The 72,089-nt window shown below is 40.2% G+C and overlaps 1 protein-coding gene across 3 annotated transcripts; it reads right to left on the bottom strand.

The window, feature by feature from the left end:
* Window positions 1-29,756: 29,756 nt before the first annotated feature.
* Window positions 29,757-44,256, bottom strand: LOC138595714 (polypyrimidine tract-binding protein 2-like). 3 transcript variants are annotated; one of them, XM_069667082.1, is made up of 14 exons: window positions 44,182-44,256; window positions 42,530-42,557; window positions 40,471-40,531; window positions 38,508-38,680; window positions 37,756-37,896; window positions 37,269-37,424; window positions 37,064-37,174; window positions 36,709-36,919; window positions 36,240-36,355; window positions 34,202-34,235; window positions 33,494-33,586; window positions 32,397-32,613; window positions 31,303-31,380; window positions 29,757-31,131 (listed from the first exon to the last, which is right to left on the bottom strand). In XM_069667082.1, exons 1-14 carry the CDS (start codon window positions 44,187-44,189, stop codon window positions 31,002-31,004), a joined length of 1,557 nt encoding a protein of 518 aa, XP_069523183.1. In that variant the 5' UTR covers window positions 44,190-44,256; the 3' UTR covers window positions 29,757-31,001. The 3 variants fall into 3 exon arrangements, with proteins under 3 accessions (XP_069523183.1, XP_069523184.1, XP_069523186.1); XM_069667083.1 differs by having other exon boundaries at window positions 36,721-36,919; XM_069667085.1 differs by having other exon boundaries at window positions 40,513-40,531.
* Between the last annotated feature and the right edge of the window lie 27,833 nt (window positions 44,257-72,089).

Here is a 72,089-nt window from a genome sequence, read left to right as displayed (position 1 = left end):
CTAGTATCCCTCTTTTTCTACTAACAGTATTTGTACTGAATCTGGCCTGTTGAGGTTTTATTTTACAGAAGTCTATTTTACCTCGAGACTTGATGCCTCCAACAGACTACACCAATGCTTTATACTTTAAGATGGTCAATACAACACACTAGGGGGCCTATCATACACCCAGAGCAAAGCACCAAAGCATGCAGTGCAAGTGTCATCGCTATTTTCCACCAGTCATTATCGCCCAGCGCCCACATTGAGTAACTAGCAAGTAACCTTGTGCTACTGTTAGCACCCATGGACGTGTTGGTGTGTGAGTGTGGTCAGGCAAATGGGTGGCGCGTTGCTATCTTGAGGACGCAGAAAGCGACTGCGCCTCAGACCAACAAAAACCTGGTCTATTTGAAGGGCGCATAATGGGCATACATCAGAGAGTTCACAACATGAGTCTGTGCTTGTTACACACACAGGGACGCAAAGCAGCACTTTGACTCATAAGGAAAAAGCAGTGTTTTCGCAGATACAGTGAAATAACGTTGTTTATGGGACCGACGGTGAGCTTTCGTTTCCCTCGTCTCCTTAAATCATGATACTGCTTTCGGTTTGTTACCGATCTGGTGATGCCGGAAGACGTGGACAAGCTCACCGCAGCTTCACTCCGCTACTTCACCTCAGGGAGATTCCTGCTTGAGCCATGCACAGGCTGAAATGCCACACCAAGCTCTCATCTCCCGCTCTCATTCTGATGCGTTCGCTCTCTAATATACGCAGAAACAGACGTACACTCACAGACACGGAACTGAGAGCTAAATGAATTTTAACCCTCAGACATAACTCCCTGTAGCCCTGACCATCACCCAATGCCAATTACACACGCATGGAGAATACGTCTGTGTGATCCGGCAGCAACAATACGTAAATAAACATTTACAACTTACCTTTCTTTGATGGTCAGCACACAGAACTTTAATAAACAGAAGATCCTGTCCATCTGGAGATTTAAATAATTTATGCTGTGCCTCATGAGTCGTGCATAAATGTATAAACATAAAACATATTTTGCCACTTTCATGTGATTGGAGAACAAGTCCTTGAAGATGGCATCATTTGTAGTGCTAAATAAAAGAGTAATTTTATATTCTCACTTTACATGTATGGTACCTTCCTACATTTCCCAGAATGCCCTTTACCACGAGTTTCTTTAGTTGTAGTCTTAGTATTTTAATTAAATAAGTCAATTTTAGTCAACATGAACAAACAGTTAAGTTCATTTATAATCTAGACTATAGGGATGTTAGTTGTGATACATTTTTTTGCACACAAACAAACAGACATAATGTCTCTCTGCTCTTCAGATATACAACAGACAAATCCAATTATTATAAACTCTGTCTGTTTAAACAGGGCTGCTTTCTGTCACTTCATTTCCTGTGTATGAACGCATAAGAAGTTGCACAGAAAACAGCGTAAGGCTGTTGTTCCAGAATCCAACTCATATGGCTTCTAGTTCACACAGTGAAACACAACACATTTGGCATTATATGATTTAGAAAACAACACAATTTTTTACATTATGTGAACTACCGTCCGCTTTGTCTATTACCGATGTGATAGATGTGTATAATGTGATTCAGAAGGTTCCACATCAGCAGCAGCCATATTGGTTATTGATGAAAATGCCTCAAAGATAAGTGGTTGTAAATGGCCTGACCTAAATCAGGGTGGATGTAAATCTATCTGAAAAGGAGGGGGCTGACATACCTTTCAGAACTTTTGAAATATGAGCCGTATCCCAATCTAGGGGCTGCAGCCTTTGAAGGAGGCGGTCTATGGAGGAGGTGCCATTCATAGCATCATAGAGTACATCGTTAAAAGCGAACTGAAACGATCTGGGTCTGTTCTACGCAGGATTTCCTGTTTGTGTCACCAGCTGTTCCCACCATTACCCTTGCGTCACCAAATGCCGCTCCTGTCGCCTAGCAACAGGTAGCGAGCGGGCTAACTAGCTAGCATAACTAACGTCAGAGTCTGCTATGCTTTCACATTTGTCTACTTTTCATCTAGTTTTGGTCCATGAAACTAATTGTGCAGTTGACAGCTCACAGAGAAATTCTTCGACTGAAGAACACATCTAAATATTTTTACACTATAGCCAGCTAGCCGAGTATTTACTGAAAACTGGAGAGGGTCGACAATTGGTCTTGATCTGTGTTGGCTATTGAAGCTGATTTTCAAAGTGTAGTTCATCCCTGAGGGTGTGTATAAATGTCCTCTAACGAGTTTTGTTGCTCTGTGGTATGTTAATTTCCCTTTTTTTAAACTAGAATTCTGTGAATTTTAGTGTCCAATCATCTTAATGCTGTTTCAAAGGCAGGCAGGCAAAGAATCAAATCCTTGGGGAACACCCGGATTCTTTGTTATTTCTCTTCTAATTCCCCAACACAGATATGATTGATTCAATTATGCAGTACATCATATCAACATAAACTGCCGGCTATCTTTGAACCTCATTTATTAGAAGACGAGCTTTTAAACGTAAATCATGTCATATTCTGATGGGAATATAGCAGGATGAAAGAACATGTAAGAGTTGTGCGCTCATCTCAAGCAACACTTCCATAACCCTGTGATGGCCACATGTTATTTTTAGAGCTCTGACGGATGATAATGAGCATGTAAATGTTTGGTTTCCTTCCAGTGCAGCACAGAGAGTGAGCCAGACTCTTTCCCCCATACAGATTTCTCCGGTTAAATCATCCCAATTAGCCAACAAACCCAGACGGTGTCTCTTGGGAACATGCTCCCAGCAGGAGGGCCAGATTAAATGAATCAGACTGTGCAGCAACGCTTGTGTTCCTTAAAAAAAACAACACTTTTCTTCTTTCAAAGTCTTTGATTCCAGACTGAATGGATTTCCAACAGATACATATTTAATGATTGTGTTTTCTACACCTTTGTGACTCCATATAGGGATTTGAATTCTAATCTTTCGCTGGAACGTTTTGAACATTTTTACATCTTTCAGTCCCCGTGTATTCTGCTCTGAAGTCTAACCTGATGTATAATGAGGATCTCTTCAGCCAGCTAACAATCACACACCATTAAAGTCACAGTGCAGAGCCTGAAATCCTTTTGTTCACTACAAAGTACTCTTTTAATATCTTAGTTTAAGAATATGAGTTTTTTATAATTTAAGCTTTTGTTCCACTTGACTGTGAGAGGATATTATCAGAGCGAGCACAGATTCAACCTTTAGAGAGTAATACATCAAATGCTCATGCAGAATTTCTTCTCTTACTTTGGATTTCTAAGAACATTTAATATCTCACATTTAATGAATCTGATCACACTGCTTTTTATATGAAAGTGTGTCACTTTGTGTGTGAGTTTAGTTCAGTCATCCACTACTCTTTCCTTCATTACCAAACTAAGCCCTTGTCTGCTGCTTCCTATCCTTTTGAAAATGTCCTCACCTTCCTCTACACTATTTAAAACTCAAGGTAAGTACTTCCATTTTCATTTCATCCATTAATCACCTACCATTCTTCTCCCATGCATGTGCACATGTTCATGGCATGATCAATCAGTCGTTGTGACTCCCACACAACGCAGAATCAGCTGTATTGTGAAGCCATGCTTCAGCGACCGCTCACAACATCCCTATAATACTTCTTCACTGTTTTTAGGCGGTGTTGTGTGTGAAGATGCAAAACACTGGACTACACCAAAAAAAGTGAGGCAAAGAGTTCGCAATAAATTATATGCAATGTCTGAAACAAATGTGAAAGGTTAACTATTGTTATTATTGGGTAACGTTACTTTTAGAAGTAGCTTGTGTGTTACAATATTACTGCAATAAAAAAGTAACTAATTATGTTTCTGCATTACCTACTGAGAAAAGTAACACGTTAGATTACTTTCCCGTTTCCAAAAATTAAACCCCCTTTGCTACTCTTTACATCTGGCGGTTATATTGTCAGGATGGCGTGTAGCCTACTGTACATCTGCCTATGAATGTATTGACTCTACCGTCATTGCATAGATAGTTTACGGCCCGTAATCTGTAACTCTGCAGCCTAATAACAGGAAAGACAGACGCAATATAACCTTTACAGCTCTTTATTATGCTAACAATCTGACAGTGAACAGAGGCATACAGTATTAGACATAGCTGTTTCAATGTAAACAAAACAACACAGGCTCTTAGTCGCCACCAGTGTAACGGAGCTGTGTTTAGCTTGCAGAGACTTCAAATTTGAAGTTGAGCTCTTTACAGCTGACAAGGCTCCAGGCTCAACTTACATTTCACAGTGAATTGTCCTTGTCCCTTTTGCCCAAAAATTCAGAATAATGGGAATATTTCCACTCAGTAAATGTTGTTATCTCTGCCATCTCGCTAGTTGGATTAGCTAGCAACTTTTGCGCAACTACCTGCCAAGAAGCAGGAGAGAAACAGAAACAGTGCATCTGGATTTATTTATTTATTTTATTTTTTTGTGGCTACAAAATGAAAAGAGAAACACAGCACTTTTTTTGCCATCAACGGATTAGTTTTTATGAAAAAGAAACTAAAATAATGGATTTCTTGAATGGAAAATCAGTTTGGACTTTGCATGTTATCACTGGTCGTACTAGTTTCCTAGTCACAAGGCAGGTAAGTTAGGCTTTGGTAACTCTAAATGGCCTGTAGGTGTGAATGTGTGTCAGTCCCTGTGATTGACTGGCAGCCTGTCCAGTGTGCACTGCCTCTCACCCAATGTCACCTGGGATTGACTGCAGCCCCCTGATACTCTCTAAGAATAAGTGGTACAGGTAATGGACGGAAGTTAAGAGAACGCACAAAACGTAGTACATTTTATACGTTTTAATTAAGAATTTGTTGATTACTGTTTAAACTTAAAGGCAACAAACTTTAAGTGAATACCCCATCTTTATTTTTTAGCAGGCCACTTTTGCTATATCACTCCTGGGACAGTGACAACATAAAAAATTATCCCATTAGGGCTCATCCTTTTGTAAGGGAAGTATCTGTTTTGTGTCGTGTACCAAAAAGCAACTAACATCAAATCAATTCTATTTAAGCTATGAGTGTAATTGTTTTTCTATCGATTTTTAAAGGAGATATCTTAAAGGGAGATATGTCCCTCTGATATACATTTGTGACAATACAAACCAACAAGCACTTTCATATTACATTATTTTAAAGTATTCCAGAGCACATTGAGTCTTAGTGACTAATGTCTATATGAGAGTATTCCTGTCTTTCACACATTCTTTGCTCTAACGGGACTGCAGAATGCTAAATGAGGCAACTCTAACTATTCATTAGAGAACAAAATATGTCGATTCTTTAGATGAATTTAGAGGTGAAGTCCTAGGCAACAGGAAAATGAAATCAAGTCACATGATGCTAAGTAACCTTAAAAGCGACACCTTCTCCCTTTGATCAATCTCTTTCGCTAATAATCCCTTTGCAGCTTCATTAGCGCAATGTATTCTTTATTTAATTTCTCACAAAAGCCCTCAGAGAATACTAGACCCCTCTGAGCTACAATAAAGGCACCCGAGCATGTGCCTGATATAAACGTATTAACCAGTGCCAATTAGGCCAACATTTTGTTTTGGATTCTATTGCCGAGGAGACCTTGTTAAGACATCGCCAAACGAGTGCAGAAACAGAAGGCTTTCAGTGTGTGGTGGACAGCAGAAACAGCTCCAAGAGTTGAGGAAGTGTGAACTCGGCTTCGGCCAAAATATTTACTGGCCCTTTATTACATATTTACTGTTGCTATGGTAAAGGGAGCCCTTAACAACACAGACTATAACACAAATTGGATCAGGTTCCATATCATCATACATTAAAGATTTTAGTAACATCTAGTGGAAGCCAAATGTAACTACACGCATGCTAAATAGACAACAACCAACAGCCTCACACCTGTAAACAAACCAGTATGTGCAAGGGACTACTATATGTGCGTGATGACAAATGTTTGTGATGAAATTTGAAGGTTAATTTGGATTAATACAAGATAGAAGCAGCCTTCTCATGGCCTGAATTGGCATTGTCATCTATAACAGCGGTTTTCAAAGTGTGAGGTGCGCCTCCTCTGGGGGGCGCCAAAGGAGAGTGAGAAAAAATAAACCTGAAAAAATAACTTTCAACATCTGGTTAGCGAACATCTGCGATGCGTGGGGCAAAATAGATTGATTTTTAGTAGCTACAGAGAGAGAGAGAGAGACTGATAATGGAGCCAGCAGAATGACAGTGTGAGACCTTGTTACTCCAGCGTCATATTGAGACCAAGACATCTGTGGAAACTGATGGGGAATCTACACAGGTAACGTATTTGAAGCATATTTTTGACACGTGTGTGCCGGAGAGCCACTCAAATGTTATTCAATGCTGCAACTCCAGCAGCCGCGTATGCTGTGCGGGAGGTGGGCGTAATACCCAAGTAATTTTCTGCTGCTCCTTCTGTCTATTTTTCCCCGTTGCTGCAAGTCATTTACTGCTATGTAAATACATGCCCACAACCAAGGAATCCATGTTAAACAATGTGATCTCTTCATTTTAGCCAACTTTGATTTCAGTTTCCTTTTGAAGTTATTTATAGGCTAGATGAGCAGGCAAGATTAATTAGAAAGAGCAATGAATATGTACATTTCCTCAACATCTGGGTACCAATCCTCTTAATTAATTCTAATTTGATTCTACATCCTACATAAATACAGAATTTATGTACAATTAAGAAATACGTCTTTAAGTTGGAAAGTTGTCTTCTTCTACTGTTTCCGGCAGACTGCACTCATTTTTACATCACTGCCGCCCCTGTTTATGGCCAGAAATCGAACTACCATTGGATGACTTTGAGACTCATCCTTGCTTTAGTTGCAGCCAGTGAAGATTGCAAAAAACATGTTGCCGTGACGCTTATGTGTCGTGCATGTTCGGGGGGTGCTTTTATGTTCTTTCAGGGGAGGCTCACTTTGCCATACTTTGAAAACCCTTGATCTATAAGACATGCACGAATCTAACTCTACATACACACACTTGAAGTTGAAAAAGTCAAAGCAGCCAACTTTCATTGATTCTCAAATGATAAAAAAGTGCATGGTTGGCAACCTCACAAGCCTTTCGGTCACAAGGATCTAGAGGTGCCTTCTTGTTGATTGGTGTTGTTCATGACATAAAGATGAGTCCCATTTGTGTGTCACAGGATAATGTATTCAAATGTAATAGGTAGGTTTGCTAAAGGAGGGCAAAGAGATTGCAAAACATAGGGGACTGAGGATAGTGCCTTGAGGGACACCAGTGTGGAGCCATCTTGTAATCAGGTGCTTTTAGAAACACTTTTAGACTTTCAAACATAAAGAAGATGTGAGTTTTCTATGGAAAAGTCAAAGAACCAGCATTTTAATATACACTATAGTCTAGGACCAGGAGCAATTAGGAGTGTGATAAAATGGCTGTAGCCTAATTCATGATGTATTCACTCAAAATGTGGTTTTAGTACTGAGGTACATCTTACTTAGTCTAGTTTTTAGACAAGTTATAATTATATCCTTTTTTACTGTTTCTAAGCAGATTTGACACATGAACTCCTGGCTATCCACTTGTGTACGTAAAATTAATTTAATATATTTATGAATTAATACATTAAATTGCTAAAATAAACTACATTAATTCTATCACTCTACCAAAGGTCCAACCCCTGGTGCAAATTAACTCAGCCAGCTGACCTGTTTAAATCAGAATGTACCTTGCAGCTTTAATGAGGCCTGAACTTGCAAACTTTCTTACTTAACTAATGGTCAAATGTATGTGTGTTTCTGGTACCTTTAAGTCTGCAAGTGTTGTGAAATCACGCTTTGTTCAGTCCATGTTCACAGAGTAACAAGATATCAACCTGAAGCACACAGCCTTGAGTATCTGATGCTCCACAGAGAGATAATAAAGCACCAGGTATCTTCCACATTGTAGCTATGGATCCAATTAGAACAGCGGTGCAGTTAGATGGAGAGAAATATTAAAATGAGATAATATCAGCGATGCCTGCCTGTGTGGCTGCTGTTTTTTTCCCTTGCAGCCTCAGTAACACCTCTCTACACCAAGGTACATATCCTGACTCTAAGACACAGGAAATTAAACTTGTTTTCGTTCCCCTGATAGTTCCTGCCAGGAGATTAGATCACCATGGTGAACTCACCTCACTCACTGATGTAAACCCCTCCAGTGTCAGACTGTCCCTTGGAGGCCACCGTAGGGGCCTCTGGGCCACATGTCTTTCCTGCCAATAATCACCCCATTAAAATGAATGATTTTGCCCAGACCGTGTACTGTACATAATCGTCAATTAGCCACTGGCGTCGAGATGGCACCTCTGCTAACCTCTAAGAGTCTGCTGGAGCCTCATTATGGGGAGTGTGACTCACTCATGATCACAGCCAGTCTCTGGGCAATAATGGGAATTGAAACATCAGCTTCATGTTCATGAGATTCACACAGAGCGATGAAATGAACTGCGTGAGGCATCTTCTCGCTGCTTGATCATCTAAATGAGAGGAGGCTTTCTTAGATTTGGTTTGTTTTTTAATGATACAATTAGAGAATTAAGAAGAGTGGAAGAGGGGGCAGGAGGTCATGGCGAGCAGACACAGGCTGCTTTAAAGGGTTTCTCATTTTGAAACTCTATACTGTTTCGGCACTGGATGCATTAAACATTTTTAGCCATCCATCTCGTGTCTGATGGACACATCAGCTTCATTTTTATCATTGTAGCCGTCCTCTGCACAACACACTCATGTTACTGTGACCTGAAGGGTACGGGGACATCTCTGGTCTGATTTCTTCTGACTTACTTTGGCTGAAGTGCACTTCACCTGTCTAAGAAAATAAACTTACAGAAATTGTCAGACTCACGGATAAACAAATGGATCTTTTGTAAGGGTTCAAAAGTGATATTTTATTCCATGTCTTCTTTCTTGTCGAAACCTGGTCCCTACATTAATCCTTACGTATCCATGGCCATCAGATAGGATATCTCAATGTACGAAGATACAGCTGGCAGAAGCAGATGAAATGTTGTCTGTGTAGACACCACACGCATGCAAGCCACAGCAGTTTGCTTTGCTCCAACAGCCACTCCCAACCAGTCCACACTTCATAATTACACTAATAGCAAAGTATATAAGAAAATAATGACGGCAAATTTGATTCAAGCATGATAGCTCGTGTTGTTATCATCTCTGTAATGATGTTGACGGGACTTTTTTTTACATAGCCCTTACTAAAGGGACCTTCACTGTGCAGGATGTTTTACTCATACAGCAGCGATGCCTGAGATGCCAAACAATGAGGAAGTAAATTCAATATTAACAAAATACTAAGGTAAAGATCAAACATTCTGCTTGGATTGCTCACAATTTGCATCCTCACTTTGGCCTTTGGCCATGAGCTATGATGAGGGGCCACAGGGTTCTCACTTTTAATGATCATAATTCAAAGAGTTTGGGAACCAATGTAGTTCTTTCCAGTGAATGAAAACTCCAATAATAAATACTAAGATTGTTACTCCTTCTGCTCTTAAGCCTAACCCTGTCTGCAACAAGGTACTGAACACACACAGCCTCAGTTCATGGACTGCACCATGCATTGTTAGCATTAGATATCATCACAGGTCTGTTAGTAGGCTTTATATGGCCAATTCAAATCACTTTCTTTTGTGTTTACCCGAGACAAGCCTGATTTGTATAGACATGAATGCTGATGGAGACAGTTTGTCCTTGTGATCACATTTAGCTAGCGATGCTTTTAAGCACGCTTTGTGTGGTGCAGGGAGGGAGGCTGGGAGGGAAGATGCTTTTGTTTCCACACTCAGCAGTGATAGTTCAAACTGTTTTTAAAGCTCTTTCGTTGCTGCTCAAAGGGAATCGAAGTTTCTCTCAATTGTTCTGCTCATTCTCAGCTTATGGTTTCTTTTCTCAAAATTTGCCCAAAATGTGAAACTTAAGAAGCTTCGCATATGGTTGGTAAGTGAGGAGGCTACTTCGTTATGACCCCGTCTTTCTCTTCCATAAGGCAGCTTGTTAGTGAACCACAACCGCACTAACAGTTGTCTTGTTAAACCAGACTTTGTAAAACTGTAAGTTTGAACACCCATATATGCCACGTAAATCTGCACTTCCTGTAAAGTTTACACTCAGTATGCTATCCAAAGACAGTTATCCAGGATGGTTGGGACCATTCAGTAGCATTCATGTGTAGGACAGAGACGTGAGATTGTAATCACCATACGCCATTGCTTCCCTTATTCAGATCAGCCAACAGACTGACAGCTCAGGTATTGAAGATGCAAGTCATAGCTGATAAGAAGCGAGGAATGACAACAAACAGGGCAGTAAAGGAGATGAAATTACCAAGAGCAGCCTGATGTCTGAATGTATGACATTCAGCGGCGACAGAGCCTGGAGGAACCTGCTGCACCTAATCGTCACTGCACTTGACGGCAAAAAGGAAAGAAAGGAGGAGGGAAACGCTCACGGGGTGAAGAAAAAAAAAATCAGGAAGCAGCGCAATAAGCTGTGTTAGCTGCCATCAATGCACTACCTGAAGGGAAAGCTATTGGCGTGATTGAGAGAAATAAACCCTGAAATGGGGGAAAAATGAAATGGAAGATGGAGGTAAAAGGAGAAGGAAGTTAATAGTCTCCTTTATAGCATAACTGAGTTATTTTAGATGGAGGGGAAAAGACACTCACTTCTCTTCCCCCAAAAAAACCTTCACATAAATTATTCAAATAGGTTGTGGGAGGGGGAGCCATTTGCATATAGATAAAAGTCAGTTTAATATTGTAAATTGCCTTTTTATATGGCAATCTAGAAGATTTGGTTTTAATCTCCCAATAAATGTCTCGCTGTGTGTTTTCTTTGCCTACCTGGAGAGTGCGAGTGGGTGAGGAGGAGGAGCACAGGGGGGAGGGGGCGGAGATGAGTTGGGGGGGGGGGGTGGAGATATCACACAGGAAAAGGTTCCCCATTCATTTTGCTGCCTCGCCTTTAATTAATAGATTATGTACACATGCACACTCCTGTCAGTCTCTCTCAGAGCTTCCCATTACCACTGTGACCTCTCTCTCCGCTGCCCGGCAACCTCTAATACACACACACACACACACACACACACACACTCACACACCAAACACACACACGTATATATATATATCAGGCATAGCTTGTGGGGGTTGATGAATGGGCGGATGAACGGGGGATTGAGAAGTAAATGTGGTGGACGAGTACAACCAATGAGCCTTGATGAGAAAGCAGCAAACACTTCGCATCTGAATACAGCCTGTATTTTCAGATCGTCTCTGCTGGAAGACGTTCAAAGTGAGAAGCAACAGTCGTGTGAAAAGGGAAAAAAAAGGAGCTAAAGAGAAAACTTTCTTCATTCCCATCTCCACGCAGCTGACCATTCACAAGGTGAATTGGGTGTTATACAGTGATAGATTGTGGGTTTCAAAAAGGATACTAATAGAGATGGAGCGCTACAGATCGTACTCCAAAAACCACGCCCACCTTAGGAGACAAACAATCGGTGCCACAGTAGCAACCAAGTGCTAAAATGCTAAAAATGGCACTGTAGCTACCGAAAACCATTAGATTTCAGCGTGCAAAGGACTGTTTCACCCTGTTTCAACCAGAGAGGAAAATCTATATTGACAAACTCTGGCTTGTTGATCGATATCAGTGTCCCTTCTCCTTACCTTGCTTTTCTTGGAGACGTGATCCCACTGAATGGGCAGAAGTTAGATACTTTTTTACATATATTTTGTCACATCAAGTGGCAATGATCAAAACCAGCCGTTTTATAGCTTAGCTTCAACCTCTACCATTTGTCTGGTTAATTTATTGGATGTCAGGATCTAACAGTTTTCCCATTTTCCCTACTGATGCCTAATATCTTATTACCTGTAACTGTTTTTGTCTCCAGAAAGGCTCGTTTTTTTTTTGTACGCTGCCTATAAAATTTTATAATTTTTTTTTTTTTTTACCATATTGGTCGTGCATTTATCCATTGTTTCCGAGCAGACGAAATGTCAACAGGCACTGTGGCGTAATACATTTTTTTCTCCTCTGGTGTGGGGCGGGGCTTAAATTATGTATCGTTTGTATGGTCAGACACAGCCCCCACTAACCCATCTATTGGACCCCTCGCCAAGTAGTTTTAAGGTCTCGACACTTCAAGCTGATAAAAACTCAGTCAAAATTTCATTTTTATTTTTTATTTAGTTTGTGGATTAGTTGTGTAATGTGTCTTCAGCTCAGTTAGTGTGCTTTGTAACTTGACTTTTTGCATTTTACACGTGACTAAAACCCTACAGGCCATTACTGGTACTGAGGGTAAAAATGATTTTACCGTTGAATAACAGGTGCATGTGAATAAGTGAACACTTCTTCTGAATTAATAATTTGTTGCATTGAAACACTAAATTCATTCAATTCAATTCACGCAATTTGCCCTTGTCTCCTGAACATTTAGTTTCATACAGTTTTAATGCATCTGGGATATTGTTACTCTTGGGTTACTTTTATTGCTAATTAGCTTTAGCTGCTAGATGCACACACACACACACACACACACACACAAACACACACACACACTGCTACTGCAGAGAGAAACAAAAAGTGAAATCTTAGTCGGACCCGGGGGTTTGATGCAGTTGTATCATGATCATGATTTGCAGAAATACAAACAGACAATTAAAGTGGTTGTCACCAGCCAAGACATTTTACTCTTATGTAAGAAGAAGTACTTTATTTTCTCTGTAATTTTTTACTTGCAAACTTAAAAACCTGGATCTCATTGGAACTCATTGGAACCCATTGGCTATTGTCTGACGATGATACAGCCTCTAAAGGAGTGACAGCCAACCTTTTGGGCATTCCAGTGTAGGTAGCAGTACGCGATGAAGGACTCCTGGCCAAGACTTCCTTTTTCTGAGCGCTGCATTGTATACAGTCCAACTAGCAATTTTAGAGGCAACAATTGAGTTAGAGTTGAAGACGTCTACTGAGATAGTCCACCAGTGCATGGCGGTCATTGACCCTTGTGATGTTCATTTTGGTGTACCTGTTAACAGGTTAGAGCCTTCATACTGCTGCCACTGCGAACAGGCTGCTGCAGCACCGGAAATCGAGAGAATTAGAGGCTTTGTGGCTCTTGGCCATAATAGACTGTGAAAGGAACTGTGGAGAGTCATATTGACATTGTATCAGCAATATTAATGTCTGTATCTGTAGAATATGTATGCTTATTTGATAAGCCCAACCCCTGAAACTTGTACAACAGACACCCATAACCACCCCGGTTTCTGTATCGAATAAATCTTAAATGGTGTAACAACACGCAGCTGGTGTGAACACCTTGCCCACATTATGCACTTACACACAGATGTCTGTTTATAAAGACTAATAAAAAGCTAAATTATCGTCAGATGACCACCGATGGGAGCTGGTTTTTATGTCAGCAGGTTGCGTTCGCTCCACTGTTTTTCTTACTACTTGGACTACAAACTCAGTACAAACAGAACCTAGAAATCTTCCCATGATAATATACGGTCCTGTCCCTACAGGTTCTGCATTTTTATGTAGAGTATGTAAATAGAGATTAAACCTAACATTACACACATCCTGTTTTCAGAAACTGAATCGATCTATCTTGTGCAATGAAGCCCACTGAGATTAAAATAGATCTATAATCAGCTCTGATTACATCAACACATACAAATGAATATTCCTGTAAATCGTAAATTACATTCAAAACCATGCCAATTTATTATGTAAGCAATATCTCAATTTTAACTCCAACCACCAAAGGATCAGTGGTGAGGAGCCTCCTACACAGAGCAGAATATCTTATCAGTGAGGAGGAGGACAGAGAGAGGAGGATACAGACCAGAGCGGACATCAGCAGAAGAATCACAGCAGGACTTCATAAAGTAACAAGAAGTCTGCAGTAAACACAAAGCATTCTACACCTTTAAGATCTCAGCTGCTGCACCTTACAGACAGGACTCCTGATAGGAAGAGGTCAAAGGTCATCAACCTGGAGTCTGTGGACGAACAGAGAAAGATCAAGGACAATTCACATCTTTGAACTGAAACAATAGTTACTGTCTCTACTTCAACCATATAAAAACAAATGTTATGGAATGCTGTGGGAGTCAGAAGACTTCAAGTTTTAAGATGAAAAGAAATCTTGAGAGGTTGAGTTAGAAAAGGTGAGCTTACAAGACATCTAAAGCCCACTCCTCATCTCTAATGCAGGCTAGGGGCACCCAGGATACATTAGGTGATTTAAGTAACGTGGAAATTTGTGACTGTAAGTGTTGCTTTATGGGTAATGCAGGTGCAGGTTTTGACAAGGAAGAAGAATGTATGGAATAAAATGACAATTTTGTTCTGCTACATCAATTATGAAGTTCTACAAGTGGAAATGACATGTTTTCTCTCTGCATGACTTCTAACAATATAAAGTCCTTCTGTATTGTGAAACCATTGAAAGCAGACAGAAGAGATGTGAATCAGATCTCTCCCTATCTATGTCCTGTGGCAGTCGTGGAGGGGGGGTAGGCGGTGCGATGAAAGATGTCTTGACGATAATGTACTCTGCACGACAATGGTTGTACACCTTGATGATCAATGTAAGTCATAAAAGGCACAGTGACATAAAGAAGTGATAAATCTCCCAGGTCCTCAGTGAAGCAAGGCACATAAAAGCAGGCGGCTGTGGGTTTTCATGGCTATTGCCGGATTCCTCTCCTCACCTCGGGGGCGAAAAATGCAAATAAAATACAGATTATAAAAAAGGATAATGTGTGGGCTTTGGAAGATGAGGAATGAAAATATCAGCGGGCCTCTTTTTGATTTGTATGTCCAGCGGCGACACTTGAGATGAACGAACCATGTCTTAAATTACCATGTAATAAAATTTTTACCTCAGAAGGTGGGGTGTCTCGCACAAAAAAGAGCATTGGCAGCTTAATGGTGCCAGACTGTGGGAAAAAAGACCATTATATTTTCCCATCTGTGACAAATCCAATTAGTAATGTGGCATGTAAAGATGGAAGTGCGCTGATGTTATGTCTAGTGGACATCTTATTCTGTTGATTTGATAATGTAGATCGATGGGAACATAAAAAGGAGCAATCTGCATTAAGTTTGGCTCATTCCTTTGCTGTGAGTATGGTGGGCTGACTTAATCATCGAGCTGGCCTCTGCTCCAGGAGATAATCTATTTGACATGCAGATAAAAACAAAACCTTCTCTTAATAAATGCAAATTCTCTTCAATTTGATGCTCATTGATCAGTTGATGTGACAACATTCGAAGGGAATCCCTAAAAACACAGTATTTCACGCCTTTACTATTAGCAAGCTAACTTCACGTTAACAGGCTTCCTTTGAAACAAGCCTCACATGCGGAGCGCTTGGAAACATTTGCCCCATGGGGCTTTAGAGAATGAAGTTACCCGCGTCTATTGTTAACATGCGTTAAATCAGCAGTTTGTCAACAAATTTAAAGTGAATCACATCTTACGCATGTACTTGGAAGCTTACTGTCTTGTAAGCTCATTTGTGCTGGTGCAAGATAATACATTGATATCAGAGTACAGACCCCGCATCTGAGTATGTTTTTGTTGTTGATAATTTATTTAAATGTCAATATATTTTAGCACTATTTAATTATACATATTTTCCAGAACAACGTTATGATGGTCAATTTGAGAATTTGTCCACAGTCATTTGAAAATCTGCAGGGAAGTCTAGTCACGGTTGTAGCCGTGCCAAGTACAATTATCTAGAATGTGAGTTTATTTTGTATATCAATGATCACAAAAAAATAAAAAGTCATCACTGTTTGAAGTTACACTTAGGCGTGAGGTCTCCTGTAGGTTTAATCTTGGAGTTAGGTAAAGATTAGATGCAAGGGCGTAAGGCACTGTCCTCGGGTTAAATACCGTGTTTTCAGAGAGGCCTTAAAAAAAATGTGAAGGCTCTGCTTTTTACCTGTAGAAGCCTCAAAGTTGTGTTTGGGAAATTGAGTATAGCTTCAAATCAACAGAGCCCAGAGCAGCTGGTATTTGATTTATTTGGTAGCGGCAGTAATGTCAGTGGTGGGAGCAGGATTCATTTCGCAAAAGCTTGTTCTGTAAATGGCATGGTGTCTGAATGACCATTTTTAAAGGAAGGAACCAGACAGAAAGTTCATATCATTCAGGGTGATCAGGACCTGTTTTAGGTCATACTCAGTATTCTTACAAGTCCATAGAGTGGTTGGTGAAAATGTCTTAGTGATCAACAGAATAACTATTGTGTGTCCACATAAAAAACGCTTTTTTAGTCCATTTAGGATTGAGGAGTGATACAGTCTCAGTAACTGAGACTATTCAAACAATCCATACAATGTGTATGACTGATTAGGAATCTAATTGTTAGACAAGTTCCACATCCATATTCCATCCTTGCTTGCTTCAAATTAGAGTGAGTCATGAAAAACTCAGACACCTCAACCAAGCGTTAAACATGAATTTTATTGTATAATCATAAGTCGTTTTTTTTGGAAAAGGGACCTGATCCCCCTGACAAAAACAAATCTGTTGCTGCTAGTTTAATATGTGTGCAGCCCATTGTGGGATATTAATGGGATAATGGTACATTAAACAACTGGTTTTGTTAGTCATCACTCATTATGCCTCAACCATTCTTCTTCGATATCTCAAAATGATAACAGACTGGATATAATACAATGACTACCTAAAAAAACCAGCCCTGATGAGCATAGTTTAGCAGCCCCTGCTTTGGCCAGCCCAGTGATCATCATACTGAAGCTGTTGCCCTTCACCCAGGAGACTGCTGTGTCCCCTTCATTGTTGCCCTAACCATGATCTCTTCTTAACCTTACTTAACTCGTACTTTTGTTGCCTAAACCTAAAAATCCCTTTTGCCAATGTATCAACAGTCAGTTAAAAGTCATTTAAAAATCTGCAAGTCTATAAGCAGTTTCAGAAAGGCGTTGGTAACCATGGAGATAAGCCCTGCTTCCTCTCCTCCATTCCGGAAGTGATGGGCGAATATTCGCCTGTTATTTAAACGTGAATTTTGATCCGGCAGTCAAACTTGCGCGAGTAACGTGAGGCGGATATTAGCTTAGATATTAGCCTTTAGCCTAGCTCAATAAGAACGTCAGTTGTGTCTCTTCAAAGTAGATAACAAAATGGACATTTCTGCTTTAAAGTAAAGCCATGTCTTATACCTAAACTGTACCTCAAAACAGTGGCCAAGCCGGAGTACATTTTTGATGGATGACACACCGCTGCCCGCTGCCAATTTATGGTGTAAAGCTAGCTAAAGCTAATGCAGTCTAATACAACAGCCCTGTTGAAACTGTTTTAGAGAGGTGTTGATTCAACTGTTGGAGGGCGAGTCATTTTGAGGACTGTAATTTGCACTGATGTTGGATTGTATTGCATTATACTGAGTGGTGTTTAATAATTTGTATAAATGAGGATGAACCCACTTAGGGAACCAGCGCACCAGAGGTAAGAGAGAAAATGTGTTTTTTTTTTTTGTAATTTCAGTAAACGAGCCCTTTAATTTAGACAAATTTATGCAGAGTTGTTGTGGTCTGACTGCTCATCTCCTCCTACAGCCCACATGTGGTGACAGCGACTGGTGAGAGTGGTGGCAGATTGGTGGCAGTCAACAGGGAGGAGGAGAAGAGGGGATGTAGTGGGCCACAAGGCCAGCAAAGATAGCCATGCATTAGAGAGGCACAGTGTCTGTCTGCACACAAAGAGAAGAGAAAAAGAGAAGAGAACAAAAGGCAAATCAATACTAAGTCATTATCAGCCCGGTGTAAGACTGAATTAGATGTCATACAGCCTCGAGGTTAAAGAGGGGATTTGACATGTGTGAACATTAAGAGTGTTGTGAGATGGATACAGCGTTGTGTGTTTCTGTGTGCAGTGACAATGTGTGTGTTTGTACTTGTGCCTAGTACTTGTCTTCTCTTTCCAACCAGTTTCAAGTTGGCTTTATGTAGTTTGCATGTACACATCTGGACACATTTGCACATTGCCATGACCTAAACATACTCATCTACAAACATATTTGATGGCAGAACTTTTGGCGGAAATATGACGCACTTTTGCTAGTTAAATGGTGCACAATCAGGGCGCAAACTGAGGCGCAAGGCTCAAAGAGGTTGGTTTAAGTCCCTGGATTATAGGTGTGTTTTCGGCATAACATGAATGAAACCAATCAGAGTTTCAACCCTCATTCCCTTTGCGTCTGCATGCAGGCGTGTTGCTATTTACACAACGGATTTCAGTCATTCTTCTTATATAAACCGGACCCCGACCGGCATATTCAACTTATTTCTTTCTACTGTGTCCTTGAAAACTCTGAAAAAAAATCACAGGTTACTGTACGATACATGTCGAAGCACAGATTGATGTTAAAGCCACTGAAGCGATCCCACTGCCCAGCAGAAACGAAAATGAAAAGAGTCATGTTGTGTACATTTATGCACGAGGCACAGCATTAATGATTTGAATCACCAGACGGACAGGGTTTTATGTTTATTAAAGTTCTGTGTGCTGACATCAAACAAAGGTAGGCTTTAAATGTTTATGTACTAATTATTGCTGCTGGATCACATGGCTGAATTCTCTCCGTGCGTAATGGAGACTGGACAGTGTATTAATATGTGTGCGCACAATTGTCGGTGCCACAGGGAATTATGTTTGTGTATGATAATTCATTTATCTCCTATTTGCGTGTGTGTGAGTGTGTCTCGGTTTCTGCTGTATTATAGAGAGCTTGCGTCTGAATGAGCGCGCAGTATGGAGAGCTTTGTGTTGGTCTCAGTAGTTTTTTGACCGTGCACGGCTGGAGTAGGTATCTTCCTAAGGTGAAGCAGGTGTGTGTGGAGGCAGCGGTGAGCTTGTCCACGTTTTCCTGCAGCAGATCAGTAACAAACCGAAAGCAGTATCATGATTTAGAAGACGAGGGAAACCAAAGCTTGCAGTCTGTCCCTTAAACAACGCTTTTTCACTGTATCTGCAAACACACTGCATTTTCCGTTTGAGTAGAAGCGCTGCTGTGCGTCCCAGTGTGAGTGACAAGCAGACTCGTATTGTAAACACGCTGATGTATGTCCATAATGCGACCTCTAAATAGGAAACACAGATTGCGCCATAGACCAGGTTTTTGTTGGTCTAAGGCGCGATGGCTTTCTGCGTCCTCTAGATAGGAACGCGCCACCTGTTTGCCTGACCACACGTCATCTCAAAACCAACACGCCCATAGGTGCTAACCTAGGCGCAAGATGACTTGCTATTTACACAGAGTGGGCGCTGGGCGTGAAAATGACGACTACGCCAGGTGGAAGATAGCAATGACACGTGCACTGCGCGCTTTGCGCCAGGTGGACGATAGGGCCCTAGCTCTCATCACCGCACTCCCAACCTGCATTTTTTCATCTACAGATCTTACATTATTCAGCACCTTTATATGTCAGTGGCTGCTTGTCATTTTATGTCCCAACCCAAAGTCTCAGATCTTTCACTGCTCTCTTTTAGTTGTTCATAAAGTGTCCGACAAGGAGAGTGGTGAGGCTGCTTTCAGATTTATGGCTTTAAACTCTGGAACAGCCTCCCCCTGGATCTTCGAAAAGCAAACTCCCTTGGCATTTTTAAAAAAGGAATAAAAAGACCCATCTCTTAGATAAATGTGGGTTAACATTGTTCTATCATGGATATTTTGTTGTTTTCTGATCAAACTTTTTTGTTGGTTTGTTTTCTTTTTTCTTGCTGTCTGTTTTATACTTTTACTCGCTACTGTTTGTTTGTTTTTTTAATCTTGTTTTGTCAGGCACTTTGGGTTGCATTTGTGAATTAACGGTAATACACAAATAAAATGATTTTAATTTGTATTAGAGTGACATGGGGGGACACGGTGATGAGGTGTTTGGCACTGTGGCCTCACAGCAAGAAGGCTCCTGGTTTAAATCCTGGGTCAGCTGGCAGGCCTTTCTGTGTGGAGTTTGCATGTTTCCCCTTGCATGCGTTGGTTAAACGGTAAATGCATTTATATAGCTCTCTTCTAGTCTTGCGACCACTGAAAACTGCTTTGACACTACATGTCACATTCACCCATTCACACACACATTCATACCAATGGCTACGCAACTGGGAGCAATTTGGGGTTCAGTGTCTTGCCCAAGGACAGTTTGACATGTAGACTGAGGGAGCTGGGGATCGAACCACCAACCTACCAATTGAAAGACAACAGACTCTACATCTGAGCCACAGTTGCCTCAGATACTTTGGCGTCCCCGCACATTCCAAAGACATGCTTGTCAGGTTATTTGAAGACTCTAAAAATTGCTCATTGGTGTAAATGTGAGCATGAAAGGATGTCTGTCTCTGTGTGTCAGCTCTGTGATTGACTGGTCGATCAGTCCAGGGTATACCCTGCCTCTCACCCAATGACAGCTGGAATCAGCTCTAGCTCCCTGCGACACTTAACAGGATGGTTGACTGCTGCGTTAGTGCTCAGTGCTTATCAATGACACAAAATAATTGAAACACTCTTTGAGACTTAAATTCTTATTGGACCGTCTGCTAATACAAAAAGGCCATATCAGAGGATTTGTGACGCTTAGAAAAAAGCATTGACTTTATATTTAGTTTTTACAGCTGTTCCTTTAGTAATGGTCGTGTGTGGGAGAAGGCCTTTTTGAGCAAAAGTGCATGACATGATCTGAGTGTGTGTCTGAGACCAGCTCACAGGTTCCAGGGGGCATGGTTTACATACTCAAGTCACCTTTTAATGCTTTCTTGAAGAATTTGCAGGAAAAAAATACTTCTTTCAACTGCTCTTGGCTAAATGTACATGTGACAAGGATTTGGAACAGTTTTGAAACCATGAGTTACAATTTGAAAAGACTAGAATTCTTTTGTTTTCTTGTGCACAGCTCACTCCTGCAGATTGACTGCAAACTGGTTCATATCCTCCTAATTAGCAGCAGCAAATTATTCTTTTTTCATCAACACAATGAGATTTATTTCCTAAGGAATGTACCTGCAAAGTTGCATACCATGTCTAGTAAAACATTTTATTAGTTTTCCTACACTATCTACTCATTGCATATAGAGCACAATTTACATATGAATGTTTAGGCACAGCACTGTTGGTCTCAGTTATATAATAACATAACCAACACTGGCCATTTTGTACGCCCACCAACCACCCTGAACGTCTCCATCCAACTTCAGCTCGGTGCAAGAATATGCTCTTCATGACCAAAAAAAATGTGTCTGTGCATTTTTGTGCTGGAAAATGTTTCTGTGAAAACGCATTAGAGAGAATTTAAAGTTACATCCCCTGGGACACGGGTGCAAAATCACTTTTTTTTTTTGGATACAAATTATCTGGACATCTTTTGGAGTACATTTGTGGTGAGTTTGCGGGCATTACTTTCTCATTTATTCTCTTTCTTTTCTTACAGCATGACACCTACATTTGATGCGCACATTAAAAACTCCTTTTATAACACACCAAACATTTCACCTTTCGCCCGCATTTATCTCTTATCTAATACCATATTGAAACATATTAGATCAAAGTAAAAGAGATATGTATTGGAGATTTCCATTTCCAAAAAACAACACAGCTGTTGCCTTCAACTAATTTGCCCTGAGGAGCTTCCTTGGGAACAGAAGCAAGCAAAAAAATAAAATCTCTCCATGTTCATACAACCCGTCTTCCAAAAAAAAAAAAAAAAATCCACATTTTCAATGTTGCTTTTAATATTTCAGGATGTCAGGCTCTGACAGGAAACTGCTGGCGTGTTTGATTCTTTCTCCGAGGGAAGCAGCCGAAGAGAAGAGATGAAGAGATTGTGGGAAGAACCTAACATCCCCTCAACATACTGTAGCATGATGCCCATGAGGCCAAATGTACCGACTGCATTCAGACGTGTTAACATTTGGTGGAATGTGAGAAAATTCTGCATCTACTTTGAGAAAATGCCTGGAGGGAGCACAGACACATGGCACAGTCTGAGGAACTCAGAAGAGATGACACAGTGTTTATTATCCTCTCTCACTTTCACTCCTGTGTGCTTTTACTGTTTACTATTCTGTTTTCTCGTTAGGCTCTTTAAAATGGATCCAATGCACCAGGCTTTGTTGTGTCTAAAAGCTATGCAGGAGATTCATTTGTAGGAATGCATCCTATAATTTCACACCTGCCTGCCTTGTTGTGATACTGACAGTGAGCCTACTCATCATTTGCTTTGTAAAACTAGAATTAAATTTTGCTGTAGAACTCAACTGTCTGTTTTTTTCTGCTGCAGTAAACTCAAGGAATGCTATGTTATTGTTACGATTGCACCAGTGTGTAGACTGACCCAACTGTGTCCTTTATGTCTGGAATGATTAAGCCCCTAAAAGCTCATTTCTGTTCATCAAAATTACATTTTTAGGATTTGCCATAAAATGGCAAAAAAATATGTTAGCCTTTGCTTTCCTTTGGTATGTTTGTCTCTATAAATATGTAAATAGTCCCTGCCTCAAAATCACCTGACCCACTACGGCTTACCTGCGGCTTGGGTCAATTCATGCATTAGATTGATCTCAAAAACAATCTACCTATACTTATACCTGCAATGCAGATTCTGTGGGTAAGGGACAACATTTCTAGTGTCTGAAGGGTTTCCATGTTTGTCACAAGTTGTATTCTATAGAAAAAGAAACAAATTGGATGCTCAGATGAAGGCAAACAGTCTTAAAAAGGAAAGCAGCGAGGAAAATAGTTACAACCGGAGCCAACCGTGGACGTCACACATGCGACACTGTCTGGATATCTGGGAAGTGTGCTCCCGCAATTAAGATAAGATGAGATAAGATAAGCTTTATTGATCCCCCAAAGGGGACATTACAGCAGCTCACAAAAAGAGCAAATTAAATAAAGAACTCAAATAATAAAAAAAGACAAAAACTAGGTGGTAATAAAAAGATTAAAAAATATTAATAATAAAATAATTTAAAAATTATTCACACTATGTACACATTTTCCTTGTATTTTTTTTTTTTTTTTACCGTTTATCGTTATTACTGTTTATCGCCATTGGTGCCGCCAAAGAGAACGAAACTGAGATTAGCACTTTAAAGCTTGGACTACTTTTTCTTGTTAATTTGCCCGAGAGATGATTCCTGTGTTGGAATTTTAATCAAAATTTAGTTATAAGGGAAAAAAATGGAGTGAGACTCCAGAAAAATCCACAAAAAAAATAAAAAGGTTTAATCTTTTTGTAAAATCTGTTTAATCCCATATTTTCTGCTGACATGTTATAATTACTTACATGCCCAGCGACTTTTTAGCTCAGCTCTGCATAAAAACTGGAAATGGGAGTCAACAGCTAGCCCGGCTTTGTCCAAAGGTATCCTCCTATAAGCAGTAAGTAAAGGGATTTGTACGTGTCTGGATGAAGTATTTAGATCTTGTGCTTCAGTAAAAGTAGCCGATACAACAATGTAATTAAAGTCCATTACAAGTTACATTTCATAGTAAAAGTAACAAAATGTGCTTCAAGGAAATGCACAGTGATCTGGCTCTGCAGAAAAATGTCGCCTGGGGACTGATACGCATGATGTCAGCACTATTCACAGACATTTATTCACTTACCTAATCAGAGCTGTCATATCATAGTAACTCTCCCTAACACTGCAGATCCAAGCACCCCTAGTGTCCAGAAATAACCCCTTTCCTATAATATATAATAATATATTCTATCCTGAGGGAGTGGCCTCTTCCAAGATGCCCCTATCCACAGAGACAACTCTCTCTTTGTCAGATTGTCTAGTGTGCACCCACCCAGCTTTCTAGCCGACTCCCCGTCTGTCTGCTTCTGCCTGCCTGACCTACAGTCTGATGATTCTTTGCCAAGCCCTTTATTGGATTTGTTTTCCTGATCTGACTGTCAACCCGGTTTTGACCCTCTCCTGCCTTTTTGAACTAAGTAAACTTGGACATTTATCCCTCCTGCCTGTCTGTAAGTCGTGATGTTGGGTTCAATCTCTCCTTTATTCTGAGCCTTACAGATTTATGATTCTATGTGACATTATTACATTGTTAATACTGATGCAACAGTGTGTAGGTAATATTTTATTGTTGTAGCAGCTTGTTTTTAATGGAAATAAAGGATTATATTATCTAGAACATGACAGGGTGCCCCAGAAAGATGCAGATTTTTGTAAGAGAAGGTTGCAGACCATTGGTTGATTCTTTAACCTATGTACTGTGCAATGTTTCCTTCTGATTCGTTGCGGATTAATAACACAGTATCAGATGAAATACCGACAAATAACCAGTAACCTAAAACTGTACTAAAATACACTAGTAGTGTACATAGTTCCTTTCTCCCCGAGCATGCCAGTAACACTGGTGTCAAGGTAAACGAGCTGTTTTACCACAAATTGGACAAATGAGTCAGAGGAGGATGGAACAATCCACAATGATGACTCATACCGCAATCACGTGCGTCAGGACATCATGTGACAGAATTGCTTTAAAATGTTTGGGACTAATTGAATATAATCAGATAATTTGCTGTGTCATCACACAGAAAATGAACATAGTACTTAGGAAGGTAATTGGAGGATTTATTTTCTACAGATCCACTGTTTACGTCCAAATGCAAACACAAGGCATTAGTCACTCAAAAAGCCAAGTAAAGCCAAACATTTTAATAGAGAGGAAGCTAGAGAAAAGCCATAAGGGAGTTCACCACATGAGAGAAGCCGTCGTTTATGAGCAGAGTGATGGAGAGCAGGATCACAGTGTCCTGCCCCGGTGATGCATTGTCCAGACTAGCTATTGATTGGCTCTGCCCTTCTGCCTTGATACATCATGTCATCTGTGTTTAGAGAGTGGGATCCAGGACGCTAGCACTTCCATTGAAAGCTTGCAAAAATAAAAGCCCCTTCCATTGGTTGTAAGCAGCAGTGTGTCTGTGTGATGATGGATCAGGTCATCTGCCTGGTCCCAGGGCCTGAGTGCGCAGCCTCATCTTCATCAGACAACTCCGACAGGACGTCCATCATCACACAGTCATGCCAATGGGCCTGGTATCAGATGGAGCAACACCTGCTTACATCAACACATCGGGAGCAACTTTATCATGTGAGGTCATTTAGAGCTGGACACAAATTGAAAGCCAGTGTTTGACTGTAATCATCAGGGGCTCAGGCACACAGGGTCTGTACTGTCTCGTTTATAACTGTACTTCTTTCTACTGCCAGTAACCACAATGCTGGGAATCATGCACAGACATTTTAAGGAATGCACATTGTAATTAAATTTAATAAAGGCCGGATATGAAGGTTTTACAGGTTCAGCAGAGGACAAACTTAAAACTACCTTTTCCAAGCTGTGTTTTAATGACACTAGTTTTAGATCACTTGTCTTACAACTCATTTATTAAGGGTGCTTTCACACCTAAAGTCTGTTTGTTTGATCCCAATCAGAGACCAAATTAACAATGTTGCAATTTGCCTTGAGTTTGGCTTGTGTTCACATGGCAGCTTTTACCAGCGGACCAAAAGTTTTGATGCGCGTAGAAACAGTTTTCGGATTGGTCGGAATTTCCACGTGGGAAAACTGCCTGAAGTAAACAAATAGGGAGGCTGTGTTCGAAATGCCATACTATATACAGTATACTGTATACTACAAACTGCGTTCGGTGGTAGTATGTACTACGGAGCTGTTCAAATCTATTTTGCAGTATGCAATGCCACGCGCTAGTTTCTGGTTTTGGAAAGCGGAAGTAAACACTAGCCCACCAAAAGCTGCTTCTTTAGTTATAGCGCCCCCTTCTGTTCCTCTGCTGCCGTCTGCCATTTCAACTGCCGCTGTGACGTCCCAACGCTTTGCATTGTGGGATACAGTAGGCGAGGTAGACTGGTCCGATGCATACTGGAGACTTTTTCCGAATCAGTACGACATCCGGGTAATTTTGGCATACTGTACATTTTGCTTTTGTTTGCATACTGTATACTACAAATTACATTTTGGCCAAGTCAGTACGTACTGCTAGTATAGTATGGCATTTCGAACACAGCTAGAGAGCACACGGACTTTGTTGTCAGAGGTTTTACTTTTAACCAACATTGTTTCACAGTTCGATCAGTTCCATTCTCCTTTAGTTTTTCATTGAACAGTTTGAACACAATTTCAACAAGCATTTGTGAAATTGTTTGGTCAGCCCATATTTCTATTTCCTCGTCGCTCCCCCACGTCTGTACTTTACTCATCTTGCTGCCTGGCTGTCTCTGCAAGGGTCAGCACCCGTGAACAGTTTTTTGGTTCACTTCCTATATTTGGTTTGGATTGCTTTCTCACCTACAGTGAACCAAATTCTGGACCACTTGGAAGCGAAGCGAGACCCCCATTTTCAGTGTTGCGGAAAGATAGTCTCGAATTGCCAGAGCTATCTCCACCCTTCTTTTTGTGTTAGTGAACCTTTTTTGTATTTGTTTGTGTTTCTTTAAACCAATCACAAACACTTTGGATAAGCCAAACCCAGGATGCAGCAACTACGCCATTGTAAAGTACAAATTTTGGTGGAATATTTGCTGATGGGGAGGCAAGCTCTGGGAGAAAAAAGGCTAAATACCAGCAAATTAGCATTCTAAACATAATACTAATGTATCTTTCCAATTCATCACTGCAACACCAAGCAGTCTGCCTTATTGTACGATTGAAATCTTAATAAAAAGTTTTGGTTTTCAGGGTGTACGTTGCTAGCTTGATGGAGTTTCTAAATAAGAACGTGGGTTTTGAAAACCAGTAACGCAGATAGCGGAAGGGAACGGGGCAAAGGACACACAACAAACTGCAGCTTCATTGTTTACATTCCTGATGTTTTGCGTGGTATAATAAAATTATAAAAATACAATATTTAACCTGAAATAAATGTATGTGTCGTTTTATTGCACATGTACATTTGACCTACTTTGTGAAGGAGTTGTATAACATCATGCTGTAGAAACTGTAACTGGATAGAGGACATTTTTCATTACACTGTGATTACATTTGTATTAATTGTCCTATCCATTGTATAGGTATTGAATTTATTATAGTGCCGCAAGATATGCCAGATGCAATGAATAAAACAGTCAACATTACACGGCTCAATTATTAGCTTCATTTCAGAAAAACACCTTCAAGACTGACACTTTGTGTAATTAATAAAGAGTTTTGTATTTGATGGATTAACACTGTGCTTAAGTTCAAAGTCCAGGTACCATACTTTGTACCATGCCTTTGTCTTTAACTCATCACTTCTAGCAGTTTTTGGTCAACAAATTTGTCATTAAATTTCAATTTAAGGCACACTGAATGCCTTTCAAAATTCAACAAAATCTCACAGCAAGAAGCATTTCCCACACTCAGCTGGGCTTGATAAAAGCCCTACGTATCAGATATGTTTTGCAAAATAAAAGATGAATTAATAACCGTTTTGGTTGTATTGTCAGCTGACTTTATGGGACAACTGAGTTAGGTTAACTAATCTCTATTTGGGTGGGGGGGGGGATGGAGTTAGAGATTGAGGTTTACCAGCAACGTGCCGCCCAACACACGTCTACTGAGTGCACTTTTCTAGTTGTTATAAGCAGTCAGTCCACGCACCACACTTGCAAACCCTGAAATATATTGTAGTAGGAAGAGTACTGTCTAAAAAGTGTGGGATGTGCATATATCAATTCATATTGGAAGCCAAAGTGTAGCTGCAAAGAATTTCATTTATTTTTGATTCCTACATAATGGAACTACTTTTGATGCTCTTCGGTACCAAACATTGAAGAAACACTGAGGATTCTAACAGCTAGGGAGTTTTTACCCAAGTTATTCAGTGAACTGTTCAGTTGTTTGTGGACATATATTTGCCTGACATAATCGAACCCAGCCTATCCTAAGAATAAAATCTGATGGGGAAGATTGTTTACCTAAAAATTATACTGATAGGCATTGCACTAATATAATGTCTCAGATAATTTAAAACAAAGGAACTAAATAGATTCCACACATTCTTCTTTCTTGTTGAAACCTGAGACCTGCATTGCATAATGCTAGATGACAAACCAAGGTTTGGAAAACTGTTGCACATGCCCCACTTGCTCTTTCACCCAGGAAACCGCTGTTTGTGTCCTGTGTGAAACCAAGTCAAAAATATATATTATTTTAGCTCAAGCATAAAATTTTCCTAAATATAACTGGGGTAATTTTGACACTTAAGGCTTTACACAACTTTTTTGACACATAAAAATACTTCCCAGCCCCATGAAACAAACTTTGATGTGGATATGTAGTAAAGTTGGGAGATGTGTTTACTTTCCTATAAACTCTGATTTGGTCTCCACCGACTCCTGTCCTTAGCTAGTTCAGCTTGTCTCTTAGCTGTTCTGCTGTTTTGTGCTGAGCAGGTGGTGAAAAGTGGATTTATTTTTAATTCACTGAAAGCAGCTGCTAACTGCAGCTGAAAACCAGGAGGATGAGAGCTCTTAGCCTAACTAAACAGTACTGTAAACCAAATCACTGTAAACCAAAATATTTTCCTAAAAGAGGCTAAAATGGTCTGTAAAGCTAACACACACACACATTCAAGAAAAAAACAGAAATAACACAAGAGACATGACCTCAGTGTCCTCAATATCATGCAAGAGCGTGGGTGGGGTACATGTGGCAAAACAAGCATTATGTCACTGTGACCTTTGTTGAATAGATTTTTTTTTTTAAACAGTAGGACGTTTTGAGTACAGGGAGTTCTGTTATATCTTGGCTTGACCAGAAAATAAGCCTCTGGCTGTGGCAAGCAAATAATAGGTTTAGTTGTAATAAGGATATAATGGTATTAAGAGAAAGATGCAAGGTGCTTATGTTGTCCTTTGACACAGATAATGGCATGGATTCCTCCTCCAGGGCAGTGGAAATAGTGTTAAGATTGTTGCTTAGTGCAGGACTGAATAATAGTTTATACTCTTGCGGACAAAACCTGTGTCCAGAACACGCTTCTGTACAGTATCCCATCCTGGCAATCTGCAGCGCTAAATGTGGCTTTAATTGGCTAAACACATCTCATTATCTATGCTTGTGCCTGTTGCAATTTTACTCACATAGATTCCAAAGCTGGCAGCAGCATAAAATGCAGAAAGCTTGGAAATATGACAACTGAGGCCATTTATGTAATTGATAAAGGTGTGAGCGCAAGTAGATAGATCAGATAGATTGTTAGCAGATAGCAGAGGCCCTGAGAGACTGATTAGAAAATAGGCAACTTTCAGAGGAGAGAAGAGCAAGACATCAAAGATATAGATTGTGTCAGTTGGCAGGGTGGGAAACGCATCAACAAAATGTACTTCTTGTCTTGTGAATTAGTGCCATCAGAGGGCTCAATCTGGCTTATTAGCGCTTGTTTTCAAGTGGCTCCAAAATGAATTTTGGCTTTCTTCCCACCCTGGGACTGAAGATGGTTTCAGAAGTGAGCGGAGCAGACAGAGCAGAGAAGAAGAGAGACAGAGGAGGTGAATGCAGAGCTACAGAATAGTTTTATTAGGCATGCTACAGACGTAATGCAGAATACACGAGAGAGACCATGAGAGGGAAAACTCAAAAAGCAGGAAACCAAGTCGCACCTCCCCTTGTTAGAAAATAATTCATCCTTTAATTGTGCCTCTTCAAAACTATACCAAATCCTTACATTTTGAGCTGTATAAAATTGGACTTGGAAGAAAAAAATATACATAACTATTATTTCTGAGCAAACACCTCCAGTCAAGAGGTCCTGTTGGGTAGTTAGAAAAAAAGCAGGAATAAATTCAACGCTAAAGACTGTTGCATTTTTCCCCTGAAATGCAACATTTCAGTGTTTCAAATGCTTTTTTGTTAAAATGAATTAAAGGAACGCTAAAGGCACAAAAACTTTGGTCCAACTGAGTAGCCCTCTCGAGTAAACTGTCACATGACAATGAAATCACAGTGGATTCATCTTCTAACTGCTTCCACAGCATGCAACACTTTCTGATGTAAGATCCTATCATAACTATACATGCTTAGAAAACCATTGTCACTGACAATTACACCTCACTGCTATGGAAAGAGCATTGAAGGCTTCAAAAACACAGATAAAGAAATACTTAGCCATGAGCCACATTAAGATATGTGACGCTATGTGAATTCAAAACTGGAGAACAACCCTGCACTGAACATAGTAGTGGAATAATGGAATTCAAGTTAAACTGCCTGAAACAGGCTGTTGTAAAAACTCAAACATGTTGCCCAAGGAATCTGCTCGTCTTTTGCTTAATTGAAAAAAAAAAAATTTATGAATCTAAAACTCTGGAACAAAACAAAACAGCTACGCCTGGTCGGTGGCAGAGCTTCAAAGAACTGTAATGAAGTCTAGAGGATGACAAAACAGCCTGCATTCTCACTAACCTTAAAAAATATCCAATACTAATGTGCCTCAAAAGCATAGGAGGGTATTAATAAACATGTCCAGCTGTAGAAACAGTTGATAATGTCAAGTAAGGCACATTACTGTATCTTTTCAACTAAATCAAGAATAAAAACACTGATCTACATCAAACTATCATTTTGGGGACAATCAATCATATTCAATCTTTTGCTAGACATAAAAATACAGAGGTACAGTAAAGAATAGCTGGGTGGATCCAGTATCTGCAATGTACTCAATTGTTCTCTTTAAAAAAAGGATGCATGTCAAAGGTTTCAGTCTCTCGAGGAATGACAGGATCAACAAAACCCCAACAACAAAACTGATTCGATCAATGTGCCCCCCAGTGTCCAGACACAGTCTGAAAGGTTGCTGAAAACCAGCTCCAAGACGGTAAACCCTGGTACTGTCAGGAGTAGATCAGATTCTTAGATGGTGGACTTGGAGAAGGAAACTCTCAGGTGCTGGTTGCCTCCCATGTTGTAGTTGTGAAGGTCAATTAAGGCCTGGATGGCCTCCTCCACTGTCGACATCTGGATCAGAGCCATTTTACGATCCCTGGAAGATTTTCACATATTAGTTAGTACCCAGAAAACAAACTTTACTGGATAACAACAAATATATATTATATAATATTGCTAAACCATGGCATTAATCCAACACTGACAAACTGTTGTCAGGGCCCGTTAGATGGGTTAATGTCTTTTAGTGTAGGATTGGTCTACGTACTGGAAAAACTTGAATGCTTTCACAGTGCCTCCAGCGTTGGAGAATAGCAGCCGCAGGTCTTCCTCTGTCACATCTTGTCTATTTAAACAAAGTTAAGAGGTTATGGTTAGGAAGGAAATTCAAGCATTTCATTTCACACTTACTGACAACAGTTTTCCAAAGGATCTCTTTCTGAAAGAGAGTTGTTCTCATGAAGCCTGTTGATCCTGAAGTGTGTGGATTTTTGGATGGGTTAGGGGATGTAATTAATAGGGATGGGTATTTAAAATTATTTCAGTATTTAAGTACTCGCATTTGATTTTATATATAGTGCTATGATATTAGCAAAAAAAGAATCGCTGCCTTGCCAAAACCATATCACTGGCGTTGTCATGGACACAACTTGCTCAAACATGCCCAACCCCTCAGCAGCTGATCTGATATCAGCTGCTGTCCTCATCATATTATGTCAGGCGCTGTCCACAAATCTGTTGTAATGGCAACCTTGACATCCCATTGTAGCCTTTTAATTTCACAGTCCTTTTCTCATACAACTACTTCACTTTACAGTTGTTCACAAACAGTAGCTGAAAGGTAACTCCTGCTGGACAACCGCTTTGTCGCATCAGTTTGAGAGATGTTTGACTGACAACATAGAACCTTATCAGTGAGTATTACTGCCCATTGGCATTTCAGCGGGCTTTGGCAGTATGCAGTAAAATAGTTAAAAATGTAGAAGCTTTGCTTTTATTATCTCTATAAATGGATATCTGTATATAAGTGGTGCTAACAATTCCAGGTCGCACATGTTGTCCCTCTCAACTAAAGACAGAAGGCTTGGCCTTGATATCGTATGACAGTGGTTTTGACACTGGCTTCATTGAAAGCCCCAAAACATTGGCCGTTGCTCACAGAGGCTATATGATCGTCATCGGCGAAAGCCAATTGGCTCCATGATTGAACCGGTGATGTTCTAGTCCACTTTGCAATTAAAACGTGGTCCATGCATGTAGACTTGGGATTACAGTAGTGTTTTTTAGACATTTGAGACAGAGCCTTCACCAGTATCTAATTACAGAAATGACTGATCCTGAGCTGACTGCTCTAGTACTTACGGGATGTTGGACAGGTGGAGGGTGGCAGATGGCGGAAAAATATTCTGGAAGTTCTTGGAGCCAGGTTTCTTAAAGCGATGAAGTGGGGAGTTTGCGTAGTCCTTGGTCAGGCCCTGATCGTCCAGGCCGTCACGAGGAAGCGCCACAGTCTGGTGCTTAGACAGTGTCACCCGAATGATCTTGCCGTACATCTTTTGGCCATTCAAGTGGCTCATTGCTTTGCAAAGGAAAGAAGGAATGGTGAAGATGCTGTCATGATGCAGCATGTCAAGTTGTACTCATTTGTAAAAAAAATATATAATAACAATAATAAAACAACAACAATAATAATGTAAATCAGTAATACATAAAAAATAAGATAGTACTTTGCAGTGCTTCCTAAAGAATGCCAGTTCAAGGAGGGATTATTACGCCTCTGTTATTCCGTCTATGTAAAACGCACAGAGTGGGAATGGCAGGGCGAAGTCGTTCCGCCTCTGAGCCGGCATCGGAGGTAGTAACAGAGGTGAAACAGCATCTGTGAAAATAGCGGAGCCAGCAGGGCGGAACAGTGCCATGTGTGTGTATTTGTTTGTTTACACATTCCGCAGATTTTGCTTCCACAACGCTGGAACGCTGTGTAAAAAACACACACTGGAGGTGGCTTAATGCCGATGTTGCTTGGTCCAATGTAAAATGGCAAAAGCTGCATGGCGGCGGAGGTTCGTTACGCCGCTGAGGCAGAACCGCAGTGTAAAAAGTTTCTTCTTCTTTTTTTACGATTATGTTTTTGGTCTTTGCCTTTACAATACAGGACAGTTGATAGAGTTGGAAAAGTTATGGACTGATAAAATATTTGTAAGTGGTACAGTGAGTCCCGTTGAAATAAAAGGGTGTACTTTCTAGTGCCATGGTTTTTCTTTAAAAAAATGCTGAATGATGTTAAGTTATATATGTAATATAATGTCTAATGGCTGTAATCATGCAAGCAGCAATGACTGTCCTGAAAATGATGAAGGCTCCCCATCCAGACGATTCTTTCAGACAAACAGAGCCAATAGCATCACAAGACAATTAGACACGATTAAATGAATTTGGAAGTTATGACATCTGCTTACCTAGCTGGGCCTGGTTGGCGTCTGACATCTGAATAAGAGCGCTGTCTTTCTTATTGTAAAGAATTTTCACCCTCTGGACATCTCCATACACTCCTGCATTAGAGCCACAGGCAGGCAGGAGGAGAAAAGGTGAGGTGGAGAGAAAGCAGACAGTTAGAAAAACACAAAGTCAGCATTGGAGACAAGGATATATAAGGACAAGAAACAAAGAAGAGAGAAAAGCACACAAGAAATTTACAGTAGACTTCAGAGTGAAAGGGGTGTGTAGAAAGAAGAGGTAAAGAGAAAAGATACACCCTCTAAACAGATAAGTTATCAAGCTGTGTCAGATGGCTATAAATTAAAACATCATGCAAAAATAAATGACTGAACCGTGCATTGACTACTACATTACTATGTGGGGAAGTTTAGGCTACTGAAACATTAACACATTAACCCAAACCAATTAACAGGGGCCAAAATGTATAAAAAATACCAAACAAGCTACTGTGAGCAAACCAATATACATAAGCTTCATAATAATATTAACGATAATAATAATAACAAATGTTTTAAAGATAAAACAAAATTAAACAAAAAGAGAAGGTATAAGAGAGATAGAGAGAGAGAAAGTTAGAGAGAGAGAGAGAGAGAGAGGTAGAGTGAGGGGAGGGAGAGAGAGGGAGAGAGAGAGAGAGTGAGAGAGAGAGAGAGCTAACGATAACATACCGAAGAGGGTAAACAGACTTTGGGGCGTAACCATCTTTAGAGGGAGAGAAGAGCAACAAGCAGCGTGAGACAGGAAGAGAGGTAGAAGAGTCGGAGCGGAGCGGAGGTAGAGATGGACAGATCGATCCAGAGCGGAGGTAGGTAGGAGGAATGGTGGTTTTTGTTTTCCCCCCGGAGAGTGATGGAGGTGGTGGGTCATGGAGGAGGGGAGCAGGCGGCGGAGGAGGAGTCATGGAGGGGATTTTTGAGGGGTGGTGGGTGGTTAATATGGGAGAAGGTGGAGGAAGAAGGATGATTTGAGGGGTTAAAAGTCCCCAACCAGCACATGTAGTGGTGGGGGTGGAAGGAAGAATGAAGGGGAGAGGGAGGGGTGGGGGTAGAGAGAGAGAGAGGGGGGGAGATGAATAGGGAGGCAAATGCAAATTGGGGAAAAATAAAAAATTAAAAGTGAGGAAGGGGGAGGGACAAAAAATAAAATATAGGTCAGTACACTGGAATAATGCAGGTAGTTTGGTCAGAGATAATGGCTTGGATCAATGTTTTCTTTAGTCAAAATACAGCAAATAACTTGCGCCAAAATGTCTTTCACCCTGGACAAGCACGGGGTAAAAGGTACATTCATGTCAAAATCATAATAAAATCAGCAATATAAGGTCATAACCATGGTATAAAAACAACATGCAGCAGGTTGGAAATCTGAAGATTTACAATCTTTCAGCAGGGGAGAATGGTAGTACGTGTGAGCTGAGGGGGGAAAATTAGTTAAAAGACCATGCAGTTAAAAATTGGTTTAGCAGTAACATAAAAGCATGCTAGAGTTGTTGTGAAGGCCACTTGAGTAAAATGTGGCATTCACACAAGTCCAAGAGGCTAAAAGAAAGCTTAAGCACAGTATCTTAACATCAGATACTGTTGAGATACTGTCAAAGGCTCCGCTATGACACATTCATTCACAGCTGGAGAGAACAGACTGATGAAGAAAGAGACAGAGACATTAGGTAAGGCTAATTAGAAGCTTTTAAGTAACAATAAAAAACACAGAGATGAGAGAGTAAAGACAGCGAGTAAGCGTATTAGAGAGGCACGTTTTTGTTCCCAGGAGAGAAACAGGTTAGAAAGACCACAGAATGATTTCATATGAGATTTCATATGAGCTGAGAATAGGTGAGGAGAGCTTAGAGAGAAAAAACAGAAGAGAGACAGTTAGCTGAGTTAGATACAGTTTGACAAGAGAAGGGGAGGGCAGAACATTGTAGGAGGAAAAAAAGGGAGGGTTCTGGTGCGGTGACAGAAACAGCAAACCCCCTCTCTGTTAGGGGGACATAATGAGTCTTGACCAAAAGGGAAAAAAACAACAGCAAGACCCTGGGCATGTAAAGGACACTAGAAAATACAGCAAAGAAAAAGGTTAGACAAAATGTTCCGCCCTATATCAAAATTAGCTGGAGTAACAAGACGTCTAGTCTGTCAATTCTAAAAAGGTTTGGAGTCCCATGATATAACATCAATTGTGCCTCAGGGCAGTTGATTAGTGACCGGTGCAAACACCATAATGATATTTGCAAACAAGCTCACAGCCTCTTTGAGGTAAAATATGTTCCTCAAAATGTACAGAGCTGAGGAGATTTTTTTTTTTAATCAGCCCACCAGCCCTAGCCCTACAGAAAGACATTTTGTATTGTAAAATGCTCAAACAAATCTATGGGTACCCACAACTATCAGAAAATCTGCTTTCTAATATTGAAAGGCTTTATAGTATTGGAATAAATTTAAATAGTCCAAGATCAAAGAAGTGTTAAATTAAGTAAGGTAAATTAAACAGTTTAGTTTAAGTGACTTAAGTCAAGTTCTCAGGTCATTTATGTGCAAAGAATCTCAGCATGGACTTTTTCATGACTATGGAAAATGGAAATGGTAGCACAAGAGGACAACAAAAAAAAGAAGAACAGATGCATGAAGTTGGTGGGTAGGAGTGGTGGATTTTAAGCCTTAGATGGTCCACCTGACTGGTGTGTGTGTGAGTAGTTGTATTACTGACCTCCTCGTTGAGGTTGCTGACCAGCAGGACCCCACTGGACCCCGCCTGTCCAGCTAAGGCCACCCTCCCTGCAGCAGCAGCAGCTGCCGCTGCCGCACTCAGGGGGTTCAGGGCTCCTGAAGGAAAAAGAACAAGAAATCATGGCATGGAGAGCAGCACTTCGACTAAAAAACAGCATTACAACACCGAGAATGGATGTAACCAGTACTTTTTTTAAACCAGCCAAAATAACTGATTGGCTCTATTTTTGAGAATGCAACCACATTAATTATGTGTGATTGCCATTTAAACTGTTTACAAATTAATTAAACCTGTCCATATTTTTGACAAATCCTTACCATGATGTAGTCACATGGCTTTATAATTTCTTGACAACAAGTTAAAAGCATTATAATATTTTATGCCTATAAAATTATATGCCTATAAATAACAAGAAAATGTATGGAAGATAAAGAAAAGCGTGATCTACCTGGGATCTTACCGAGGAGGGAGTTGGAGTCTTTGCTGAAGGCAGCAGCCACTGTGGGGTCAATGCTGGGCTGGCCATCACCAGCAGGCAGTTCAGGTCGCGTGTAGTCACGACTCTTATCGTTGTTGTACTTGACATTTAGGTTGACCAGCTTAGAGAAGTCGATGCGCAGGGTGCAACATGAATTGTAGATGTTTTGGCCATCAAGTGCCTGGAAGGGGGGGAAAAAAATCATCTTACTCCATATTCAACTTATTTTGTTATTGCAAAGCACAAATAACAGTTAGGGGAAACAGTAGGTGATTCATAATATAGATGCTTAACATCAGGTCACTGCAGGTGAACCACCTCTTACCAGTTTGGCCTGCTGTGCATTAACAGGATCACTAAACTGCAGAAGCGCCTGGAACTGATTGTTCTTTGTGAATGTGATTATCTTCATGACTGTACCAAACTTGGAGAAAATCTGCCAACAAAACAAAAAAAAGCAAACTTTTATAAGTAAAAACACTACAAACAACAGATATTTTGCAACAATATATGAACAATTTGTTGCCTGCCTGTTGCAAAACATCCAGCGTCACAGGGTAGAACATGTTGTCAATGATGATCCGCAGGACAGGACTAGAGGCTGCAGCGAGAGCCTCCTGCACATCTGAGCTTGGTGACCCCCCAGACTGGACTGCTGACACTGCCTGAAGCACTGCCTGGGTCCGCTACGGCCAAACACAAGCCGTTAGTCATAATCTTATGCTTAATACCATAACAGGTAGAAAATTCTGGTTGTTTGGTTGTTAGACATACTGAACATTATCATTTCTATTTCTACATAATTTCTTCAACTTCCAAGTTCCATCAGAAAATACTAGTTCTCAACCAAGTACTGATGATGCACAGGAGTAGTAGTTTTGCATCAGAAGCTAATCTCCAACTGAAATCGTGCTCATTCATGAAAAGAACTTCCGTAAGGTTACGGTAAACTGAAAACATGCAGACTCACTGAACTATTTACTTAACACTAAGATCCATTAGTCAGGCTCCACTTACCTGATTGCCAGCATCAGTTTTAAGCTCTTTGTGATTGGAGTACTGAATAAAGACAGGGACATTGCGGACATGAGGGGTTACAGTGGTGTAGTAGTTAACCATAGTGATGGCTGCTTCTTCAGTACCCATCTCCAAGAACGCCTGGACAAAAAGAAAAAGAGAAAACAAAGTTCAGTTCAAATTCCCTACCACTGGTATCCTTCAAGAAATGTATTATTTTTTATTGAACCTTATTTGATTGAACTTTGTTTCTACTAAATTTGGAAGTTATTTTTAACATTTTGATATAATAAAAATGTAGAATTATTTTAGGTAATTTTATGTACTCTGCAAGTAAAAGATGAATAAATAAACAGGCCTAACTACATAACTTAAAATCTAAATGAATTATTATTTACTACTGTGGAGGCATCATGGTTTCTCAGAGCAACACAAATAAAGTTCTCAATTTTGAGATGAGTGAGCTGCGGATCGATCGAGACCAGCTGACACACTGACACTGGTACTGCAGAGAATAAACCAACTGTAAATGACAGGAACCGAGGGCACAAATCTCAAGTGCGTCCCAAGACCTTTCATGGCAGGCAGACAAAGGCCTTTGTATGGAGCTGTGGGCATGCTTTAGATGCAGTTCAAGATAGAAATACTGAATGGGTCCAAAGTTATCATGTGACACTTGTGTAAAACTGAAGCCTAACAATGGTATTATGTTTCTTTCAGATGTACCTTGAACATCCAATTCCTCCACTTACCTGGTTCTTCCCCTTCAGGGTGAGAATATTAGTGACTTTACCAAAAGGCAAACCGAGGGCGATGACTTCAGTCTCTGAGGCCTCGTTGGGCAGTTTCCTGATGTGGAGCACTCTGGATGGTGGGGCCTCCTCAACCCTCAGCTTTTTACTGTCACTGCCATTGGAAGCCCCATCTAAAATATTGCATAATCATGGATTAACTAGTAAATGCATAAAAAGCCACACTAAATTAATTATACAAAATTATTCTGTATTTTGTTATTATTTCAAATTCAGAGTAATCCACATAAGGTGCTTTAGTGAGTATTTGGGGTAGTGGGACAGTGTATGTGGAATTAAGTAATTCCATATGCTGCACTGTGTGTGAGGTAATGAAGTAACATGTCACCTATGGCGGCATAGGAGGCTTATTGTGTTTTTCCTATTTTATGGACAAGAATGGACATCTATGACGCAGAAGAACACAAAGAAGATATTTTACATGGTGAAAACGCGCTTAGTTAGCCTACATACAAGGTGACAGCATGTTACCCAACCCAACCCAAATGCCGTTGCTTGGAATAAAGAATTTGATGAACTCAATTCCTAACTCAAAGTTGTGAGGAAAAAGACATTTCTGGAAATGACCTAAAAAAGGCTTCACCACCAAATTGGTAGCTATTCACATATTACCAGGTGGCCTGGGATACTTCAATTTTGATCAGGAGTCTTATGATTCTGATTTTTTTCCCTCTTAGAACAGTCAGTAATATTACAAGCAGAGACCCAGCCCTTTATCGAAGGTGGACTTATGGGAAATTTATCAGTATGATGCACAAGTTTTTGAAATTATACCATAATGTCTCACAACCATTTTTCAGTGGTTGGTTAGTTAGTTAGTTAGCAACTACGAGTCAGGCTAAAGCCATCTTAATCAGCCTAAAGAAACCATCAGTCTTCCAGCTACAGTTTGGAGGACTGAAGCAGGGGAGGAACAATGTAATACTGTGTTCAAATTTGTCACGTTACAATTATTCTGAATTACCACGTTCTGTCACTGCAGGCCAGAAAAAAAATTCTAACTTTGTAATACAACAGGATTTTATTCATGCAACATGCCGACTCAATGGTGCAATGTATCGCCACTGAGTGCTAATGGCTGGTTACTTATGATACTTTTTTATGTATACACACAGTACAATTTGTTATGCTATAATATGTTCACCAGAAGCCTGATTTCTTTAGGACAGAAATAGTGAATGTAAATTAATAATTATACTGATAAAAGATACACAGTATGCTGAGAATGCACAAAGTAGATTTAAATTACTCCAAGGTAGTTAATAATTCTGCACCTGTTCATGTTAAATGAAAGAAGCTGTCTGTTAAAAATCTGTCAGTCAAAATCCCGTTTTAAAGAACCATCCATCTACCTCTGTATGACTGGTAATTTAAGATCACCAATGAGTTGAGAATGTAAACCGACCAACATAAAGACTCTTTACATCACTTAATTAGACAGGTCCCTGTGGTGACATTAGCTCAGACTGGGACTCTGACTAAAGATGAAAACCCTTGTGTATGCCTTATAAAAAATAACATTGTTATTTTATGTTTAATGGCCTAACTCTGTCCGTCTTGTCTTTGTGTCAGCTCTTTTTCAACCATATTGCTGGAGATTTCTTTGAGATGCTTCTGAGTTCATCTTAATGGTGAAGAGGCATTAAAATGCAGTGGTACCCACTACGTCTGTTCTAGTCACATGCTGTTGTGTGTGGGTGCCCACCTACTGAGGAGCGTGATGTTATTCAGACACTAAATAGCTCCCATGAGAGAATTTTTCAACTCACACAGCCTGTTTCACTTTTCAAACACCTATTAATGCAATGATTCCTTTAAATGTTGACCGTCACTATCTATCAAACGTCTTCATGCAAATTCTGTCAAGCCCCGCCCTATTCAGGGGTGGTCGGAACGAACTCACCACTGACACTGCTCATGCCAGAGTTGGGACTGTTGTACATACTCAGCTCATCTGATCCTCTCTGCGGATAAAAAAGACAAAAACAAGACAGTCAGGCACAGCTGTGAATTGATGGGAGGAAATATTTCCATTTCCCAGACAGGGCCGGAACAACAATAAAACACAGGTCTCCTAAGAGAGTTTAAAGTAACAAAAGGAAGGTAGAGGAGTGGGTGCAAAGGGACATAAAACAGGAGAAGAAAGGTCTGGCTTCTCCTCTTCTGGTGTGGGTTTAATCTTGCTGAATTTAAGATGTCAAGATGTGTCATTTTATCCTGAGCTATACTAGGTCCCAGGAGGCTTGCTGGAGCTGACAGGCGCCCTGTGCTCTTAAACCTGACTGATGGGATGAAGAGGAACCTGGCTAGGGACCCATTACGCACACAACTTTATAATAGCTTCATACAGCCCTTCTTGTTTCTGTCAGACTGAATTTGAACCAATTGTCCTTTTGTCACTAACATTCTTTATGGTTGCTATAAACTAGATGTTGCAGGGCCTGCTACAGCGACATGACATAAATAAATTTTAAGGGTAATAAAGTTGTCTGACTAGGGCCAAAATGTGAGCACACAGACTCCAAGCAACAAAAATCCATGAAAAGATTTGTCTGTTTTCAAACAGCTGGCAACCCACTGTTTTGTCTATGATGCTGAAATATTGATGAAATAAACAGGATGGCAATGACCCACCATATCAGAGAAATCAGTATTTTATGACTGTTCTATTTCCCTTTGAGGGAGGACTTTAACTTTGTTTCGTGCAGACGGAAATGCAGCTGGCACTAAACAAATCAGGTTAGGTAGCAAGAACAATGTGCTTACACAAGAAAACAGGTTTGTTTGGTGATCAGCAGGGACGCGAGCCTTACCCATTTCATTAAAAATGAGTCTCATGCAATGAATGCTAAGAACAAATATTTATCTTTATTTAATATGTATTTCAGTGTGTTCATATGTAAATGTTAATCCATTTGATGTCTAAGAAATTATCCAGCCAACAATGATTTTTACTCATATATATAAAGGAGGTCTCGTTTCAAGACATAAGCTTTAGCTGAATGGATAAGTCAATAGATAGAAAATTAATTGTTTACATTTCTAATATTTGACTGATTGATGTTTATTTTACTTAAGTCAGCAATTATGAGTGAAGTTCACTGTTTTTAATGTCTTTAATGCCAGTATCTGCTACATTTTTCATACATAGGAAATTGCATATCTATATTCATCTTTTTCTGAGTGTCTAAGGGCAAAGGTGTCACCTTGGCCACAGGGAATCTGTCAAAAGCATTCTTACTTTTTTTCACATTTTATAGAGCAAATGCATAACAAATTAATCAAGGAAATAATCTTCAGACTAAATGATAATTTACCAATTGCTATTTACAAACTAGTATAACCTTAAACTTTAAAGACATTGGGGGGGAAATGCCAGAGTAGTATTCAAGGTTTAGAGCCTGTGTACAGGAATAATGTGACTCAAGGATCTAGTTAAATTATTTAATGTGACCACTCACTGCTACACAGTTTGAGCCCTTCATTTAAATTCCAGGAAATTAACTCAACCCTTAAATTAATACCTATGGTCTTTTGCGAGCCAGGCACCAATTACACTATGCCATATTCAAAAGTCCCTGGTATTCCTCAAACTACTTGTTTTTCGATGGCACAAATGTTCACCCACACTCAACACAAAGCAGTGGAGCAACAATATTGCTAGTCTATAAGAAGTTAGAGTAGCCTTTGAGTAAGATAGTACAGTACACTGAAATACGTGACAAAGGATTCACCTAGGATAAAAGAGACCCATGCATTTTAAGGGTTAATGCAGATTTCTTTTTTTTTACCTAATATCCTTTTCTCTAATCTAAATCTTGTTGTGTTTCAGCACAGCAGCGTGCGAACACAACAATGTCCATGTTGTTTCACAATGCTACAAAAACACCTACAATGCCAAAGGTAGGCTTGTGTTGACTATGCTGTGAACAATAAGCAAAAAACCAAGGTGTAAATCTCACCTTCACTCCAACTGCAACATCACTGATGCTGAAAGACAAAAAAAATGTATTTGGTCAAAATTAAGATTCGAGATTTAAAAAGGAAACATACAAAACAGAAAAAGAAAGAAATAGGATACTGTCAAATACACAAGCATCTGATGTGGATCACCCTCTTTTTTGTTAATGTTCTGATTCATTAAATGTTAACAAACGGGCAAAGTAGCACTCTCAGTGAAAGAACACGGTATGTTATAGCCTAGTGCCATGTACTGGAAGCCAACAACACCATTACACAGTGATAACCAAAGCTGATCAGTTATTGGTCATAGAATGGGTACCTAAACTAAACTAAATATTTCCGATCATTCATTCTGATAAAGAGAATGCCTACTGATACTAGTACTTGTAAATGTGCACTCCCTTATGCATGCACGTTACAGTTCTGTCTGTCTACAATGTATTAGGGCTGCTTGATTTGAGGGGGAAAAAATCATATTGCATTTACAAATTTAATATATGTATGTTAGTGGTTTGGTTCACAATTCTTGGTAATGATTATTTTTTCTGATTTTTTTATTCACATAAAAATCTATACAAATCATGAAGATTTGACATTGATGAGGGACCAACAAAAGTGTCTTCTTACATCTAAATAACAAGATGTGTGCCAGGACATCCCTGCAGTGCCACAGTACTTGATTGGAATGCTGTATTGTCACAAAATTTACCTGTATCATAAATCTATCTTCTGAAATTGTAATATTGTGCTTGGATAGTATTTCTAATAATTTTGCAGCCTTGCTTTGCAAATACGTGTTAGTCAGTCTGTTTTAACATAACCTCTATTTCAAAGTTAAACATGAACATTATCTGGCTTCACGTTGTCATTCTGTTTCAACAGCTTGTATGTCACCTAAGGGGTTCTTTAATGATTCATCGAGTCTTTAAACTATCGTTGAGGTCATGCTTACACAATGCATTGTCAACCTTACGTTAAATGCTTTGAATGACACACCCCTGTGCACTTAATGTCGGTATAATATACTTTAGAGCATAGTGTTTATAACTCTATCTTAACGCCATATATGAACGATAACATGAGATGCCATTTAACAAAGTACAGCATTGGTTAATAAAATAAGTGTTTGTTCAAGCGATGCTGACACCTATTGATTTAAACCAAGGCACATCTCATGCTTATCACAAGATCATGTAGATTAAACAGACCAGCTTGGTCAGTTGAAGCCAGTTAGCTTCAACACAAAGGATCAACCTTACTGTAACGTTACATTAGTTAGCATAACGGCTTGCTACACTTCACTAGCCGCTTCGTTAGCATCCTGTTGCAAAATACATTGTGGAGAAGAGTACATTATGGAACATTATAAACACGTCTCCCTAGGACTTCGTCATACACAGCAGGCGTTTTTAACAAGGAAAGGAAACTATGCAGGTAATGTTATAAATTGCATTCATTCGCTAAGTTATGCTAACATGCTAACGACAGGCACTTCCTTGATGAAAGAGAGCGCGTGGCTATGGAAACCCGTTAACAGAAGCGCACAACTCTTCAGCTTCTCCACTAAATGACGCATTCATAAACCCCGTGCTGTGTAGCACCTAAACAACAGTGAACAAATATATCATAAGCCTCGTTGATAAAATATTACCCGTCCATTTCTGAAGATATTTCTCAGTGTCTCCGCTTTCGGTCTTGTTGTCTCTCCAGTTTACACCGACACAGCGCACGCACGTATACACATGAGAGCAAAATGGAGGCAATGTGAAGATGCAAGACGATGCAATGGCGGAAATAGGCGAATAGTTCCGAAGCTATTGTGCACGTTGCCTCGCTAAACCGACTAGTGCTTTTAGGGGGTAACATTTGGTAAATGTAATCAGGGAGGTTTGTTGTGGAACATATTGTTAAACCTCATAAAATGCCCCTCTCATATGGAGCCAGGACAGTGACACTGAATGTTGGCATGTTGTCATTGAAAGGAAAACCTGACCAAAAAAGGATTTATTAGCATCAAAACATAGGCTGTAGGGGAAAAAATGGCACTGAAAAAAGTTGCAATGGAAATAAAAAATTTAAAAGACTATTTAATACATTAACTGAAGACTTGCCAATGCTTTTTTTCAGTGACAGCTTTGTCTTCTTTATTTCAGGAATTGAGTTACATTTTTTTTTTCTATAGCTACAGTAACTTACTACATGGGACTAAGTGGCGCAGCTTTAATATTTAATGAAGCTCATATAAGAAACTTAAATGTTTTAATAAAATTCAAACAATGTACTACTATCAAATATTGGATTATTGTGGGTTATACTGTATAGTTTACATACATAGCCTATACATACATACATACATATAGCAGCCTATATATATTTTAGGGCTGTAAAAAATAACGTGAATTTATTAATTGCAATTAATTCATCTAATTAATTACAGAAAAAAATAACAGATTAATTGCACTCTATTATATCCCCTACCTCATATGTCACTGACTATACTACCATATGGCAGCTTTGAAGCCATGACAGACCATGACACAACTCGGGATACACAATATTATCGACATGTTATCTGCAGATTATGGCTTGAAAATGACATATCAGCATCGGCAAATATGTTATTTTTCCGCCGATATTTTCCGCAGATAAAAAAACGCTTTAATTATGCCTAAATGCTTGATGATTCCCTAAAAAAGCTTGATGTAATGCTACGACATTAACTGCAGTTTTTCAAAGTTTCCAAAACGGATAGCAAGGTTACTATTTGTAATGGTTGCTCAGCATCGGTCATGGGAGGAGGGGCTAAATCTTCATCTGCCTGTCTAAGTTGTATGAATATTACAGTTATTTCAGCATAGATCAGTGGGCCACTACAATAAGAGTAGGCATGACATCAATTTCACTCCAGAGGAGACTTGATGTTCTCTGCAGTTAGGTGGAAAAATGTGCCTAATGTATCATTATCGAAATTGGCAATTGTCAAAAAGGGTTGGAAAATATCAGCATGTTGGATATCGACAAAAAATCCAATATTGTGCATCCCTAGACACGTTACCTGGCTTTAATTTTAATAATTATTTTATCCATCTGAGATCAAACACTTAGCTGACAATCTGTACGGGACGATCACATCTCCTGCGCATAACATCTCCTGAAATCTTGCTGGAAACTGAAGCTGGCGTTTAGGTTGGTATTCCAGGATTTAGCCAAGCCCAGGTGAAACTAAGGACATCATAGCTCCCAACAGGCCGCAGGAAATGGATGCAGGAAAAGAGGCCATCCCTTCCACCATCTAGTGCCTGTAGGCTATCAAGATGCTTGGCAAAGAAGATCCATATGGCCTGGACAGAGGCTAGTGTTTTGCCCTCCACATTTACCTCTATGTTTCCTCCCATGAAAAGAAGGATGCAGTGTTGGTCTTGCATAGCTATGGTTGAGACCATTACTTGATGTTTAACCGCATAGCTTTTTGCATCCTGTTTACTTTGATGGTTACGTTTAAGAAGACAAGACTGTGGCCACGAAGGGGTGAGCTGGTCTTTCCATTACCTTATAGGTAGCTTGTATAACATGTCTTCATTGTCCAATATTATTTACAAAATATCAACCAACATGGGCAAAAAAAAATAAAGATCACAAACTATTGGAGCCATCATAGATGCAACCAGAGAGGCTTTCTAGATCAACATGGATGTTTTAATATATTTTTTAAATAAAAAAAAAAAACAAGTGTCTATTTGCACCCGGCAGTCTCACAGCAGCTATTCAGCTAATTACATTCGGCCCTCTCAACCCAGCCCCACTGGCTCCACAAAAACGCAAGCGACGTGTTCATGCTATGTGCCTCCCTAAACAACTAAAGGCACCAAAATTGGACACAAAAGAAAAGGTTGGGTAATGGTTATTAAACTTTAAAATTATTAAACATTAAACACAAAATATACCGGAAAATATAATGCTCCTTTGCCAAGTTCATGCAAACTGATAGTAGTATAGTATTCTGTGTGTTTTTAGTACACACACACATACACACAGAGGCTGTAACAATAAACCTGAAACTTATAGATCAGTGAAGTCATTGGTGTGATTAGCTTAAGTGCCTATTTACACTCAGATGCAAATATACAGTTCAGTTCAGGCACTTTATTATACACTTATTAAAATATACATGTAGTACCCATATACAGTATCTAATGTGTGCCCGGGTGCAAATAGCAGTGTTGGCTACTGACACCTTGTCTCTGCCATTCTATGTACACCTGGGTGTAAATAGCCACACTGGCTATTCCACCCTGGGTGCAAATAGCACTGTTGGCTATGAGTAACGGGGTGCAAATAGCATCTGCCATAAAAAAAACAACATTGATATGTGCACCTCCAATATTTGGCATTAGAATAAATGTGCTTCAGTTTATTAAAGGGAACCCTATATCATACAATATGTATATTTTTAATACCCTTTTAACATTATCACTTCATGATATATCTGTTTCTGAAAATGTGTGATTGACATTTAAAAAAAAACATTTCCAGAATGTCAAGGAAACCATGCACATTATACCCAGGGACTGTTAATTTGGCCCAATTTGACAGTTGTTTTATTTTTTATTTTGTGTTAGCTGGGCAGTAAGGGACTCCGTCTAAATGCACGGGGGGAGAGGAGAGAAAAAAAACAGGGCACTTTTTGCATAATGATTAATCTTGACAGACATACGTCATGCTCCTGGGCTCCTGACAACGTCACGCCCTGGGTGAAATTAACGCCTAACTGCTTATCTTAAAGGACCTGGGATTTAATTAAAAATGACATTTCCCCAAAGACTTGTGCTTCTGAGGCTGCCATGTTGAAATTAGCTGATGAGGGGCCCTCTGAGCAAAAGGAAAATAAGCAAACTGTCAAACGCTCAGCAAACCACTGCCGTTTATCAGTCCTGCTTGCTGCTCAGGAAATAACAGAGAAGTGACATCCTGCATGGCACCACGGATACAAGTCATATTGTTATTAACAAGAAGGAGGAAGGACAAAAAAACAAGCCTGTCAAATGTGATACGGGGACAAACAATGTGGTCGAGCTAAGTAGGGGAATAGGTTGCTGAAATGAGCTCTTAAGTCACCGCAGACATATTTTGCAGACAAAGGCATACTTTATGACTGGATATTTCTGTATTTTGTAATGAGTGCCACTCAAACTGTGAGTTCTCAACAGAATTAAACAAAATAATGAAGGAAAATGAAATGCCACTGAACTAAATCAGCCACCTCAAATGTTATTAGAACATTTAATGATTTGTTCTTATCACATCCATTGGAACTTTTCAGGTGGGGCTAACTGCACCTGCAGTTTATATAATTAGCACGTCCACAGCAAAAACCAGAACATTAGAGTACCCTTTTTGTCATGGTACCAATTACCAAACAAGTCACCTTACGTATGTGACATACCTGTGACATATCCACCATCTCCTTCCTATTTTTTGGCATGGACTTGTTGTTTATACTCCGTCACTAGACTTTGCCTCCGTTATGTAAATATCAGTACCCCCTTCTTACAGATAGACCATAACAAGTTTACTCAAATGACTTGGAGGTACAGTAGAGCCCCATTAACTACTATACAGCAGTTAGTTCCAACCAAGAGATCTAATTGGACAGGATGTATTTCATGAGTGCTGATCTAGAGTACATCACTGGGACTTTTCACTAAATGTATCACTCCCCCTCAGGTGTTTTGAATAGTGTTCATTAACACCAGACAGTGTTTGTCTTGATCAAACTGGTACCTCTGAAGCATGTATGCCACCAAAACAAATGTCAACAGATAAATGTGCACAATAAACAAAGTAGCGACAGTGCAGAAGAATGTTCATGTGTTGATTGGAAACAGTCCAGTTTCAGCCGAGCTCCGGATCTAGTTATGTTGGTGGAGCAAAATAATCTGTTGATAGTTATTTACTATTTCTGTATTTCCACTTGGGTGTAGGTTCAAGAAAGTTGTCAGTGTTGGTTAAATGTTCATAAACACTCCTGTCTCATGTTTCGAGTCAGAACATGTGTTCTCTGTTGCACCCCCCGGAACAATATTAATAAGCAAATTGTCATCGATAAACATCTTCTTTCTAGCTCATCATGACTCATATCTGACCTAACTCTCTCCTGTCCACTCCTAACAGGTACAGGTGCTGCACTCTGAACTGCAGGTGATATATGGGTATTAATTATGAAGTCCATTGCCTGGTCTTTTTGTTTAAAAGGGGTTATTTAATATCTATGTATACAGACTCTTTTCTCAGTGTGTCTCTACCACATACACAAAAACACAGCTTTCATCTTTCGTTGACAGAGGTGCCATAGCGAAGGCATCACTAGGGAAGGGCTGTGACAGGCTCAGTCAGAGGTGATGTCATCACGGCGCGACCTGCGAGGGCACACCGATCCATTCGGGCTGTTTGTGAAGGTGCGGGGCAGAGGGACTGGATGTGTTGCTGGAGGTGTGATGCAGGTGTCAGTGGGTGTCTTTTCCAATATCTCCCTCACCTTTAATCAGCCACATTAGTTTGAGTGTGAGATGATATGCCGATGATGCCTCTCCAAAACAGGAAGGCACAGAAACACGCTCACGCACACACATAGAGGGAAAGTAGGCTACAGCGGAGCTCCCAGACTAAGCCTTCATTGCTGATGCGCAGTCAGTGTTCAGGTTGGTAATTTAGCCTTGCACGTTTGAAATTGAAACATTTAAATAGAGAACAGTAATGTCATCAAATGTCATTTGTGTCATGGCAACCGGCAGGGAGATAAAATGTCATCTTGTGTGAGAATGAATATTTCTGCAGGGTCGGAGAACCCATTTATTAAAATCACGGCGCCGCTGCCCCTCTGTGCTAAAGAGACAGTATTCCCTGTCATGTTTCACAGTGACCCTCCAGCTTGACATTTTGATTTCTCTCATTTTGTCCTTTCCAGTTTTCTCTCAGAGTGACAGCACACATGCCTGTACATGAGTGTGTATGCGTGTTAGTGTGTGCTACATACTTAAAGCCGCCAATCCTAAAAGGCAACACAAAGGGAATGTCAGAAATGCCAACATGGCCGCTGGTGTTTGGGGGATTGGCAGTTGAACCAGGCATCTTTGAATACATGTCTTCACTACTATTGAAGCCTTCACTCTTGTGATGTTTGATCTCTTTTCTTACTGCTGCTCAGTGGACATCTTGAAGACAGCACAAGGGAAAGACAGAAAATATGGACTCCAAAATGCTCTTTTGAAAGCGCATTTCTCCATGTCTACATGCATTTTAGCGATCCATCATTTGGTGACAACAGCTGTAGGAAGAATGTCATTGTGATATTATGCAAATGTATTCGGTAGAATATCACAAACATTCATGAATTGCGGCGCATTGCAGAATGTGAATTTTATGTGCTTTGACACTGTGCTGAATAACTAATGATGTGGGACTGACCTGTTTGCTTGAATGGCTGCCACAAAAAACTGCACTCTAAGCTGCAGAATGCGAGGAGGGAGCGGCAGCAGACTTCCCCACTTTATTTGATCAAATCCGTAAGTTACTGTCAAAGCACACTCATTCATTTTGACAGAGCAGGCTTTCAGAACTGTTCTGACTGACATGGGCTTTGGCTGACACTGACACTTATTTCTGAGGGGCTGAAGCTGCTGATGCTTGATAATATTTGCTGATATTGGCTGTCTTAAAATGTGATTATTAATTAGACTTCAAAAAATATTGAAAGCAAGATTTAATAGCTTTTGAAAGATTTAATACAATTCTCCTTTTACAACTGACAAAAATAATAAGACCCCTACTTATTCTGTACAGGTTTTGATCAAAGTCTGACAATAGTTAAAGTCGGTTGTCTTTCAATCGGAAGGTCGGAGGTTCGATCCCCAGCTCTCTCAAGCTACATGTCGACGTGTCCTTGGGCAAGACACTGAACCCCAAATTGCTCCCGGTGTACCCCAATGGGTATGAATGTGATAACTGATTGACAGTTGTGCACTTCACGAAGCAGCCTCTGCCATCAGTGTATGAATGTGTGTGTGAATGGGTAAATGTGACATGTAGTGTAAAAAACAGTGTAAACAAGTGTAAAAAAAACAGCTTTGAGAGGTTGCAAAGACGAGAAAAGTGCTATATAAGTACAGTCCATTTTACCCCAGGTCTCTGGTCTGTTTAATATTATGTGTTATACACTCACTGGCCACTTCAGCAGTATCAACGGTTCAGGCTGCTGGTGGAGGTGTAATGGGGTGGGGGATATTTTCTTGGCACACTTTGGACCCCTTATTACCAATTGAGCATCGTTAAAACGCCACAGCCTACCTGAGTATTGTTGCTGACCATGACGTTACCTTCATGACCACAGTGTCCCCATGTTCTCAAGGCTACTTCCAGCAGGATAACGCTTCATGTCACAAAGCTCAAATCATCTCAAACTGGTTTGTTGAACATGACAATGAAATGGAATGAGATCGCACTCCAATAGAGCACCTTTGGGATGTGGTGGAACGGGAGGTTCGCATAATGGATGTGTAGCCGACTGCTTGATGCTATCATGTCAATATGGACCAAAATCTCTGAGTTATGTTTCCAGCACCTTGTTGAATCTATGCCCCAAAGACTTAAGGCAGTTCTGAAGGCAAAAGGGGGTCCAACCCGGTACAAGCAGGGTGTACCTAATAAAGTGGCCGGTGAGTGTATACCTAAGTAGATTTGAGGAAACCCGTGATCAGAGCTGACCACAAGAGAAACACAAAAGCACTATTTGTTTAACTTCCCTTATGATTAGGCTGATACAGGATCAGATTACAAGAGCAAAAGTAAAATGAAAAACATGTTAAGCAGCAGCTGCCTGGAGGCGCATACCACACCACACCAAAATTAGCACGATGAAGCAGGTTTTTCAGACACGGGAAGACCCGCTTATACATGCCGATTGTCTCTTTTCCCATTGCCAGTGAAGTATGAAGTTGGTCTCTTTTCTGCTGCGTCACCGTCTGACGTCACACTTTCACTGAAGATGTTATGGTGATTAGGTCTTTATTGTATCTTTCTCATACTCATTCAGATTCACGATGTTCGAGCGCTGCTCAGACGGAGACAGGGGGAATTTGAAGCTGAGATGACAAGGAGTCGCAGAAGGTACTGACGGTGCATAGCATCGTGCCGGAAAGGGGTAGGAGATTAGAGTGTTGACCCAGGTTTTGTGTTCCCATCAATGCCTATCAGAGCCGAGGCGATAATTACCCGAGTCTACTGCAGAGTCATTTGACCCGGGTCTGAATGCCGATTGTAACCTTTCCCACGAAGCAAAAAAGTTGGGTGTTAGCGGCTGCCAGTGGGTTTTTTGACCAGTGGGAAAACAGCTTTTGAGTGAAGGAAACATGTCTTCTTCACCGAAGAGGAAAAAAGACAGTGAATGTTGTTAGATGTTTTACATATGAAGGACTGTTATGGTTTGATTCGGTAAAACTTAGTAGGATTATCATGATATAATATATGATATTGATCATTTGAGGCAAGTAAAATATCTTCTATGAATCTCCTTTAGCAAGAAATCATGACAATGACCACTTTACACAGTTGTTACACTTTTGATAGCATAACTATGTATTGTACCAACAACATTACGTTGACTCAATACATACATCTTATCCCCTCAGCACCCATCCAGGCTCAGATATTAAAACAACCCCACATTCCACATGTGATTATAAACATGTATTGATTTCCAATGGGACGGCATAGAAGTTCCCTCGTCTCTCCATGGGGACGAAGACTCAGAGAGAGCTGTCTCTTTTGCCTCCACACTGTACTGAATCAATGTGTCGCGAACCAGGCAATAGCTTCAATATTCTCTCCCGCTCTGTTTCCAATTTGGTGCTCGATTGGAGACATCATTCTTCAGTTGTCTTCACAGGGAGTGGCTGTCAGTGGGGACGTTAGTCTATCCACTGGCCGGTGGACTGTGGAGGCAGTGCTGCATTTGTGGCTGTATGCAGGGCCTCTGGATACTGAAGAGTGTTGTATGATCATGTGTGGTTGAACTCACAGCATCTTATGTATAATTGATTTCTACCATTGCAGTTTAAATGTACAGCAGTGCATTTTGTTCGAATTTGTAAAGAAGGGGGGGATGTTCAATAAAGATGCTACAGTGACTGAATTCAAAGCCCCACTTGTCATTTTTATGTAACACTGGTTTAAAGTGCTCTTTATTTTATGTAAAAGGGGGTCATAATGTTGAACCTCAAAGAGAATTATCACCTGTTTCTGCAATTCTTAGCTCCACTGAATATTCAGCTCATTGTATTGGTTTTAAATCCTACTTCAGCCAAGCAGCTGCTTTTTAACAACAAGCTCTGATAAACCCCCTGAAGTTTACACCTGCTCAGCACCAAACAACAGACCCTAGCAAGGTGAACATGGTTCAGCATTTAGCAACTAACTAACTTTTCTCAGGAGATGATGGAGACCAAACACAGAGCTAAGGCCGGACTCAGACAAGAGCAATTTGGTTACATTGATTCCTGATTCACCACTCCAGACAATCTTGGTTGATTGATACAGATTATCTTGTAATGTTAGGAGTTTATACAGATCCAGTCTTTCAGTCCAAGCTCTCAAACAGCCAGCCAGGCCCATAAAGGCCGGCCCCACATAAATGCACGTCATTTGGGATTTAAAGTCTGATTAACGCCAATACTTTCTGAGCAGTACCACAAAGACAAAGAAGTCTCCAAGAAGCAGGAGCTGGAGGCTAACATTAGCTAGCATAATACTGTTGACAGACATTAAAACTGATAGATAAAATCACACCACCAGTTCTCACTAAAGAGTTGACCACGTTGACCTTGTCTCCCTGACCATTTCTCATCCAGACTTTTTAAGACTTTTCTTTTTTTCCTCACTGACAGGTGTTTCAACAGCAGGTAGTTGCAGCGTGTTAATCAGTGAGATAACATGAGTTGTTACACTGCTCCCTTTGAGACTCTGAAGTCTAATGATATCCTGCAGTGTGAATGTGCTATTATTTTCAAATCTTGTAGTGTGTCCATTTTTGGGAGTAAATCTGTGAAGTTTCGCCTTATAAGGGTTTTTTCACCTTACATCTTATAGCTTGCAATTTGAAATTCCTGATCCATACACAACATCTGAGGCAATACTGGTCATAGTTTTTTGAACAATCTTTATAAGCATAAGTGTAATATGGGTTGTTTTGTCTTTTTAACTTCTTCTGTGGCCCAAAATTGACTGAAAAACTGAAAAACTGCAGCTTTAATTATGGCTGTGTGTATTATACAAATGTGCCTAATTCCCAAAGTTCTAGAAAAAAAAATCAGAAATGGAGGCTGAGTTTGGATTATGAAATGATCCTGAGACTTTGGCCTCAGAATTTGGGATCAGAAGTGGTTTATTACCGGAACTTCATTGATTACCACTAAGCAGAAACCAAAGATCAAACAGAAATGTTGGCAATACTTTACTTTAAGTGGTGCTCATATGGCATTACATGGGATGATGAGCTCATAATGATAATGAGTACAATAAAATATAATAAACACAATGTGCAAAAACTGTAAGAGGCTGAACAATTTATGGGAAGCTGTTTAGCTAATGACACAATATCAAACTGAATGTGATTCTCTGATGTTGCTGATGATGTTCTCCCTGATGTGTGATGAACGCTGATCTTTGCTTCAAATGCTTTTATAATCTGCTGCTAAGACCTTACAGTGAACTTATAATAAAACATTTCTTTGGCTACTAATGCCACTTTACAAACTCTGAGAGGAACCCTTCTGTTGCTTTTGAAGCCGGGGTTGGAATTTGAACACAAGTGTTTAGCTAACAGTCAATACGTATGTATGACATCCCATGTCACATTGTTGAATATGAAAAAGCAATTTAACAGTTACAGATTCTAATTTTCGTAACAGCACTGTTATGTGAAGTGAAAACATCCACTTGCGCTTTAAAATATAAAGGTACCACATTATTGTTCTGTTGGCCCGACCAGCCAGTTTTCCCGTTAGGCATCAGTGACTGTTTCTTGTATTGGACAGGTACAAATAGTTTTGGGCGTAAAATTTAGGCTATATTCTCTACCATTTGGGCAGCATTTACCCACACAAAGATTGAAAAGGGTTCATTGGGCTCAGCTTAGACACAAACTAATGTATGGCAGTATTATTTGTGTACCCAAAGTCTAAAATATCTTATTTCTCTGTCCCATAGTGCTCCATTGTGGTCCAAAATCTATTCAAAACCCACCAGGGAGGCTCACTGTTGCACTGGGTGACATGTCCCTTTATTAACATCAACACACAACCCGTAGTTTATTTTAGCACAATGCCCCATGCACCTCACTGTCCTGTCTGGCTCCCCGAGAAGAAGACTAGCTCAAGCAGAGCCAAGGCTACAACTGGATCAAATTAGGAAAGTTAAAACCAAAACAATGAGCTAAAAGGGGCTAAGGGGCTTTATAGATCTGACATTATGATGTTCATCCATAACAGCAAATACTGATTTAGGCAGCTTTGAAATGATGTAGTATCTATTCAATACACATCATCATAGCTTCAGTGTAAACATCAGACTCAGAATTGGGGTTTATTGCCAAGTAGGTTTGAACATAAAAGGAATTTGTTTTGGTGATTTTGGTGCAGAACAATTAATACATAACTATAAACATAAGAACATAGAAAAAGATTTTTAAAAAATAGGCAATAAGAATACAAATATTTTAAAAAATATATGAAAAGCATTAAATATATATATATATACAAAATATAAACATGAAATGAAACCATGTCAATAAATCAGCATTCCCCATACATTCCAGGCTTCCTTTCATCATCAATTCTTAATCCGCCGTATAAAATAGCGCTCAAAAAATGTTTTCTACTGTATGAGTCAAGTTTGAAACTACATAAGATGTTTTAGAAATTACCAAGTCTTTCTAAATAATTAAAGGGGCCGTATCTATTAAATGTATATTCTCATATTTTGCATGGGTTTCATATTTGGGGTCGGTCACAGTGAAAAAGTGAAATGTTTTTCCAGAATCACATTTTTTAAAAAGGTAGCCTCTGGGCCGTTCAGAGCAGCTGCAGGTTTCTACGTAGAACCTTGCTTTCGCTGAAATCGACCAATCATCATTCACCTTCATTCACCTCAGGCTGCCTTCTCGCACTAGCTTGTAGTCAAGTCGTCGTCAACATTTCAACTTACCATTCTGATACATTAAAATAATAGAAAATTGATTTCATAGCTAAAATATGTCACCTTTAAAAGTTGTTTCCAAAGGTTTACTCCTCATAAAGATCCAATGGTACTGGAGCTTAGAGCCACAGACATGTTGGGAAAGTCAAATAGCACTGAGGAACTGAGTAACACATTGTTAGTTTGGGTCTTTTGAACAGGTGTGGTTGAGGTAAAAAAAAAAAAATGCAAAAAACCTTTTTTGTTCTGATATTCATGATCTAGTAGAATTATTGTGTTGAAAGATAGATGACATTAAAAGAAGTATTCATGTGTTCCAGCAGCTCTCGCTAGTGTTCCGTCATTTATTTTCAGAGTGTACAGTATCTGTTGATGTGCATCAGTGTGTGAACATGCTCTTGCAAGTGTTTGTGCAAAGGACAGCTGCATTTCATATTCCTCCTGTCTCTTTTTTTTATTAGGTTGTTTACCAGTGGAGCTGAATACTGAGCAGTCGGGGGTAGTGAGTGAAAAGCGGGGGAGGGTGAGCTGGGGTTGTGGGCCGTTCGAATTCAGAGCCATTTTTCAAAATTTGATCCAATTTCCGTAATTCTCAAGGCTCCTGTTTTCAAAGGTCCCTCCACTCTCCTTTCCAGTCTGTGACGGGAAGCTTGAGCGCAGAGGCTTATCGAGTAATATAATCACCCACCCACATACCACCCGTCCCGCCCGTCCGCTACCCTCACACGCTGATGTGGGGCCCATTTGCACAATATTGGCACAGCTGCAGCACCGCACCCAGATTGCCTTATGATTATGAAGATGAGGGGAAACAGAGAGCTGCAAGCTGTCTGCTGTCCCCCCCTAAGGTTTAAGGTTTGGCATATTTTTAGGGCATCTCCATGTTGTTTTCATCGCACCTTAGCAAATGCATGCTAGGGCCAATCTTCCATGGACTTTCAGGTACAATTGAACCACACAGGGTGTAAACGTTTTTGCATGAGTGGACCCAACGACCACATGACAGTTACCGTTTTCTTAAATTGCTCAACTCAAGTTTCTTTTCACTAACTTCACTTTTTCAAAACAGACTCTGTTCGCTGTAGATGAGAACAGACCCCATATGCAGGTGGATCTAAGACTTCCTGTTTGACAGGAGGCAGCAACTGAAGGTAGAGAAACATGTCTCGGACCTCTGACATCTCTTACTGGACTTGTCTCTGGTAGGGATGAGCCGAACTACAGTTTAAGGATCGACCGTGTGGCGACCTCAAGCCAACCTCAAGCCAACCACTGAAGACGGATTGTTGTTTATTACAGGAAGAACCAAGACCCAGCTGCCCCTATTCTGCTTGCTGATCACCACCATCACAGAGAGCTGAAAATAAAAGAACAAACCAAAAAGCATAATGGAGTATGTACTTCATGCAGCTGTCTGCCAAAGAAAAGAGCAGGCTGCAATGAATTGCTTGTTGTGCAAAGAAGGTGATTGGCAGCAATCTGTCATCTCTGACCTGTACAGTTTGAGAAGCTGGCGTGCAGGTAAGATTGTGGCCCGCCCACACTTGACACAAACTGTATGAGTCCATAAGGACCCAAACATCATGCCACAAGTTACCTATTAGCTGGCCTTATTGGTAAACCCCCACTCCCAGCACGGACTCTCTCCAGCGTGTTATATCTTCAACCAACAATCGTACATTGTATATTCTGTCTGTATTTCATACTGTGAACTTTTGCTCACTCCCTGGACAATTTCTAGTACATTGTTCGTCCATAACATTTCAAAAATAGATATGTTGTACATAATTTAATATATTCTTCCATATTTGTATTGCTTTGTTTTTTTTCTCCCTTTCTCGACTCTGGGAGTACTGATGTTTAAAAGGTTTTCTATTTATATTCTATTTCTATCCTTGCCGTTATGCACCAAAGCATGAAGATGACTTCTTTTTGTGTATTAACCAACTTGGAAATAAATCTGATTCTGATCAGACTCTTAGTTGTAAAACTTTTGGCTTGTGACGTTTCTTTCTCAGACCAGTGCATTAGTGTGATTGCTTTAAGCAATGTTCACAATGTCCCAATTATCTTTTGGCTCCTTACTAGTCATGATCCAAGTCCTTAAGAAACCTTAAGTCCTAATTAAAAATGTTTTCCATTTGAAGTGGTGAAAGTCAGGGTCTGCACCTGTTACAGACGAGAGGCTGCTTGGTAAATGTTTTGTAAATTGCTCAATGAAAGAGAGAGGAGAGATATGTAGCCACTAGAGCTTACTAAGGTTACTAACCTGTGTGTTGGAATAGAGCCATTCAACAGTGTGCCCTGATGTTTTTTTTTTAACTTTCACACTCTCTTATTTCAACTCTCATATGAGGTGGCGCTAAATTATTAAGCCTGACTGTCGTTAAGGTGAGCAGCACTTCAACCCAGCAGGCCTAGGAGGTGCTCAGTTAAGAGAGGATCAGAATTTGATCGTTCTTTTAGCCCATACAGATCATATTAAATATTCTTCAGCCCAACAATGATCCTTGGGATTGGCTTGGGAAATATCTAATTAACCCCGCTGAGTCCCCTGCTGGCCCTTTGGAGGGTCCCAACTCCCGCAAGCCACAATTTTAAATGACTGGAGAGTGGAGGGCTCCACATTTGGACCCATGTTTTTCAATTATGACCTGGTACACTAGAGCTGCAAAAATCTCTCCTAATAATGATGGTCATATAATTGTAATTTCCAAGTACATTGTAGCAAACGGTGTAGATGTACCACATGTTTTAAAAATTTTCCAACTGTTCACTGTAACGGAAAAAAGTTTGTACAATATTTTTGGCTGACTGCACTGACTGACTGAGTGAGAGAGTGACGGCACTTTCAGAGCCGTAGAGAGAGAGTTGCGACATCGCAATGGCGGATCATGGATCAAGCACATTAACCTGATGCGGTCAGCCACATTTTTTTGAGGATACATTGATTATGAACACTGACAACGCAAAATTGTTTTAACTAAAATCCTTACTCTTAACAAAAGCATATAAGCAACACACACATACACACACACACACACACACACACAAACTCACAGCCATGTGACAGGTGAGCTCCAGGTGTGCTGATCATTGAGCCTGCAGGATCCTGCTGAGTCTCCCTGGGTTTCCTGTGATAGTGGACCTCCTGGGGCAGAGCGGGCCTCAGCAGTCATTGTAAGCCAATGGAGCCTGGTGTGCAGACAAGCTTTTGCAGGAGTTATTCCACTGCAGCCAAAGTAAATTGAATGTGCCTTACCAAGGGCACGGGATGTGATGTAAACCTGGTGTCCTGGGGTTTGACAGATTTTGACAACAAATGATGATCTTATGTAAGGTAATTACATCAAGAGCCGAGGACAGTGTCTGTCACATATGTAAGCTCTGTCATATAGAAGTCAGTCGATTAGTTTTCAACATGGACGCCAACTTACACCTATACCTTTTCTCTTTTTCCTTTGGTATGGTCTTGCATGTCTTAGTGTGGTTCACAGTTATTTGCTGTATGTTTCACTGCACTCCTGTTCCCTTGTTTAGGGGATAATCCGGTTCTATGCTTCCACACAGAAAATCTTGGAAAATGGCAACAACGAAGTCCAGGCAAGCAGTCAAGGTACCACACTCTCTTTACATGCTGATACTATAGAAATAGTTTAAGATAAACTACCCAGAATAATTGATCTAAAAAGCCCCATGATCACTGTGGTATGTTTTGTAATTTGGTTAATACATTAATAAATGTTTAGGTCATAAAAGGCAGGGGCATTTTGGTTTTGGAATAGGGACTCAAGTCATGTTTGCTACATATTGCAAGGGACAAATGATAGCAAAAATGTAGGCAGAGTGCACATGCAACAGTGATTCCTGCCACATGGTGGATTGATTGGAGACAAAGGGTCAAATTATATTAACAGAGGCTGAGATCTTGACTTTAAGTTCCTAATAAAGCTCAAAGAACAAAAAGCTACTTTGAAAAAGCTCCCCTTTTTTTCATAATACACAAAAAGTCAGAATGAAACTGCAATTTGATTGTTCTTTAAGTTGAATCTTCATGTAGGATGCAAAGAGTTTGGGGACACAGACTTTTGCAAGATACAGCTATATTTGCTGTTATGGTTGCCAAAAATGTTCTTTTAATGATGAAGCAACAACTCACATGAATGTTCAAATGTAACTATGGGGTAAACACATGGAGCAGCAGCACAACAAGCAGAAATAAATAGTAAAAAAGAAGAAAAACACTTTTCAATTTACCTACATCATAACAGTTTCCTGTGTCATGTTTTTCAAGCTGCTTGCAGCACTATTGATTGTGTTACCCCCATCTGCTGAATTTTGCAACCTCTGACCTTCTGTGGCCCGAACAGCCGGTGACCATGCTTGTTGTGCTGATGAAAGCAAAGTGCTACAGTATAAAGCTCTTGTATGAGCCAGAGGCAGAGCAGCAGGGCCAACAGAGGAGCCATTAGGCAGGGACGGAGGCTAGATGGGGCCACTGACCTTCATAAGCTTCACTCAACACTGCAATCACAGCAAGTCCTGCACTAAAATAACCAATCCTCTGTGTGACTCGAGGCTTATTCCACACTACCGAAACTATCTCTTTTACATGGAAATGATCAGCATTCATGTCTGTGAGCAAGTATTATACAACATAAATCCCCCAGTACAACTTCATGCGCAACCAATATTTTTAGCAACTAAGCTGTTTGAATGAATTATCAACAATGGTGAGGACATTTGGAGCAACGGCACCTCCATGTATCCAACAGTAATGCAATTCAGGTGAATAAATCTGGCCAAAAGCACTGGCGTAGCACAGAAACACAATCAAACTAAATCATATTTCAGAAAGCTGATTACCCTCAGGACCAAAGTGACATCAGTCATTACTCTTAAACGGGACATATTTTAAGCTATGCAATCAATTTTCTATTATTCTAACATGTTTTTGAATCATGTTGGTAAAGTTTGTTTCTTTTGAAACATTGTGTACATATTTTAATTCAATTCTTTTTCTGAGCCTCTTTTTCCTCCTGAAACAAACAAGCCGTTTTGCCATTCAAAGGTTAGACCTTAGCCACGATTGGCTGACAGTATACAGCCTTATATGTACGAGCCAGAATCGCCAGTAGGTATCGAAATGGTTAGTTGAAATCTTGACAATGACTTGACTACAAGCTAGTGCAAGAAGGCAGCCGGAGGTGAATGATGGTGAATGAAGGTGAATGATGATTGGCTGATTTCAGCTAAATTCAAGGTTCTACGTAAACACCTGCAGCTGTTCTGAACGGCCCATTTCAGAGGCTACGTTTTTAGAAATGTGATTTTGGAAAAAACACAGAAATTTGGCAGTTTCCACTTTTTCATTGTGAACAACACCCAAAAATGTGAAACCCATGCAAAATATGAGAATATCCATTCAAAAGGTATGGCCCCTTTAAGGTCTTCGACTTCCTTTAAACCAATTTGGGCTGCAGGTAAATTGCAAATGTCAATTCTCTAAAAAATAAGGGGGAAAAGCAGTAAGATGTAAAAAAAAAAAATATTACTTAATGAGGAATGAGGAATATGTAGTTTAAAAAAATCTCTTATATATATATATATTAGATATCTAAACACTAGTGAGGCCAGGCTAAAAACAACCCCTGACCAGCAGTAAACTGAATGAACAAATAGGTCATTTAGGTTCCAACATTCTATAGGTCATATGGTCACTTTGAGGCTTAGGTTCAACATGTCCTCATTTGTTCATGGCCCGGGTCACAATCGGTAGGTCCTCAAGCTGCACTCAGGTCATGACCTCACGCTGCATTCAGGTAAACTTGACCTACATTTTCACCAGGTCAACGTTAATGCATGCTTCACTCATGGTCAATGTGACTGCTCTGTTGACAAATACGGCTCCTGCAGCTGATCTGTTCCGGATAAGCAGAGTAGCTTCTATTTTTATGTGTGTTTTGGTTAGCAGAAATGGCTACTGCGGCTCCACCCTCCAATTTCTACTGCCCAACACTGGCTCCGAATTACATCACCATTGCAAGATGGCAGCGCCTATCACGGGGGCTATTTTGGCATCAATACAATGAGAGCAGATGGAGACGCCTCGTCCATCTATATATAGTCATAGAGTATAGTATAGAGTCATTGGGGGCAACCAGGGGTCCGTTTCAGAAAGGAGGTTCAACAAACCCTCAGTCTAACCCCGGACTGTGGTTTGACTTATACTCCGAGTTAAAATTTGCTGGCTTTTTGGTTTCGGAACAGCTGATCAGAGTTAGTTCAATCAACTCTGAGTAGGTTCAGCCGGAATTAAGTGCGTGCACGCTGACTATAAAAAGCCAGCATTAATGGAGCCCCGATACCGCGATTCACCATGGCAACGACAAACACAAAGAGGTCATCCTACTTCACAACAACGGAGCTAGAAATCCTCGTGCGTACGTATGGCGAATGCGAAAATATATTTCGCAAGAAAAGTAACACGGCTGCGGCTGCAAGAGAGAGAAAAGCAGCGTGGGAAGAAATCGCTGCTCCAGTGAACGCGTACGTTTTTATTGGTGTATTAATTTAATATTTAATCACGACTGGAATGGAATAGAAGCTAAAATATATCTTAATTTAGGTGCAATCCAGCAGGACCAAAACGCACATGGAAGCAGCTAAAAATGAAGTATAAGAACATCATTCAAACAGGTAAGGCTCAGGCAAAATTCGCCCATGGCTGAACCTCACTTCGATCATATTATAAATATTAAACAGAGTAAATATCATTCAATGGATGTTTTAATGTGCCGCTTTATCCCTAACATAATGCTGATTTCACATGCATTTCATGAATTAGGCCTCAATACATATAAATTCTGCTCAGCCAACAGAAAGAAGGCAGAGGCTCGAATAACAGGTGGAGGACCAGCACCACCACCTCTGACTGAGGCAGAACAGCTGGCCCTAAGCCAGAACACAGGGAGGCTAGTGGCAGAGGGAATCCCTGGGGGGAGCTCATCTGAGCCTGTCACACCCCAGGACACAAGTGCCTTCATGAGATGTGAGAAATAAAGAGTACTGTCTAAACCTGCGCTGCATGTTAAGTGTTATGACATTATTTTCGTTGTGATTTGTCACTATAGAAATAAAAATTAATTGATTGATGTAATAGCCATGGTCATTTATCCTAATAGATTGTGATGAGGTTCTCTGCCTTGTCGAGCCCCATCCAACGACAGAACACCTTGCAGCTGTAAGTAGGCTACTCAATACTCCAGAGATGACCAAATAGTAGTGTAAAGTGTTCCAAAAAGGAACCTCAGGAAGAAGATGAAGACACCCTCTCTGCTGCCACAGAGAGGCCTACAGAGGTAACATGTTAAAATGATATGTTATTGATATCTACCGTTATCTTCCCAGTCACAAGTTCTTTGTGAATATTGTTGGATGTAGCCTACATTAAAGTATGAACATACATTCTTATCCTTTTTAACAGAGCATGCCTGGGCAGCAGGAGGAGGGTCCATCAGACTCAACAGTACAGGTGATCACAGTGAGTCACTAAATGCCAGAGGTAAATTCTGCAACTGTATGATTTAATGTCATCCTTATGTATCCCCAGTTACCTGTAAAGGAACTGTACAGGAGACATCTTTTTTTTAAAAATAGAAAAAACTAATAAAGAATTGGTGTACCTGGACCTCCAGAATAAAAAGACAGCGCTGGAGATTGAAATATTGCAACACAAGTTATAGGTGGGTGCATAGTCATAGGTGAATTGTGTCATTTTATTTTTTTATATTGTGATGATGTCTTTGACACAGATTTGTCTTTTGATTATTTCATTACAATTATAAAAGACTTGAAAGGGGTCAGATCATCACAGAGAAGCAACCAAAGAGAGCCTCATGAGAATGACAAAGAAAGGAGTGAATACACAGGCATTTTATAGAGATAGGAGTAGTCAGTGACCTTGGGCTTCAGAAAGTAGAAAACGACCCAGGCCTCATCTGAGAAGCACTGTGTAAATGGGTCAAAGGTCAAACATATGAACAATGGCTAAGCAGTTGGAAGTTAAGTAATACTTTAAAGTATGTCTGATCTAAATAAGGTAAGAAATGTTAAAAAACTAAAAGTGAAACAAAAAAACATGCGTCTTAGACAGCGAAATGATTGTGGCAGACGGCATCTCTGACTGCCCTTCCATCCTGCATGTTAGCTGCAGGGATGGGGTCTTCATCAGCCTCTATTTGTAGGGCAGGGTGTTGCTCTCCTCTAATTGTGGCAATATTATGGAGAACAACACATGCCACAATAATGTCACAGGCCCTCTCAGGGGTTACCCTGAGGTGACGTAGGCACTGGAAACGGGCTTTCAACAGGCCTATGGTCATCTCCACCCGAGCTCTCATCCTGCAGTGGGCCACACTGAAGCGCTGCTGGGGGGCTGGCTCAGGGTCAGGGTAAGGGGTCAGCAACGTTGGCCGGCATGGGTACCCCCTGTCACCCAGCAGAAAGGCGTCAAAGTGTCCTGTAACGTATAGTGGATACTTTGAGTGTATCAAAGGAGAGAGACAAGTTAATTATATTGAACAAAGGTCTAGGCTACTTACCATGTTCCATTCTGTGGATTTACAGTAGACTCACGGTAAATCCGTGAGTCATGCACAGATTATATGTGCAACATCACATATGATCTTGACAGTGCAGAGAATGAGAGATGTTAGTCGCATGATCGTGATGCAGTCTTTGACATTTTGACACAGTGGTCATATCTACCTGCACATTAATGCTGTGGATGGACTTTCTATTTACATAGTCTCCCTCATTTTCAGAGGGAGCCCTGATGGGAATGTGGCTTCCATCTATGCACCCAATCACATTGGGAAATCCTAAAATAAACCGAAATTAGTAATCCTAGTCTGAGGTCACAGCAACATGTCATAAACAGTACACAATACATTATCATGAATTAAATCTTTTCTACATCGTTTACCTGCAATCCTGTGGAATTCCTCCTTAATGGCTCTCTGAGGTTTGTGCCCAGGAATTGAACAAAAACGTGCAAAAAACGTTTGAGAGCCAGACACACTTTCCTCACTGCCCTGCAGACAGTGGCTTTGCTGAGGTGCTCCGCATTACCCAATATCATAAAGAAAACTTCAATTAGAAAAAAAAAACGTAAGGCAACACAAAGAATTTGCTCGGATGTAAGTGCAAGTCCACGGTGGGTGATATTGGTGATGTGCCGCTGCAGAAGAGTGTGCAAATAACTCAGTGACTGTAAAGAAAAACGGTAACGCTCAAATAAAAACTGGTCAGGAAATGAAGACATCTTATCGCGGTCTCTAAATCCTGTCCCGACGAGTGTTTAACTCCCTGCGGAGAATTGCAGCCCCCTCGTCAACTATTTCATCAACAAATGTTCGCCAAAACAGCTCAAACACGCGTGTGATACGGGCTGAATGAATGAGGAAGTCGAATGAGGAGTTTATAGCCTAGAGGAAGGAGACAGCGAAACTCTGAGTTTCCTGAAGCATACCTGCTCCCGACCAGGTTAGGTTCACAGACAGTTACCATAGTACCCAACTCAGAGTTGAAGTTACCTCTCTTTCTGAAAGGGCAAACCTGAGGTTTCGCTTATTTCAGGGTTAACAAACTCAGGGTTTTCACTAAACCCCCTTTCTGAAACGGACCCCTGTACTGCTCTGGGTCTCACTACCACCTAGAATACATTAAGACATATTGATGGTGTTTGACTTTGTACGTTCTTCATCCGTATCATTTATCATGTGAAATATCTGTTCTCAAATAATGATCAGGCTCTTCAGATTGAAGTACATTTGAAGTACAGTTGTCTTTAAATAAGGCTAAGTGTAGGAATTATATTGCGGAAGTGTGGAATGAGAGAGAAGTAGCAACAGAGTTGTCAACCCTTGGTAGTACAACAATGGCAATTACTAACATAAAGCACCTTTGTTGTTAACAGACACATCACAAATACTAACCAAATATTTTTTAAATGAATCTCAGGCAAATGACACATTGTGTGTTCCCCAGATATGAAAAGTATCGCGTCTTTGTTCTCTATGTCTAGAAGCACACGATTTCTGGGCTGCAGAGTTGGATTGACAATAAAACAGTGAACTCCCTTTGTTCATCATCTGTTCTAATTTGTGAAAAGATGAAAAGGATAAAATGCTTGAAATAGGAATTTCTGACAAAGTCGTTTTGTGCTTTTTGGTGTTGATCAAACACCGTTATAATTATTGTAATTCTAATTTGAAGCGTGTTTCTCAGAACTGGTAATAAGTTAAATGCTGTTACTGTCAAGGTTTGGATTTTAAACAAGAAGGTTGAGGACCCAGATGCAGACTTTGATATGATTTAATAAACAAAAGGCAAAAACAAAATCTAAAATCCAACAAAAGACAAAAAAGGAAAACCAAAGCAGGGCAAAAACTTACAACAAAACCAGGGAACAGGTAATCCGAGGGAACAAGAGGAGTAAGGGAAAGCACAAAGAATATCCAGGGTAGAAACTCAAGGAACAAAGTACAGGTCACGGACGTAGACTAAACTCCACAGGAAGGACGACAATGAACTGGCACAGAAGGGTAGGAACACAGAGACTATACACACAGGGTTATCAGGGACAGGTGAGACTAATTAACACAGGTGAACACAATGAGGGCAGGTCATACAAACTAAAAGGCGGGAAACAGAACAAAGGAAGGAAGTAAAACAAGACATGACATACAAGGGGCAAGAACTACAAAATAAAACATGAAACACTAGAAACCAAACGCAGGACTACAAAGTAAAACAGGAAATTCTCCACAAGAAATGCAAAACTAAACCAAGACAGGAACACTATATACTAAATACAAAACTAAACAACAAGAACTCAAGACAAGAAGAGACAAAGTGACAAAGGAAAACAGGAATTAATATCTAAACACCAAAATACAACTCAACAACATAACTAAACTAGAATGACTCATGACAGTTACCTTAAAACTGCTCGGTAGAAAAGAAATATACTGTCAGAAAAGTAAGCAAATATTGACTTAAAAAATATATTTTATCTTGCTTATTTCAATTTTTGCATTCTTGTTTGCAATTTTTTTTAAATGGTTGTTTTCCATATATGGCCGGCCAGTTTGCCATTTCTTTCCTCGTCTCTTTGTACAAGCATGTTCCCACTCTGTCTTATTAGCGTTTATACTGTGTGACCTATATTACAGGTTGAATATGAGTTTTGACCCCTTCAACCAAATATTACATTTCCCTCTGATTGTTTCATCTGAACGGTTTAAGGCACCTAAAACTATTGAAGTGAAACATTATATGAAATATTCCCCACTATATGAGGCCTTCCCTGCAATATTTGTAATTCATTCAATTCATTATTGAATCACTTCCATCACATAACAGTGCTGTAGTATTTATGAATCCTAAGGTAAATATACAATATTATTAAGTAAAGGTCATCGTATCCATCATATTAGAGGTGAATGTCACTAACTCTCTCATATGTGATTTTTATTACCAGACAGGCTTATTGACAATCCAATATTGAATCTAACTCTCAATGAGTTGCCGTCACACCCTCACAGAAAGTACGTCTTCTGTTTGAGTTGCTGGGTTGACAGACTGTTTCAGGAAAGGCCTGATAATGACATTTTCTGTGTGTTTTAGCTTATGATCTACTTTGAGTGGGTTTTCATCTTGGGAAGCCTGCCTGTGTGTCCGCACACTTTTACCTTCACGCATTCTTCATTATTTGATTACTTGTAACAGTGATAAAAGGGAGACTTGGCTGTACAGTGAGATAGCCAATAAACTCACATAATTCAATTTAATCACGCTCAACTCTCCTCCGCTGAATCCTCTGAGAGTCTTAGCCTCTCCTCTTCTAACCCATCCGTCCAACACTTAACAATATCAGGCTGGGGATGAATGTCACACACACACACATGCACACTAACACATGCACGCACACACACACATACACGCCACATTAATAATCATTAAGCCTATTACCATGTGTTTTCTATGCAGGTGCATCCGAATGTCAATTGAGAAATCATCAGTGCAACTGCAAATTGGAGGTTTGAATTCCTCAATGTACAGAGTGCCATACGTTAATGAGAGGTGAAGGGTAAAATTGAATAATGCCAAAAAGAATTCCCGAGGTATCAGAGAGAGAGAGAGAGAGAGGAGGGAGGAGGAGGGGAAACGGTCATGCATAAACATTTCTCTCATTCCTGAAAATTATCCTGAGCACCCTCAGTACAATTGGCTCCTCTTTAAATGTAATATATTCTAATGGAGAAGATGCTGTAAGGACAATGGCTCCACAAGCAGCTAAAGTGATATTTGTGTTTTGCTCTCTGCTTTCTTTTGCCATAAAGAAAATTAAAGATATAAGGGCAATCTGTTTAGAAGCAAGTGAGCCTGCGTTCTAAAGTGCAATTTGCGTTTCTACCCAAGGGTGATGCTTCTTTATTTTTGACATTTTTCATTCCGCCTGGTGCTGTCTGGGAAGCTTCGTCTGAATTTGGAAGGAGCCACATGCAAATCCCAGCACAGCAATATGAAGCAGCCTTGTGGCAAGGTGCCACCAGCACTTTGTGTTCCTCTAGCTGCTGCCATTAAGCACTCTTAGCAAAACAAATCTTTTCTGGTACTGCAAACACTCTTACTTCCTTTTACAGTCTCCCAAGGCTAACACTCAACACCTGCACGCCATTATACCAGTCAAGGGTGTAAATTCTAGACTAAACACTGCCTTAAAAGTTGTTGGTTTGGTTCTAAAAACTGTCTTAGATTTTCGCAGGACAATGTGTCTTTAGTTTGTAGTGTGTCATGCCAATGGTATTATCTGCATGTCAACATCTTTGAAATCGTGCCTGCTTTTGCAAGAGGGACCTGCAAATCAATCACACGAACAAACTAGACAATTTAGTGAAAAATTTTAGTGCAAAATCAGGTATCTAGAATCAACCCATCTTGATATCTGAGCCCTTCTCAAACTTTCAAATGTTTCAGTTCAAATTCCTTCTTGGGAGTTTAAACTTCCAAGTTTACAAATACTCAATGATGCAGTATGCTACATTTGGAATTGGGACATCCATGTTCTTCCCAAAATCAGCGACTCAAGCTGGAATTCTGCTTCTCAGAAGTGATATTTAAACAAGTTTGTGATTCCAGTCAGAGAAAAATCTTGAGTGCCCAACAAATTGTTGTCCAAAGCTGGGGTGTTGCAAGTCGATCGATTGACCCAACTCTTATCCAAGCGAACTCTGTGCCCCTTTGTCCACATGCAATCTGAAAGGCAGAATTTCTGCATCAGCCAGGCAAAGGCTGTTGTGTGATAAAGTAAGCTCAACTCTAGCGTCCTTTCAGTTACTCTGTTGATATCCTAGTCCACGTACACAGAATCAGCCTCCTGACTCCGGCCCGCTACATAACATGAGAGTGATGATCTCCTCATTGAGCTCTTTGAGGAACAGTAAGGAAGCATATTTCCCAAAATGTTGAACTGTTATCTCTTTATGAACTGTCATTGATATCTGCTCCAGACTTAATTAGAGTAATTAAACGGCAGAAAAAACAACATCTTCCATCAGTGACATGCTTTTTACAGATTACCTGTTTTGTCTTGTAAATTAAGGTGTGCATTTTGAAAGGGAATCTTAACTAATAATGGACATAACTGACTGTCATAGGGTTCAGTAGGATTATTACAATATTGATCCTTCATGTTATTTGTTGTCAGTAGGACATAACTCAAGTTTCCTCTGTAAACAAGACTTAGTGATGCATTTAAGAGTTTGTTAAGATATTTCACTATTTTAATCTTATCATGGGATTTGAATAATGTTATGATTACAATTATGTCTTTAGGCTCATTTTTTTTTATCTTATTCATATTTTCAAAAGTAGTGTACAGTGTAACTTTTGCAGTATTAAAAAATAAATTGTCATTGTTGATTTTTCAAAGGAGCACCAAGTCTGTCCCTGAGCTATGACGCGTTGTAGCTGATGCAGTTGTAATGTTTCATAAATCTCCACAGGCGGCATTGATGCATGGATTATTTACAACTCAGGGAGTGTTTATCCAATAGGCCACAGAGATGGGTTAACCAGACACCATTTCTCTCATTGTCTTGTGACATTTCACTTATTGATAATTTATGTGGAAAGAGCATTGTGCTCAGATTAGAAGTGCGAAGAGTAATCACAATTTATAGCCTTAAAAGGGCAGGCCATCAGGCCACTCACAGTACAGGATAAAGAAAAATGCCCTGCAGCAACAAGATCACGATTTCTGGTTATTCTCAATCAGACAGGAGGCACAGTTTTATAAGCAAGTAAGGAAAAGTAACTGTTTGTGCTGCTTTCTGAATCGAGGGGTGGGTAATGAGTTGCATTTATGTGACACAGAACAATGTCTGCTGAACTCTAAGTTTTGAAGTTGGTATCACTTAACATGTATCTGAACATATACGCATACATACATTGCATCAACACGTCATCTCGCACAATGAATTCTCGGCACAAAGACCTGCTCTGTACACACATTGGCTCAATCTGACTTAAAGGGCCAGTTCGCCGATTTTCAACCTCAGTCCTATCATGCTATTATGGAGAACTAATGCCATTATGGTAGGAAAAAGAGTGCAGTTTCGCTCTGTGCCTTTTGCACTTCTCTGATGGGCCCTGAAAAACTTCCACCAGACTACGTGAAACGCGACATCTGGCGGAGGCCAGGGAGCTTGCTAAACTACACTTCCTCAATCTAGGACGTCTGCCTCTTGTCATGTCTTGTTCAAAATTGTCAGGTTTGAAATGTAGACTGCCGACTCAAGGATTTTAAAGACGATCCACCGGTATATTCTCGTCGTACTTCGGATTCTGTACTGCTCTGAGCCATTGCCTGCAGCGATCAATATCCTTGACTTGAAAACGGAAGAGGGAGGGGCGCAATGGGTGTTGTAGGAATGTAGAATGGGCGAAACCACGAGCTGTTTGTACAACTTTCTCCACAGCTACAGCGCCAATTTCAAATATTATTGCTTCTATCGGTTACAGAGAACACCAGCTTTGGCTTTTTCCAGGGGATAATTGCTCCTTTAATAGGACAGTGCACAGTGGAGCTGATATGTTAAAGTCCAATTAATAGCCACTCTGACTGATCACACTTACAGTCTTGTACACCTCGCAATGTCATGATAAGCTTAGGTTTGCATTGCATGTATGGAAGTGATATAATGGTTACACCTAGAGACTACAGCTAGCCTGGCTGTGACTTAAGGTAACATAATCAACCTACCAGCCCCTCTTACACTCACTACTCCTACATTGCTATATCACATTAATTAAATCTGTATGTTCCCAAACCACAATTGTCCATTTTATAGGGGTTGTCTTTTTGCTATGCTAAGCTTACTGACCTCTGACTGTAGCTTCATATTTAACCCTTCAAATAATGTTTAAATAGTTGTTTCTATGTTGCTATTGAAGCACTCCACTTGTTTCTCTGTGCATGTTTTGTTGTTTTCTGTTCCATTCTTTTACTCACTCGTTCCTCGTGTGTCTTGTTTCCCCGCCTGGGTGTTAGTGTGTGGCTTGTCCTGATTGTTCTCACCTGTGCCTGATTAGTTTCACCTGTGCCTGATTAGTCGCACTTTCCCAGTGTAGTTAGCTTTTGTGTCCCCCTGTCTTAGTGCCAGCTCATCTTTGTACCAAGTGCCAAGTGTTAAAGCCTTTTGAAGTGATTTAGCCCTGTTTTTCAGTGTTTTTTCTCTCTGACCTTGCCTGTTTTTTTGTTTACTGACTTTCCTGTTGATTTGTTTGCCTGCATTTGACTGATGTCCTCCCAAAGTAAGAGCACTTTTCTACTTTTTGCAGTCTATCCACCTCCTGATAAGAGTGAAGTGTAGAAGGATGACATGAATTTTATTAAAATCCCAACAGTGTTCACAAACATTCACTCCCTGTCCGTACAACTGTCCTCCTACTGTACTATGTTTTCATTGAAGAACTCGGAGAGCCACCAGGCAACACTGAGTATTCAGTCTTTTTTACATTTCAGTCTGCTGCAGTGTGGAGGGTAATAAATCATGTCTCCATCTCCTCTTAGAAGGCTGCAGACACTTTAATCATTCTGTATTCTTGTGTGTTTAGCCATAATAATTTGGTTCTATCATGCAGGGACAGTCCTGCCTGTGATTTATGTGTGCAAGTGTGAGAGAGAGAGAGAGAGAGAGCAGGAAGGCGAGCCGGAACACAGCCACGCTGCTGCTGCTGTTTTTG

Source organism: Semicossyphus pulcher, unplaced genomic scaffold (genome assembly GCF_022749685.1).
Source record: "Semicossyphus pulcher isolate SPU_LCO1_2020_fin unplaced genomic scaffold, fSemPul1.0.p SCAF_18, whole genome shotgun sequence".
NCBI lineage: Eukaryota > Metazoa > Chordata > Actinopteri > Labriformes > Labridae > Semicossyphus > Semicossyphus pulcher.
This window is presented reverse-complemented; position numbering and strand designations above follow the sequence as displayed.

What these genes read in the sequence shown, in the direction of transcription:
- LOC138595714 (XM_069667082.1), bottom strand. An exon ending in AAGTCTGTTTACCCTCTTCG is followed by an intron (nt 33,587 to 34,201) that starts GTATGTTATCGT and finishes GCTCTAATGCAG; the next exon opens with GAGTGTATGGAGATGTCCAG. An exon ending in AAAGCATTCAAGTTTTTCCA is followed by an intron (nt 31,132 to 31,302) that starts GTACGTAGACCA and finishes AAAATCTTCCAG; the next exon opens with GGATCGTAAAATGGCTCTGA.